Source organism: Salmo salar, chromosome 02, assembly GCF_965601325.2.
Source record: "Salmo salar chromosome 02, fSalSal1, whole genome shotgun sequence".
Taxonomy (NCBI): Eukaryota; Metazoa; Chordata; class Actinopteri; order Salmoniformes; family Salmonidae; genus Salmo; species Salmo salar.
In genome coordinates this window covers 93737969-93810057 of record NC_138292.1, presented here as the reverse complement: position 1 = coordinate 93810057, position 72089 = coordinate 93737969, and the positions used below count along the sequence as shown (strand labels likewise).

Sequence of the window (72089 nt, the reverse complement as noted above, 5' to 3'; positions counted from 1 at the left end):
TCTCCAACGTATGAGTGCTCAGCTAGCAACTGCCTTCTCCTCCCTTTGCTCTTTCGCACATTTTTTCCTTCCATTTCTCAAAGTTATGAATCAAATTATCGGTCAACTAAGTGTTGTTCTCTATTGTGTTTACTATAAGCCAAGTTCCGTTACATTTAAGTAAGTTTGAGAGGGATAAAAGTTAAGGTTACTCGGAGCAAGCTGAAATCTCGTCTACACTCGCCGCCATCTTCCAGCGCCTCCTACCGAGGTGGCTGAATAACTGTTGCTGCTGTTGAAAGAAGTGTTCCGTCCACTACATTATACGTCACACCAACAGCATTACCTTAAAGCCCCACATGATGTATTGTTACTTCATGTAGGAGCAGTATAGACCTAGTCTGTTCATTATATACATCTACATGATGTATTGTCACACCACGTAGGAGCAGTATAGACCTAGTCTGTTCATTATATACATCTACATGATGTGTTGTTACACCATGTAGGAGCAGTATAGACCTAGTCTGTTCATTATATACATCTACATGATGTATTGTTACACCATGTAGGAGCAGTATAGACCTAGTCTGTTCATTATATACATATACATGATGTATTGTTACACCATGTAGGAGCAGTATAGACCTAGTCTGTTCATTATATTCATCTACATAATGTATTGTTACACCATGTAGGAGCAGTATAGACCTAGTCTGTTCATTATATACATATACATAATGTATTGTTACACCATGTAGGAGCAGTATAGACCTAGTCTGTTCATTATATACATCTACATGATGTATTGTTACACCAACAAAAAAAAGGGAAATTATATTATTTTATACTAATACAATTACTCAGAGAAAGAGATTTAGTTTAAAATGTAATTCTGAAAAAAGGTAGGGGTCTGAATTATTGCCACCCATGTTTTCAATACTCCAGCACCTTCCCCTTGGGAGGATAACGACACTGAAACGTTTTATGGGATTAGAGAACAAATTGGGTGTGATCTTAGACCCTTCCTCCATACAGAATCTCTCCATGTCCTTGATTTATTTAGTCTGCGCTTATGGACTGCCCTGTTCAATTCAAACCACAGGTTTTCAATGGAGTTCAAGTCCGAAGACTGAGATAGCCATTGAAAATGTTGATTTTTGTGCCCAATTAACCATTTGTTTGTGGATGTTGATGTGTCTTGCTGGAAGATCCACTTATGGCCAAGTTTCAGCCTCCTAGCAGAGAGTTAACCAGGTTTTGGGCTAAAATATCTTGGTTGTGGGTAAAGTTTATTTATTTATTTCATACAGTAATTTTTGCTCATCTTTATCTAGGGTATCAATAACTAGGTGCTTATTTTGATATCTAGTTATTTTACTGAATCAGAAATACAGATGTGGAGTAGATGTAGAGTTTGTTTTAAATTCTCATAAAAAATCTGAACTAATCAAACAACACTTGTTGCTCTTTGGACGTATTGATATTATATTCATATTTAATGGAGAGAAAAAAGCGTTTCCCTAAACTGCTTTATAATATTATAATTCAATGAAGAAGAAAAACAGTTTTCCCTCCTCAACTGCGTTTCCTCCCTCCAGACAGCAGATGGCGATATGTGTCTTTCAGGCGATGTTTCTAGTGTGACGTATAATCTAGTGGACGGAACGCTTCTTCAACAACTGCAGCCACCTCGGTAGCCGACAAAGTCGGAACATTCGAGTTCTTTATACGATTTCGTGGTTTATTTACCACTTTGCTTTAAACATACTTATGTGTAAACAACTAGCTACCCCATTTAATTTAATATTTACGTTGTAAGTCAACTAGCTGGCTGGTTAAGTTAGCACTAGTGTAGTCGCTAATGCTAACTATCTAACATCCCCGACCATGAGTTCACTGAGCTACTCTGCTCCTGTTAAAGAGGAGGTTTGCTGGACGGAGAAAGAAACTCTTGTGAACGAGGAGGAGGTTGTTACAATAGAAAAACAAGTAGAGGGTGAGGCTGTTACAGGGAAAGAAGAAGAGAAAGACGTTTCAGAGAAAGAAGAGGAAGACGCTTTCAGAGTGAAAGAGGAGGAGGATGTTACAGTGAAAGAAGAGGAGGAAGATGCAGTCTTTGGAGTGGAGGATGAAGTGAAAGAAGATGAAGACGTTGTTGGAATGAAGGATGAAGAGGGGGAGATTACTGTCACATTAGAGGAGGACGAAGAAGAGAAGACTGGAGAACTGATTAACACCCGTAAATACAGTGAGTACTATCTAATAAAACAGGGACATTGATCTGATTAACACCAGTAAATACAGTGAGTACTATCTAATAAAACAGGGACATTGATCTGATTAACACCCGTGAATACAGTGAGTACTATCTAATAAAACAGGGACATTGATCTGATTAACACCAGTAAATACAGTGAGTACTATCTTATAAAACAGGGACATTGATCTGATTAACACCAGTAAATACAGTGAGTACTCTCTAATAAAACAGGGACATTGATCTGATTAACACCAGTAAATACAGTGAGTACTATCTTATAAAATAGGGACACAAACTCTGCAGTTGTTAAACTAATGTGTGATTTTTAAAAGGGCATTCTACACTCATGTGTTTTTGTACTGTCGGAATTGTTCATGACGTCCTCCAGGGATTTTTAAACTTTTCCTGTTGAAAAGTGATATATAAATACAGTAAAGTATAAACACACTAAAAGGAAACAAATAAATGTTTTGAGCAAAATAGTGTTTTTTTAACAACTGCAAACTAGAAGGAGTGAGTGATGTCATAGTAAGGCCTTCAAGGAGTTGGCTTGATGGGAAGTCGTGATGTCATCCAATAGGAGGCTGATCTTCATGTGAATATTCATTATTCTTTTTAAAATCCTTCCTGTTCTGTCAAGTTGGTTTTTGATCATTGCTAGAAAGCCATTTTCAAGTCTTGCTATAGATTTTTAAAGACGATTTAAGTCCGAACTGTAACTAGGCCACTCAGGAACATTCAATGTCATCTTGGTAAGCTCCTCCAGTGTAGATTTGGCCTTGTGGTTCAGGTTATTGTCCTGTTAGGACAGTTTTTTTGTATTCAGATCTCTGAAATGCTCTCTAACTACGTAACATTTAGTGTCTCCTTATGTTACGCTGGGAAAACAGTTTTCATGGGCACAGAAATCCTAAATCATTTCAGAGTTTGCTAAATCCAATGGTTCTAACCTAGAGTCACCTTAACTTTATTGACAACACCCAAATGGATACTGTCATTAACGCGGTTCTTCAATAATGACAGATAATACTTAATACTGTAGCTGTTTAGTTACAGTCACATGTTCAACTATCATCAGCTGATCCAGGAAATCATTTTCTGAATGACAGTCACATGACAAACATCACGACATGCAACAACAACCAAAGTGCTTCTTCATTCATTACTCTGGTAAAGACAGTTATGCCGTGCTCCACGTTGGATCCAACATCCCTAATAAATGTAATGTTTATAATGTGTTATTGTCTGCTTGATTTACTGTAGGGTCTCGTTAGTCTGTTTGGAGACAGAGATACTTAGCTCATAATGTGTAGAGAACTGTTCCTTGATGGATAGGCTATTGTACAACACACAGAGCTATTTTCCTTTATTCAGGACATTTAGAATGACAACTCATTACAGAGTAGCCTAGTGGGATTATTCACAAAATTATCTGGTGATCAGGTTATGAAATGTCATCACAGACATTTTAGTTTCCATGTTTCACCTGAAATATTAAATGATTTATAGTCCTAGGTCTATGTTGTTGTTTGGTGAAGTTATGGGTCCTACAGTAGGTCTATGTTGTTGTTAGGTGATGTTATGGGTCCTACAGTAGGTCTATGTTGTTGTTAGGTGATGTTATGGGTCCTACAGTAGGTCTATGTTATTGTTAGGTGATGTTATGGGTCCTACAGTAGGTCTATGTTGTTGTTAGGTGATGTTATGGGCAAATTTGGCAAATACTTAGTGTAAAACCCTCTGTCAGGCTGATGGCAAAGCTAGCTAAAGAGCATTTTACTGGTTGAAGTGTTTATTAAGTATAAATTAGTTGATTTGCGACAATAACACAAACATATTAAGCAGGAGATTCAAACGAGCCTGACAATTATAATCCAAAAGTAATGTGAAATGCACTCATAAGCAACCTGTAAATGGAGGCTATTTTTGCTGTCAGCCTATGAGAACTCCCCTGAGTGTTCCCCTACGGTGGTGAAGTAGTGAATAGACACAGAGCTTAATGTGAGTTTCCTTCAGTAGCACTCCTGATCTTGCGCTGTAATATTCAGAATGCTTTGTGAAAAACTAATATCGTCGCTCACCATTTTTTTCCCAGGCAGATATACTACATCCATAACTAGTGGTTTCCTCATTACCAGATATACTACATCCATAACTAGTGGTTTCCTCATTACCAGATATAGTACATCCATAACTAGTGGTTTCCTCATTACCAGATATACCACATCCATAACTAGTGGTTTCCTCATTACCAGATATACTACATCCATAACTAGTGGTTTCCTCAATACCAGATATACTACATCCATAACTAGTGGTTTCCTCATTACCAGATATACTACATCCACAACTAGTGGTTTCCTCATTACCAGATATACTACATCCATAACTAGTGGTTTCCTGATTACCAGATATAGTACATCCATAACTAGTGGTTTCCTCATTACCAGATATACTACATCCATAACTAGTTGTTTCCTCATTACCTGATATACTACATCCATAACTAGTGGTTTCCTCATTACCAGATATACTACATCCATAACTAGTGGTTTCCTCATTAGGAGATATACTACATCCATAACTAGTGGTTTCCTCATTACCAGATATACCACATCCATAACTAGTGGTTTCCTCATTACCAGATTTACTACATCCATAACTAGTGGTTTCCTCATTACCAGATATACTACATCCATAACTAGTGGTTTCCTCATTACCAGATAAACTACATCCATAACTAGTGGTTTCCTCATTACCAGATAAACTACATCCATAACTAGTGGTTTCGTCATTACCAGATATACTACATCCATAACTAGTGGTTTCCTCATTACCAGATATACTACATCCATAACTAACTAGTGGTTTCCTCATTACCAGATATACTACATCCATAACTAACTAGTGGTTTCCTCATTACCAGATATACTACATCCATAACCAGTGGTTTCCTCATTACCAGATATACTACATCCATAACTAGTGGTTTCCTCATTACCAGATATACTACATCCATAACTAGTGGTTTCCTCATTACCATATATTCTACATCCATAACTAGTGGTTTCCTCATTACCATATATTCTACATCCATAACTAGTGGTTTCCTCATTACCAGATAAACTACATCCATAACTAGTGGTTTCCTCATTACCAGATAAACTACATCCATAACTAGTGGTTTCCTCATTACCAGATATACTACATCCATAACTAGTGGTTTCCTCATTACCAGATATACTACATCCATAACTAGTGGTTTCCTCATTACCAGATATACTACATCCATAACTAACTAGTGGTTTCCTCATTACCAGATATACTACATCCATAACTAACTAGTGGTTTCCTCATTACCAGATATGAATCCTACAGACGAAGAACCATATATGTGACAATTTTTCCATTTTAAGATAATCAGTTATTTTTATATTATTCATTGTGTGTACCACATTGGGTGTTTTATGGTTGACAAATAATTCACCATACTCATATCTTCCAACAACAATTGATATTTTTTTGTTATTTCAAAAAATACTTTTTTTATTGCCGTTTTAATTTTTAGAATGTGGAAGAACAGTATATCTCCAGTGATGATTTCAGTTTGTGGAAGAACAGTATATGTGACATTTTGCATGACACTTGTAAGATGTCCTTTTTTAATACCTGATATGATGTTTTAAGTACTTTCAAGTACAGATGCCCTTCATGTAAATAACTTAAATGCAATATGTAGTTAATTCATTTGTATGGAGGTTCATTTAAATGTGGTCTATCAACTTTAGCACCGATGACTTTTCTTAAAAGTTGAGTCATGAAATCTTAGTCTCATTTAAAATGAAGCCCTCAATGTGAACATACCATAGAATAACTACAAAAATAGAATACAATTAAATTAATTCAATCAAAAGAAGTACAACTTGTACATATCAAATATGGATCAATGTGATGTGCCAATATGCATGTCCATTATGCAGGTCCCTAAGGTCAATATTACAAAACGTTCAGAAAACCATTATCTTTGCGTTTAACACTATGATCTGCAATTAAGTTTTGAATTGCGTTAAACCCATGCTAAAGGCAAGAAACGTCCTTCTGTACTGAGGTGACAGCAGTAAATAAGTATTAACTGCTTAGAGTTGATGCTAAATGTGGTGACAGAGATGTATATTGTAATGAATAAAAAAAGGGAATCATTAGGATATTTTATTGTTAGAACAACATGTTGCATGTTGATGGGATGTTAGTAAACTATTCTCTGTGCAATACATGTGACTTTTAACCACCTCACTGAAGTGATCTGTAGTCCAGCTGGTCGCTTGAGAACAGAATCTGGGATGTGACTGAAGTCTTCACATTGCATCCTCATCACCTTGAATGGTTTTGCTGGTTGTGCTTGTTGTTTCTCGTATGGGACAGTGTAGAAACTGTTGAACAGATGCAGCTTGCGCTCATCAATCAACTTTCCACAATCCTTTCTGCACGTCGTGGAACACGCTCTTCCCTGCAGGATACAGTGTAACGTTACATATAACTAGCTAGCTACTGTAGCCATGTCGAATCATCCGGTGGATGGACAAAAAGTAGCTAGCTATGTTTCTTCTATAATCTAGCAATAACATTTGTAACGATAATGTATAAGTTAGTAGCCAACGAACTTTAGCTAATATGTTTTCTCTATAGTTACAAATTAGACAACCCAGAACATACATGTTAGTTACTGTACTCTATAGCTAGCTAGCTTGATTGTTTGATATACGGTTCTTCCACATACCTCTTTTGGACAGCTTTTCCTAGTTTTTTCTTGACCCTTACGATTTGTATAGGGTTTTCCCGCATCCCGTAAGATCTTCCTTTGCCTGTCTTTCCATTCTTTTAGTTTTGTTTTACGTTTCTTTCCCACATTTCGGTGATTTTCATCAGCAACAGAAAACTTGTGCGCTTGTCCGTCCATTCTGAGTGGTGCACATAAACGGTTATTCCACGAGAGCCTATCTTTAAATTTAAACATATTGTTAATTAGCGCGTGGAAAGCTTGTGAAACCGGTTCACTATAGAAAAAGGGTGTCCAATAATGATTTTTCATGTATATCTCGTTTTTTTGAAAAATGTCACATATACGGTTCTTCGTCTGTAGGATTCATATACTACATCCATAACCAGTGGTTTCCTCATTACCAGATATACTACATCCAAAACTAGTGGTTTCCTCATTACCAGATATACTACATCCATAACTAGTGGTTTCCTCATTACCAGATATACTACATCCATAACTAGTGGTTTCCTCATTACCAGATATACTACATCCATAACTAGTGGTTTCCTCATTACCAGATAAACTACATCCATAACTAGTGGTTTCCTCATTACCAGATAAACTACATCCATAACTAGTGGTTTCCTCATTACCAGATATACTACATCCATAACTAGTGGTTTCCTCATTACCAGATATACTACATCCATAACTAACTAGTGGTTTCCTCATTACCAGATATACTACATCCATAACTAACTAGTGGTTTCCTCATTACCAGATATACTACATCCATAACCAGTGGTTTCCTCATTACCAGATATACTACATCCATAACTAGTGGTTTCCTCATTACCAGATATACTACATCCATAACTAGTGGTTTCCTCATTAGCAGGGAGGAGTTTCTGCAACCAATTCAGTAGGCAAGTCAGTTAAGAACAAATTCTTCTTTTCAATGATGGCCTAGGAACAGTGTTCAGGGGCAGAACGACAGATTTTTACCTTGTCGGCTCAGGGATTCGATCTTGCAAACTTTCGGTTACTAGTCCAACGCTCTAACCACTAGGCTAACTGCCGCCCCTGGATCAGCCTCATTAGCAGGGAGGAGTTTCTGCAATGAAATTGTGTGCGCATCGCCCTCGCGCCGCAATTTTAGCAAATACAGAAAGGGGCCTATATTGGAGACCAATAGTTGTCTGGCACACTGCTTAGAGTTTCAACAACTTTAATAACTTATTTCTAGTTACCACTAATGGGTATCTCTGGGCATCACCTTTTTCCTCAAATAAACAGTGGATTTCTGCTGTTGTGGGCATTTAACCATCTGTCTGACTTTGTGATTCACACAGGAGAGAGACGGGACTATCGTGGATCCTCTGGGGATCCTCAACAACATCATGATGCTGATGAGGCAGAGAAAAGTCTCTCCAGATCAGAACTCCTCAAGAAACACCAGCATAGAGCCACAGGGAAGAAATCTCACTGCTGCTCTGACTGTGGAAAAAGATTCAGCTCTTCAGTAGACCTTCAAATACATAAACTAATTCACACAGGAGAGAAATCTTTTGGCTGTGATCACTGTGGGAAGAGTTTTACTCAGCTAAGCAGCCTGATGGTACACCAGCAGGGACATACAGGAGAGAAACCGTATAGCTGTAATCAATGTGGGAAGAGTTTTATTCGGCTACAAACCCTGAAATCACATCAGAGAATACACACAGGAGAGAAACCATATAGCTGTAATCAATGTGGGAAGAGTTTTACTCAGCTAATCACCCTGATAGTACACCAGCGGACACACACAGGAGAGAAAGCTTTTAACTGTGATCAATGTGGCAAGAGTTTTGCTACATCTAGCCAGCTGACTTTACACCAGAGAACACACACAGGAGAGAAACCTTATAACTGTAGTCAATGTGGGAAGAGTTTTACTACATCTAGCCAGCTGACTTTACACCAGAGAACACACACAGGAGAGAAATCTCATAGCTGTCATCAATGTGGGAAGAGTTTTGGTACATCAGGATGTCTGACAACACACCAGAGAACACACACAGGAGAGAAACCTTATAACTGTAGTCAATGTGGGAAGAGTTTTACTACATCTAGCCAGCTGACTTTACACCAGAGAACACACACAGGAGAGAAACCTTACAGCTGTGATCAATGTGGGAAGAGTTTTGCTTCATCTAGCAGTCTGACAGTACACCAGAGAACACACACAGGAGAGAAACCTTATAGCTGTAATCAATGTGGGAAGAGTTTTGCTTCATCTAGTGGTCTGACAGTACACCAGAGAACACACACAGGAGTGAGACCTTATAGCTGTGATCAATGTGGGAAGAGTTTTATTCAATCTGGCAATCTGACAGTACACCAGAGAACACACACAGGAGAGAAACCTCTTAGCTGTGACCAGAGATAATCTGATAAAAGATCTCTGATCAAATATTAGACAATACATACATGAAGGAGTTGTTTCATGATATCAATGAAATGTCACAATATAGAATGTTTTAACATTGTAGTAGGAGTAATTTAATGATTTTAATGATAATATTGCAGGTGTTTCCTCTTGAAAACAGACATGTCCATGGTAAGGATTGTCTCAATGGTGTGCAGTCAAAGTTTTGCGTTTAGCCAGTGAGTTGCCATGGAACACAAATTATTTTGACTGCATGTTTTTCCATATTGGAGATGAGTTTTGTTTGGGCTCGTTCCAAGAGGATGAGAGTTCTAGAAGCTAGTGAGTTTTAGGAAGATGAGAGATCTAGAAGCTAGTGAGTTTTAGGAAGACGAGAGTTCTAGAAGCTAGTGAGTTTTAGGAAGATGAGAGTTCTAGAAGCTAGTGAGTTTTAGGAAGATAGAGTTCTAGAAGCTAGTGGGGAAAAAAATAAGTTTTCTTCTTGTTTTTAATTGTTGACAGCCAGTAGACACCATGTTTATATTGGTGAAGGTGAAGCATTGTAGTTGATTATAATGTGAAATGGAAGTTGTTTTCTGTTGGTGGTAAGTATTCTCTTAAGGGGGAAGGTGTTACATTCTTTGGTTTTTCCATTTATGTTTTGAGGTTTGGATTTTAGCACATCTAGCTCGTTAGCACGTAGGACGCACTGATTGGTGTCACCTCGTTAATCAGTATGTGTTACACCTGTGCTGGCTTGTCCATCTCGTTAGTGGGAAGGTGTTTCACCTGAGCTGGTCCGGTTTTTAGTTGTGGTTGTTGTCAGTGACTCTTTGTTAGTTCCCTCTTCTATGTAAGGGGCATTTCTGGTTTTCTTGATGGGGAACGTAGCAACAAACAAGCTTATATTATGGGTTGGATATTGCATCCTATTGTTAATATTTTAATCAATGGCATTTCCTTAGGGTGTTCACTAGTCTTTCAGTTGTTAGTCTTCTGTTTGTTGTGATTTTCCTTAGTAGTCTTTTAGTTATTGTGTTTTTTATCCTTTTGTGTTTGAGTACTAAATATTTGTTTATTTTCATTTTTTTTCTGTGATGCCATTGTGTTGCATCCATGTCTGAAATGTGCTATATAAATAAAGCTTGATTTGATTTGAACATATTGTAAAACAAATAAACCCAATGACTGACCAATCAACAAATATGTGCAAAAGCAACGGGTATCTTGGTATGAAAAAGAGTATAAATTCAGTATTTCTCCCACTATGTCAAAATAGTGCATGTTATGTACGTTTAGTATCACTTTTCAACCAACCCAGTGCATTTGTTGATAATGAAAAATGTTGAAATCAACAATTACATTACATTACATTTAAGTCATTTAGCAGACGCTCTTATCCAGAGCGACTTACAAAATGGTGCATTCACCTTATGATATCCAGTGGAACAACCACTTTACAATAGTGCATCTAAATCTTTTAAGGGGGGGGGTTAGAAGGATTACTTTATCCTATCCTAGGTATTCCTTAAAGAGGTGGGGTTTCAGGTGTCTCCGGAAGGTGGTGATTGACTCCGCTGTCCTGGCGTCGTGAGGGAGCTTGTTCCACCATTGGGGTGCCAGAGCAGCGAACAGTTTTGACTGGGCTGAGCGGGAACTGTGCTTCCTCAGAGGTAGGGGGGCCAGCAGGCCAGTGGTGGATGAACGCAGTGCCCTTGTTTGGGTGTAGGGCCTGATCAGAGCCTGAAGGTATGGAGGTGCCGTTCCCTTCACAGCTCCGTAGGCAATCACCATGGTCTTGTAGCGGATGCGAGCTTCAACTGGAAGCCAGTGGAGAGAGCGGAGGAGCGGGGTGACGTGAGAGAACTTGGGAAGGTTGAACACCAGACGGGCTGCGGCGTTCTGGATGAGTTGTAGGGGTTTAATGGCACAGGCAGGGAGCCCAGCCAACAGCGAGTTGCAGTAATCCAGACGGGAGATGACAAGTGCCTGGATTAGGACCTGCGCCGCTTCCTGTGTGAGGCAGGGTCGTACTCTGCAAATGTTGTAGAGCATGAACCTACAGGATCGGGTCACCGCCTTGATGTTAGTGGAGAACGACAGGGTGTTGTCCAGGATCACGCCAAGGTTCTTAGCACTCTGGGAGGAGGACACAAGGGAGTTGTCAACCGTGATGGCGAGATCATGGAAGGGGCAGTCCTTCCCCGGGAGGAAGAGCAGCTCCGTCTTGCCGAGGTTCAGCTTGAGCTGGTGATCCGTCATCCACACTGATATGTCTGACAGACATGCAGAGATGCGATTCGCCGCCTGGTTATCAGAAGGGGGAAAGGAGAAGATTAATTGTGTGTCGTCTGCATAGCAATGATAGGAGAGACCATGTGAGGATATGACAGAGCCAAGTGACTTGGTGTATAGCGAGAATAGGAGAGGGCCTAGAACAGAGCCCTGGGGGACACCAGTGGTGAGAGCGCATGGTGCGGAGAAAGATTCTCGCCACGCCACCTGGTAGGAGCGACCTGTCAGGTAGGATGCAATCCAAGCGTGGGCCGCGCCGGAGATGCCCAACTCGGAGAGGGTGGAGAGGAGGATCTGATGGTTCACAGTATCAAAGGCAGCAGATAGGTCTAGAAGGATGAGAGCAGAGGAGAGAGAGTTAGCTTTAGCAGTGCGGAGAGCCTCCGTGACACAGAGAAGAGCAGTCTCAGTTGAATGCCCAGTCTTGAAACCTGACTGATACGTCAAAGGATTAAACATCAAACATTAAACAATACGTCAAAGGATTCACCTACTGGAAACTGAAACAAACAAATGGATCAAACAGATCAATCCCACTTTTCCAGCCTGCTGAAGGCGTGGTGGAGTGGTAAACACCAACCCCGGCTCTACCAGGGGCTTGAGGTGGTCTCCCACAGCTCTGCTTATGTCATGTTCTGTGGCCTTGCCGTTCCATTTAATAAATGCCCATGCAACACAGAAATAAACACATTTAGTCATATTATATAAAACACTCAAAGTAATGGATATGGAGCATCTCTGGCCTCAGTTACACCTGGCACCTAAATGTGACTTCTGTCATCCGATCACTCCAAGCTGCATTAGGTTCAGATCTACCAGGATGGGCCTTTGATATAGTCTGGATGCAGTCAGGCCACCGAATATGCATAAGCAATGTAAAGAGATGGGGTGAATGAGGGGAAAAGTACATTTGACACCAATGCCCTTCATAATATCAAAGAACAAATGTGTGCCTGAGGGGAAATTAACTTTCATACAGCCAAAAGGGGTGAGAAATTACACCAATATCAGTGGACAATTTGCACTAATGTAAATAAACATAGATGATGGAACATATTCCCTTTTGCTGACGTGATGAACCACTAAGGGGACATAAATATTTACCATATAAACCATGTGTGACCTCTCACCTCTCTGGCTGTAGAAGTGTTCTTCCTAACCAGTCCCTCAACAGCTCTCTGACTGAGCTCCACCCTCACTTGGTCTTCAGAGGAGAGGAAGGCTGAGGAGGGATGGAAGGATGAATGGATCAGTCAATAAAGTGTAGAGCTGCTGTCTATGCTGTCTGACAAAATCACTATTTTAGTAGTTCATTAAAGTAAATAAGGCTTTATGACTGCTGAATACCAACGATCAATCATTTAGATCATGTATTTTTAGGTAGAGATACATCCTTGGGACGTCCCTAGCCCATTAAAGTTGACATTTAAAATGGTTAAGGTAGGGGGTTAGGGTCAGGGGTTAGGGTAGGGATGTCCCAAGGATCCCAGATAGCATTGACCATTGTGCATTCTTCTGTCTCTTTTACAAAGCAGGTGTAAAACAAACACAAGCAAGACAAGTAGACACGCAGGTCTTTATGGTCATTGTAGTTTAAAAAATAGCTTCTAATTATGCCAATCTGTATGTGGGGTTGTTAGAGAAGAATGTGATTGTCAGCCCTAACAATCCATTCTAGCACCTCATCAGGCTCTGAAAAAGTCTTCATTGATGACGTGTTCCTTCTATTCCAGGGGACAGCAGAGGAACTTCATCGATTCCACTCCTTCATCAATACAAGCAGTGAACATCTGAAATTCACCCTCACCTTTGATGAGCATGAAACAAGTTATCTGGACATTTTGATTAAGATGGAGGGGGGTGGTTTTAGCACAGACCTATACAGGAAGCCGACGGACAGGAATTCCCTGTTACATGTAGACAGTTTCCACCCTACACCCCTAAAAAAGATCCTCCCCATCAGCCAATACAGTTGCATACACAGCATTTGTAGTACACAGAGTGACTATGACAAACAAGCTGACTGTCTGAGTGTTTCAGACAACGGGGTTACCCAGAGGAATGGCTGGATGAGTGTTTCAGACAGCGAGGTTACCCAGAGGAATGGCTGGATGAGTGTTACAGACAGCGGGGTAACCCAGAGGAATGGCTGGATGAGTGTTACAGACAGAGGGGTTACCCAGAGGAATGGCTGGATGAGTGTTTCAGACAGCGGGGTTACCCAGAGGAATGGCTGGATGAGTGTTACAGACAGCGGGGTAACCCAGAGGAACGGCTGGATGAGTGTTTCAGACAGCGGGGTTACCCAGAGGAATGGATGGATGAGTGTTACAGACAGCGAGGTTACCCAGAGGAATGGATGGATGAGTGTTACAGACAGCGGGGTTACCCAGAGGAATGGCTGGATGAGTGTTTCAGACAGCGGGGTTACCCAGAGGAATGGCTGGATGAGTGTTTCAGACAGCGGGGTTACCCAGAGGAATGGCTGGATGAGTGTTTCAGACAGATCATAGGCAAGGCAGTAGATGACCAGGGATGTTCTTTGTTTAGTGAGTCCTCCAGATCAGAGGCAGTAGATGACCAGGGATGTTCTCTTGATAATGCGTGTATTGGACCATGTTCCTGTCCTGCTCAGCATTCTAAATGGAACCAGGACTTTTGGTTGTGTTAGGGTTGAACTGGCTATTTGTATGCATAACTTATATAATATACCGGGGAAGCTATGCTACAATATTAAGTATATAAACTACGGGTAAATTAACTGTTGAAGACAAGAAGAACTACAACCGGCAACAGGAAGTGCGTCACGACGCTGGGATCAGCCTACACGCCGACGACAGGAGGAGCAAGTTTAAACCACGCTCCTCCTCCCTCGGACAGGCCAGCATTGAGCGGGAACTATCTCTGTCAGAGTATATAAGAGAGAACAATAGAATGTGACGCCCTCTTCTCTGTTTGCCCTGCGAGGTAAAACAGCGAGACCGTATATATACACGAACCACACATATACCACGCACGTGTTTGCATTAATTAAAGTACAGCTAAATCAGAAGTTACTATGTGCTGACTATTTTGTTCTGTTACCAGAAACGAACTGTCGCAACATTAACAGTTGTCAGGGAAAATGTATAGAGTAAAAAGTACAATATTTTCTCTAGGAATGTAGAAGTTGTCAAAAAATATAAATATGTAAGTACAGATACCCCCTAAAAACTACTTAATTGGTACTTTAAAGTATTTTTACTTAAGTACTTTACACCACTGTAAAAATATGACCCAGGATGACAGCCTCACGCACAAACCTCCCCTCCCTCCAGACCAACACGTTCAATGCTTCCTTCAGTACTCCCCAAACCTCCCCTCCCTCCAGACCAACACGTTCAATGCTTCCTTCAGTACTCCCCAAACCTCCCCTCCCTCCAGACCAACACGTTCAATGCTTCCTTCAGTACTCCCAAACCTCCCCTCCCTCCAGACCAACACGTTCAATGCTTCCTTCAGTACTCCCCAAACCTCCCCTCCCTCCAGACCAACACGTTCAATGCTTCCTTCAGTACTCCCCAAACCTCCCCTCCCTCCAGACCAACACATTGAATCCTTCCAAAAGGACAATGACTCAAAGCACAGCTCCAAACTATACAAGAACTGTTTAGGGAAGAAGCAATCAGCTGGTATTCTGTCTATAATGGGGTGATCAGCACAGTCACCGGATCTCAACCCTATTGAGCTGTTGTGGGGGCAGCTTGACCGTATGATACGTAAGAAGTGCCCATCAAGCCAATCCAATTTGTGGGAGGTGCTTCAGGAAGCATGCGATGAAATCTCTTCAGATTACCTCAACAAATTGACAACTAGAATGCCAAAGGTCTGCAAGGCTGTAATTGCTGCAAATGGAGGATTCTTTGACGAAAGCAAAGTTTGAAGGACACAATTATTATTCCAATTATAAATCATTATTTATAACCTTGTCAAAGTCTTGACTATATTTCCTATTCATTTTGCAACTAATTTCATGTATGTTTTCATGGAAAACAAGGACATTTCTAATTGACCCCAAACTTTTGAACGGTAATGTAGGTTCAACAGGTTTGAGCAACACAGAATTTAGAACAGTCACATTATTATAGATGACGTCCCACACGCCCTAGAGCGTGCACAGCGTAGCCTTTATGTCATCCACTAAACCACTGGCCGTGCTCGAGAGCATCAAATCCATGCTGCATTGTGGGTAAATGGTGACTGGTTGACTGATTTATAAATAATAATGAGTAGTTATTTATGATGTATAGTGATTTGTAGATCAGTCAGTCGGCAGTCGCCTGCAGTGTCGAACAAGCCCAATACCAAACCAATCAGGTGGTTGTTTGATGAAATGAAGCTTCAGACGCCATTGATGACGTGCTGCTGATAAAGTGATACGGGCATCGGTACACTGCTTTGAAGTTTACTGCTTAGCGATTTGGACGCAGGCCTCGTAGCTCCGGTATCAAAAGTAACATCCCTACTGACAACAAGGCAGCAGAGTCTACCGTGCTAATGCGTTCCCACTAGATATCACAACCACACAGTATATGAAAGCATGAGGTGTGGCTGACGTTTACAAGCTGGAGCTAGATACCGAGCTGGCATACAAACTCTGTAGCACATAGTGCATTGTGGGTAGTTTACAAGATATCCGGTAATAAGTGAAGAAATATGTAACAACGCAAAAACATAACTGTTTGTACTTATAGGAAACCAGATCATGACTACAACTTACTTACTAAGTCTTTAACCACACTGTGTTGTTACACTGCTGAGTAAAAACGAATTCTTCCTACACTTTAACTTGTTGTCTGAAAATAAAATATACATTTTACTCAACTGCGTTACCCACTCCAGTCAGCAGATGGCGGTGTGGGGATTTAAGGTAATGCTGTTGGTGTGACGTATAATCTAGTGGACGGAACGCTTCTTTCAACAGCAGCAACAGTTATTCAGCCACCTCGGTAGCTTGCTAGACAAAATAGCCGAACCAATAAAGCTCTTTAGACGCTTTAGTGTATATTAGCCACTGTGTTTTAAACCCACTTCTGTCGTCTAGTTAGTTATCAGATTTAGTTTCATATTTACTGTGTTGTTATTAGTCAGCTAGCGGGCTGGTTAAGTTAGCATTAGCCTAGCTAGCTAACATCCCCGACCATGAGGTCACTGAGCTACTCTCCAGCTAAAGAAGAGGAGGTCATCACAGTAAAACAAGAAGTAGAGGGTGAGGCCGTTACTGTGAAAGAAGAAGAATACGCGTTCAGAGTGAAAGAGGAGGATGATGTTACAGTAAAAGAAGAGGAGGATGCAGTTTATGGAGTGAAAGAGGAGGATGGGGAGATGACTGTTACATCGAGAAAGGAGGAGGAAGAAGAGGAGGAAACTGGATATCTGGTCCCGGTTTCCCAAACGCATCTTAAGGCATCCAATGGTTCTAACGATGAAATTAGCCATAAGATGGTTTTGAGAAACCGTTCCCTGATTAACACTAGTAAGTACTGTCTTAAATACAGAGGCACAAACTCTGCAGTTGTTGAACTGATGTGTGGTGTTAAAGGGGAAATATGCAAATGCTACATCCATTTTTGGACTTTTAAATTATTTATTTATAGCCATTGATTCTTGAAGAATATAACACATGCCTCATGAGCTTAGTTCAACTGTTGTACCCCATCAGAACCCCAAATAAGCTTTTTTTACTCCAATGTTTAGAAACAATGTAAATCAACACTGTATCGCCTCAACATGGTTAAAACTATAATGTTGATATCATGGATGGTCAGTCCTTGCATCCATAGGTCTGTCTATGAATTGGAAAGTAGTTACATTTCTCCAGCCCCATCCATCATCTTATTACCAAAACAGTGGTGGAATTACAGCTTTGTTATTGTTTGAACTGCATATTGGTTGATTGATTGTTGTGTGGCTTTTTTAAAGGGACAACCTAGGATTTAAACAGCAACTAAATGGCTGCCCAGAGACTTGGTTTGGTAAACAGCTGAGGGATTGGGGCTGGAGAAATGTAACCACTCTCAAATTCATAGAGAAAGCTATTGTATCAACCTTAATCCAAAACCTAGCGACCTCGTCAAGAAGTTCAGACATCTTGGTGTAACAGTTATAAAGTGTTGGCTTGACAGTCAATGGACCCAGGTTTGAGTCCAGCTCAGGGCTACCCCCTGAATTCACTACACTATGAATACAAGGACTGGCCATCCATGATGTCAGAATGATAGTTTAACCAGATTTCTAGGCTATATAGTATATTCTAGAATTCATCCATGATGTCATAATGATAGTTTAACCAGGTTTCTAGGCTATATAGTATATTCTAGAATTCATCCCTGATGTCATAATCAGGGGCGGAAATCCCGGGGGGGACGGGGGACACACGACCCCCCCAATCTGGGAAAAATATGATTTGTCCCCCCCAATATGTCACTGAAACATAACTATGTAATTTAAATAATATTAATAATACACAATGAAAGCAATTGTGCTGATTATAGACACTTAATAGCACGTTGTTAAGTTTCAAAAGATTGCGACCCCCCCCCCCGCCCTTTGCCTCACAATGGTTTGATCCACTGCCAGTTTCTTAGCTTGCTACGTAACTGCCATGAGGTTCATCCAGTCAATCGCGCACACACACTAGCTGAATATGCAGAGCTAGCACGCAAATATGAACTATTAAGCTAGCTAGTACCTATTCCATTTATGTGGCGTCGTCAAAGATGGAATCAGCATGCAGATGATGTAAGTTAGTGCTTCAAAGTCCCTGTGATAAGGTTAGCGATAAACTGAAATCCAAACTGAACAGAACTCCACTCTCATCTACCATTGTCTTAAATATATTTAATGGTCTCGTTGCAAAAGCTAAATTGTCGCAAGGGAACTTTTATTTATTTATTTTATTTCACCTTTATTTAACCCGGGTAGCAAAGATTATAGCAAACACCACTGAAACTGAATTGGTGCTCGCTAGCTTTGCAAATTCAGCTATTGTTGGAAGCCAGCCAATATGAAACAAACTATTAAAATTACAAAAGGTTGCAGCATATGTTGTGTAAATGGTGAACTTATACAGCTGTCAACTCTTGTCATTTTAATCCGTTTCACATTTGCTAGCTACCTTTTAGATCGAAGCCCATATAGAATGATTGAAGATGATAGAAGCCCATCTCCTACTGTAAATAACCTACACACTGAGTGTGTGTGTAGCCAGCCAGCCAGCCAGCCAGGTAGAAAAATGGCAGAAAAATAAAAGACGGACATCAGAGTATTTTTCAATACACCAAAACGCATAGTAAGAACCCTAGTAGCCTAATATCTCAAAGACTAGTTGATAAAATGTTCATAAGAAAGAAATGAAATTCTAATGGAAATGTTTCACAATGATGTCATTAGGCAGAGCAGGCAACAGATGGCACACAGACAGCAGAGTTGGGGACAGATATGCAGGGACAGACTGGCAGAGACAGGGAGTCTCAGGTAAGTTTGTTGAGTCTTTGTTTGGCAACATTATGAAAGTTTCTAAAAAATGTTTACTTGTAAAATAGGAACATAATTGGAAAATGCCATGCATACCCCCACTCTCAATTTAAACTGGTGACTGAACTAAGATTTGTTAAAGGCAATGGTATTGCTGTTGTGATTAGTTGTGTCGTTTTGGGTACCGGTAGTTAGGAGTACGGCAAACACCTTATTTCTTTGGTTCCTCAATATACATTTACCATATTACAATGTAGGCTATGTGTTACCGCACTACTTTTGGTGTCCCCCTCAGGAATTGCTCTTGAGAAAATTTCATGTAATTGTCCCCTCCAAAGTGGATATCAGATTTTCGCCCCTGGTCATAATGATAGTTTAACCAGGTTTCTAGGCTATATAGTATATTCTAGAATTCATCCCTGATGTCATAATGGTAGTTTAATCAGGTTTCTAGGCTATATAGTATATTCTAGAATTCATCCATGATGTCATAATGATAGTTTAACCAGGTTTCTAGGCTATATAGTATATTATAGAATTCATCCATGATGTCGTAATGATAGTTTAACCAGGTTTCTAGGCTATATAGTATATTCTAGAATTCATCCATGATGTCATAATGATAGTTTAACCAGGTTTCTAGGCTATACAGTATATTGTAGAATTGCCAGTGTAGATTTCCTGTGGAGGCAAATTATTAGAGCTGTTGATAAGTCATTGTATAATATTCAGCTAATTTATTTTCATGCTATTACATCAATATGGCCCAACCAGAGGAATAAACAAAACCTTCCTGAACCACCTCCTGCTGGCCTTCATAAATTCTGACGTTGCTGGTAATAGGCTACACAAAAGGTCAGCAACCTACATTTGGAGTGCAAATTTATCTGACCATTTCTACTGATCTGGTGCCAGTTATGATTTTCATATGCACATTTTACTGGAACAAGTTCATTTATAATAGTATCTCAAAATCATTGTCTGTGATTAATCTACATTATATCTAAATTAAAATGAAATTTATACAAGTCTAAAAATAACTTTTATTGCCATTGCCAACTATGTAAAAAATTGCCAACATAAAGCCAACAAATAAAAACATTGCAAATAAATATCCTCTAAATCACATGGCCTGTCTACAACGAACTTCAAACATTGTATTAATAATTCAGGACTCTCAGTTTCCCTTCAGTGAGTTCTGGACAGACACAGCTGTAGGCTATTTGTTAAAGGGATAAGAAGTAATCAGGTATTTTATGACATTTCCACTGGATCAGAGCATTACATTTTTCCCTTTTATGCTGAGTGATTATCGAAAGGGCGAGAGCTGGAAATGTTTTTCAAATACTTTGAGGAACTATTCTCATTTACAATTGATTTTGATTAGACTTTGTTTACTTGCTGTTTGAGGTGAAGAGAAATTTGCTTTGAGAAGCTCCACAACTCATTAGTGGTGGTGCATTAAGACAATCAGAAATACTATCAGACATCCCCAAATGGGCACATTTATAGGCCTACATTTGCACACAGGCCAGGTAGACTAGTCCTACTTCTATATGCGTAATTAGGTGTGTGTCCTTACTCAACATTGACAGGAGTGTTTCAAACAAAAGACAGTGAATAAATTGACAAAACTGACATATCTTGTGGGGTCAGGTCTGGGTGGTCTGCCATGGGCCGTTTCATTTAGTATCCATTTGGGTCGGCATGGGGAATGATTATTTTTCCCATAGTATGTTGTCCCGAAGTTGACCGACTGAAAGGGAGTGTAACTTTATGACTATAATTACTGTTCCCTGAATGAGGGAAATGAAGTACAACCCTTGTTTGGCCCCGCCCTTTCCTGGGTCGGTGAAGAGCGGTATTAAATTGAAGGAATAAATCCAAGCCTTAGTCTCATCACCTGTGGAAGGCGGGGCTTCCAGCGAGGCGTGGATTTAATAGTATGTTGTACATAGTTTCCCTCCTTCAGGGAACAGTAGTTATAGTCATAACGTGTGGATTTAATAGTATGTTGTACCTAGTTTCCCTCCTTCAGGGAACAGTAGTTATAGTCATAACGTGTGGATTTAATAGTATGTTGTACCTAGTTTCCCTCCTTCAGGGAACAGTAGTTATAGTCATAACATGTGGATTTAATAGTATGTTGTACCTAGTTTCCCTCCTTCAGGGAACAGTAGTTATAGTCATAACATGTGGATTTAATAGTATGTTGTACATAGTTTCCCTCCTTCAGGGAACAGTAGTTATAGTCATAACGTGTGGATATAATAGTATGTTGTACAGTTTTCATGGGCACAGAAATCCTATATCATTTCAGAGTTTGCTAAATCCAATGGTTCTAACCGAGAGTCACCTTAACTTTATTGACAACACCCAAATGGATACTGTGATTAATGCGGTTCTTCAATAATTACAGATAATACTTAATACTGTAGCTGTTTAGTTACAGTCACATGTTCAACTATCATCAGCTGATCCAGGAAATCATTTTCTGAATGACAGTCACATGACAAACATCACAACATGCAACAACAATCAAAGTGCTTCTTCATTCATTACTCTGGTAAAGACAGTTATGCTGTGCTCCATGTTGGATCCAACATCCCTAACAAATGGATGTTTATAATGTGTTATTGTCTGTTTGACAATAAAAAACTAAAATCTTTGCTCACCATTTCAGATATACTACATCCATAACTAGTGGTTTCCTCATTAGCAGGGAGGAGTTTCTACAACCAGATATACTACATCCATAACTAATGGTTTCCTCATTACCAGATATACTACATCCATAACTAGTGGTTTCCTCATTACCAGATATACTACATCCATAACTAGTGGTTTTCTCATTAACAGATATACTACATCCATAACTAGTAGTTTCCTCATTACCAGATATACTACATCCATAACTAGTGGTTTCCTCAACCAAATTGTGTGCTTTGCTCTCGTGCCGCAACTTTAGCAAACACAGAAAGTGGCCTATATTGGAGACCAAATGTCACCTGTCACACTGCTTAGAGTTTCAAAAACTTTAATAACTTATTTCTAGCCTACAATCATTGATTTTACTACTAAATATTACTATTGTTGCTCATTTTAAGACAATTGTCAAATAATTTGAACATTCATAACAGACGTCAATTGTTGTACAACATCATGGCTACGCTGTTGGCATCACCTTTTACTGTTGTGGGCCTTACGCTGTTGTGGGCCTTTAACCATCTGTCTGACTTTGTTGTTCACACAGGAGAGAGACGGGACTACCATGGGTCCTCTGGGGAGCCTCAACAACATCATGATGCTGACGAGGCAGAGAAGAGTCTTTCCAGATCAGAACTCCTCAAGAAACACCAGCAGAGACCCACAGGGAAGAAATCTCACTGCTGCTCTGACTGTGGGAAGGGATTCACCTCCTCAGGCTTTAAAATTCGTCAGAGAATCCACACAGGAGAGAAACCTTACGTCTGTGAACAATGTGGGAAGAGTTTTGTTCATAATAGCTATCTGAAGATACACCAGAGAACACAAACAGGAGAGAAACCATATAGCTGTGATGAATGTGGGATGATTTTTACTACATCTAGAAATCTGACTATTCACCAGAGAATACACACAGGAGAGAAGCCTTATAGCTGTGATCAATGTGGGAAGAGTTTTACTCAGCTAAGCAACCTGATATCACACCAGAGAACACACACGGGAGTGAAACCGTATAGCTGTGATGAATGTGGGAAGATATTTACTAGGTCTAACAGTCTGACTCGACACCAGAGAACACACACTGGAGAGAAACCTTAGAGCTGTAATCAATTTGGGAAGAGTTTTGTTACATCTAGCAGTCTGACTATACACCAGAGAACACACACAGGAGAGAAGTATTTTAGCTGTGATCAATGTGGGAAGTTTTGTTTCATCTACGGGTCTGACAGTACACCAGAGAACACACACAGGAGAGAAATCTTATAGCTGTGACCAATGTGGGAAGAGTTTTAATACATTTAGCATCCTGATTCGACACCAGAGAACACACACAGGAGAGAAACATTATAGCCGTGGCCAATGTGGGAAGAGTTTTGTTCGATCTGGCAATCTGACAGTACACCAGAGAACACACACAGGAGAGAAACCTTCTGGCTGTGGTCAATGTGGGAAGAGTTTTGCTAGATCTGACATTACACCAGAGAACACACACAGGAGAGAAATCTCATAGCTGTGACCAGAGATAATCTGATAAAAGATCTCTGATCAAATATCAGATAATACATGAAGGAGATGTTTTATGATATCAATGAATTAATGTCACAATGTAGAATGTTTTAACATTGTAGTAGGAGTATTTTAATATTGTCACAATGTAGAACCCTAAACGTTTGCCCCCTTGTTCTATTGATTTCAACATGATATGGATATTATCCCCAGGGGGAAAATCCAGGTTCTGAATTGAAAGAGTTACAATTTATGTGATTTTAAAAAAAAGTGACTAACAAAAAAATAGTTGTTTCACACTTACCACGTTGGTGACCCACTTGGATCAAAATGCATTACTTCAAAATGTAGCTATCTGTTTTCTACAAGTTGTCCTCTAACCAGTGATGTACACATTATTCCCAGATTCCGTGTGGTTTTTCAGCTGTTAGTTTTAACAGGACGTGCAACCTCATCTCCTTCCTCTCGGCACAATTGATTTCAACATGATATCGATGAGTGATGACAAATAAGTGTTGTGTTCCTTTGTTTAGTGACCCCTACATTTAAATGCATCTCTCCAAAATGTAGCTGTCTGTCTTCTGCAGGTTGTCCCCTAACCAGTGAGTTAAAAGATATCTCCCATTTCCATGTTTTTTTTTAGTTGTGTTATTTTCAACAGCACGTACAGCCTGATTTCCCCCCTAATCGATATCAGTGATTTATTGCTACTTGTCAAAACAACAGCGTTTCTGGTGCTTGTGCATTTTAAAAAGGGCTTGTTTTAAAAATTACAAGTAATATGATTATTGTGGCGGATGTTTGTGTATATAGCACATTTTATGTTTAGGTTTTCAATATATCACAAACTGTTTCTGCATTTTAGTTATTGATTTAGACACGTTAAAACTTCAATCTTGACATTGGGCTATCCCATCTAGCAACATGTAATTGAAGAGCCATTGAAAATAAGACTATGCAACCAAATATTTCATATTTACATTTCATGTAACATTTAGTAATGATAATTATTTATGCAACCAACTGACAATTTTTTTGTACAATTATATTGACATTCTTGCCCTGCTTTTAGAATATCAGGGTTAATTCTCACATGTGCCAACCCAAATGTACTAGAGCATGACATTGGGGACTGGGCCCCGATCCAACAACATGCCTATCTAGTGAACCCTGAAATGAGAGAGAAGCTCGGCAATGAGGTGTGGAAAGGTACTACGGATATTGCAGGAGTTTCCTCTTGAAATCAGACATGTCCGTGATAAGGACAACTTGGTTGCTGATTGGCTCAAGGGTGGACAGTCAAAAAGTTTTGTGTTTTTCGTTTAGCCAGTGAGTTGCCATGGATCACAGTTTATTTTGACTGCATGTTTTTCCGTTTTGGAGATGAATTTTGTTTGGGCTCGTTCCAAGGGGACGAGAGTTCTAGAAGCCAGTGAGTTTTAGGAAGACGACAGTTCTAGAAGCTAGTGAGTTTTAGGAAGACGAGAGTTCTAGAAGCTAGTGAGGAAAAATGTTTTTTTCTTGTTTTTAATCGTTGACAGCCAGTAGACACCATGTTTATATTAGTGAAGGTGAAGCATTGTTGTTGATTATAATGTGAAATGGAAGTTGTTTTCTGTTGATGGTGAGCAAACGTTTAAGGTGTTAGTCTTTGGTTTTTCCATTTTATGTTTTGATGTTGGACTTTAGCACGTCTAGCTCGTTAGCGCGTCTAGCTCGTTAGCACGTCTAGCTCGTTAGCACGTAGGACGCACTGATTGGTGTCACCTCGTTAGTCAGTATGTGTTACACCTGTGCTGGCTTGTCCATCTCGTTAGTGGGAAGGTGTTTCACCTGAGCTGGTCCAGGTGTTTAAGTTTGGTGTGGGTTTTTCTTTTGTTTTCCTCTTCTTGGACAGATTTAGTGGGTCTCATGGTGGTGTCTTTTAGGTCCCAGTTGTTGTTACTAGTCAACTTTCAGTGGACACTGTGAGAGCAAAATTGCAAGATTTTGTTATTATACTTTTATTGCATCAAATGGTTGTTTTATGCAACAGAATAGAGGGTTCTTAGAACTATTGTGTCTGTGTGTTCTACTGAGGATGGGCCTCTGGGAGAAAACACTGACAGGAGATTTACAGTGTCTTTTGGGTGATAAAACCTAAAGAGACCGCATTCCAGAGCATAAGTTAATGTTTCTGTTCTATATGGTACCAGGGAGAGATGACCCCAGGGCCAGACCCTGGTCTCTACACAAAGAGTACTGTTTTTACAGCAGATACTGTCTGCTGAGAATTATAAGTATCTTTCATACAAATCTTAACCTTGTGACCCGTTCTATACATATGTTGTTGGTCATGAAGGTTGAAAGGGGTGTATCTTGGCTGTAAAAGACCTTTGTACTTTTGTATCGTGGCTCTCAACGAATCATCTGGGGGTGATTCGTCGACCAGCCATCATTATCGTAGAGCACTCAATTGATTCACTTTATATTTGTGTGTTGTATTTACCTGCTCCCTTAACCTGTTAGGGCTAGGGGGCAGTATTGACACAGCCGGATAAAAACGTACCCGATTTAATCTGGTTACTACTCCTGCCCAGTAACTAGAATATGCATATAATTATTGGCTTTGGATAGAAAACACCCTAAAGTTTCTAAAACTGTTTGAATGGTGTCTGTGAGTATAACAGAACTCATATGGCAGGCCAAAACCTGAGAAGATTCCATGCAGGAAGTGGCCTGTCTGACAAGTTGTTGTTCATCTTGGCTCTTTTTATTGAAGACTGAGGATCTTTGCTATAACGTGACACTTCCTACGGCTCCCATAGGCTCTCAGAGCCCGGGAAAAAGCTGAACGATATCGAGGCAGCCTCTGGCTGAAACACATTATCGCGTTTGGCAAGTGGCCGATCAGAGTACTATGGGCTTAGGCGCGTGCCCGAGTCGACCCCATGCTTTATTTTCGTTCGTCTGTTTACCTAAACGCAGATTCCCGGTCGGAATATTATCGCTTTTTTATGAGAAAAATGGCATAAAAATTGATTTTAAACAGCGGTTGACATGCTTCGAGGTACGGTAATGGAATATTTAGAATTTGTTTGTCACGAATTGTGCCATGCTCATCACCCTTATTTACCCTTTAGGATAGTGTCTTGAACGCACGAACAAAACGCCGCTATTTGGATATAACAATGGATTATTTGGGACCAAACCAACATTTGTTATTGAAGTCCTGGGAGTGCATTCTGACGAAGAACAGCAAAGGTAATAACATTTTTCTTATAGTAAATCTGACTTTGGTGAGTGCTAAACTTGCTGGGTGTCTAAATAGCTAGCCCTGTGATGCCGGGCTATCTACTGAGAATATTGCAAAATGTGCTTTCACTGAAAAGCTATTTTAAAATCGGACATATCGAGTGCATAGAGGAGTTCTGTATCTATAATTCTTAAAATAATTGTTATGCTTTTTGTGAACGTTTATCGTGAGTAATTTAGTAAATTTACCGGCAGTGTTCGGTGGGAATGCTAGTCACATGCTAATGTAAAAAGCTGTTTTTTTATATAAATATGAACTTGATTGAACAAAACATGCATGTATTGTATAACATAATGTCCTAGGGTTGTCATCTGATGAAGATCATCAAAGGTTAGGGCTGCATTTAGCTGTGGTTTGGGTTTATGTGACATTATATGCTAGCTTGAAAAATGGGTGTCTGATTATTTCTGGCTGGGTACTCGGCTGACATAATCTAACGTTTTGCAAGCGTCCCACCTAGTCCATAGAGGTTAATAATAAGTGAATAAAGATTTAGTTTCAGAATAACTCTGACTTGTGTGATAAGTTTGTCTCAATTGATATTAAAGAATTAACCACCACATTTGGCGATGGGGATGTGAATCTTGACTTGGTGACCGCTCCTGGTGACCAGGGTAAATGGTGCACAAGGGATCCCTCAAACTTGGGATCTCAGGGAGACCACACTGCGGGAACGGAGCAGATGGACCCACCTTTGATCTGAGAGGCAGCGAGCCAAGTGGATACCACATCTTGAACGTAGTTTAAAAAAAAAATAATGTGAGCGAAGCGGCGTTTTTAGAAAAGCCTCGTAGGCTCTGAGTATTTATTCCTGAGTGTGGGGGGGGGGGGGGGGGGGCTTGGAGGTGTAAACAGGGCCCAGCCAGCTATCTGTGTGAACTGAATGAAAACTAAAATCTGTGTTTACTAGTTAAGACCATTTTTGATATAGTATAAGCTAGTAAGGTGCACCTGTAATTATTTTAAACATATACTTGATTTAAACCTGTAATAGTAAGTTAACAAAGCTAATGTTAGCTAGTTCATTATCACAAAAGTGAGAACTGCTCTAGATTGGAAACTTACGTTAATGAGAGTAAAGCCATGTTGGCTTTATGGAAACTTGTTTTAAAGCTGTACTTATTCTAAACCTGTAATTATTTTAAACCTGTACCCCATTTTAGAAGTATTGAAAAATGTACGAGTTGCATAATCCTAGGAACTAACCATGACACAGAAATGTGAAAATATTCCTGTAGGTTAAAATATTGTTGAAAAACAACTAATTGATTAGTTATGTTTGAGAATAGCATTGTGTGACAGGCTGACTTGAAAGATTATACTCAACATTTTGCTGCGTGGCAATACTGTGTTTGGATTCTGAAGGGCATTTATACAAAAGAGGTAGTCGAGACACTGTATTAATACCATTATGCATTTGAACCCCATCTACACTTACCATCAAAGATATTAATTTCCCTCCACAAGGGGGCGGACATGTAACGTTTCCCAAATGGGATAGTATTGTACATGTAACGTTTCCAAAATGGGATAACATTGTACATGTAACGTTTCCAAAATGGGATAGTATTGTACATGTAACGTTTCCAAAATGGGATAGTATTGTACATGTAACGTTTCCAAAATGGGATGAGAGGTGAGAAGGTGAACTGACGTTGAACCGGGCAGTCAGCTGCTGCTGCGTCAATACAGTATGAGGTGAGACGGTGAACTGATGTTGAACTGGGCAGTCAGCTGCTGCTGCTCCAATACAGTATGAGGTGAGAAGGTGAACTGATGTTGAACTGGGCAGTCAGCAGCTGCTGCTCCAATACAGTATGAGGTGAGACGGTGAACTGATGTTGAACTGGGCAGTCAGCTGCTGCTGCTCCAATACAGTATGAGGTGAGACGGTGAACTGATGTTGAATCATAATGATTAAGTTAATTATTGAAACTGTTAAAAAAGAGTATATGACATATTAAATATATTACTCTATTGTTATCATAGAGAAACATCATGGAATATTGTACATCATATTAAATATATTACTGTATTGTTATCATATAGAAACATCATGGAATATTGTACATCATATTAAATATATTACTCTATTGTTATCATGTAGAAACATCATGGAATATTGTACATCATATTAAATATATTACTCTATTGTTATCATATAGAAACATCATGGAATATTGTACATCATATTAAATATATTACTGTATTGTTATCATATGGAAACATCATGGAATATTGTACATCATATTAAATATATTACTCTATTGTTATCATGTAGAAACATCATGGAATATTGTACATCATATTAAATATATTACTCTATTGTTATCATATAGAAACATCATGGAATATTGTACATCATATTAGCATCAAAATACATTATTGTTTCATTCAATGTCACATATTAAGGATATTTCATATTTTCAAGTTCAGAAGTCAGAACCCATCACCTGCTATGTAAAAGAGACAGCATTGACCATTGTGCATTCTTCTATCTGGGATCCTTGGGACATCCCTACCCTAAACCCTAACCTTAACCATTTTAAATGTCAACTTCAACGGGCTAGGGACGTCCCAAGGATGTATCTCTACCTGAAAATACATGATCTAAGTGATTGATAGTTGGTATTCAGCAGTCATAAAGCCTTATTTACTTTAATGAACTACTAAAATAGTGATTTTGTCAGACAGCATAGACAGCAGCTCTACACTTTATTGACTGACTGATCCATTCATCCTTCCATCCCTCCTCAGCCTTCCTCTCCTCTGAAAACCCAGTGAGGGTGGAGCTCAGTCAGAGAGCTGTTGAGGGACTGGTTAGGAAGAACACTTCTACAGCCAGAGAGGTGAGTGGTCACACATGGTTTAGATGGTAAATATTTATGTCCCCTTAGCGGTTCATCACGTCAGCTGAAGGGAATATGTTCCATCATCTATGTTTATTTACAACAGTGCAAATTGTCCACTGATATTGGTGTAATTTCTCACCCCTTTTGGCTGTATGAAAGTTAATTTCCCCTCAGGCACACATATTTGTTCTTTGATAATATGAAGGTGATTTGTGTAAAATGTACTTTTCCCCTCATTCACCCCATCTCTTTACATTGCTTATGCATATTTGGTGGCTTGACTGCATCCAGACTATGTCAAAGGCCCATCCTGGTAGATCTGAACCTAATTCAGCTTGGAGTGATCGGATGACAGAAGTCACATTTAGGTGACAGGTGTAACTGAGGCCATAGATGCTCCATATCCATTACTTTGAGTGTTTTATATAATATGACTAAATGTGTTTATTTCTGTGTTGCAGGGGCAGTCAAGAAATGGAACAGAAAGGCCACAGAACATGACATAACCAGAGCTGTGGGAGACCACCTCAAGCCCCTGGTGGTGTTTACCACTCCACCACGCCTTCAGCAGGCTGGAAAAGTGGGATTGATACTGTTTTCATACTAAGATGGACCAGGAGTCTGTTGATTGGTCAGTCATTGGGTTAATTTGTTGAAATCAAATCAAGCTTTATTTATACAGCACATTTCAGACATGGATGCAACACAATGGCTTCACAGGAAGAAAAAAACACAACAAACAGAAGATTAACAACTGAAAGACTAATTGGCACCCTAAGGAAATGCCATTGATTAAAATATTAATTGGATGCAACATCCAACCCAAAATAAAGGCTTGTTATTTTTAAGAGGGGTTCTGATAGACACTATGGGGGTGTCCACTGAAAGTTGACTATTAACAACAACTGGGACATAAAAGACACCCACCATGAGACCCGCTAAATCTGCCCAAGAAGAGGAAAACAAAAGAAAAACCCACACCAAACTTAAAGACAGGAAGCAAACCAAAAAGGTGGAGCAACTAAAGGTGTTGACTCTCCACATGTATCAAGACAACTGGAGCACTGGGCCAGACACTCTTAATTAGAACCTGGACCAGCTCAGGTAAAACACCTTCCCATATATTCCTTCGCTATATACACAAAATACACAAACTTCTGCCACAATAATCATATTACTTGTATTTATTTAAACAAGCACCTTATAAATTGCTCAAGCACCAAAAACGCTGTTGTTTTGACAAGTAGCAATAAATCACTGATATCGATCAGGGGGGAAAATCAGGTTGTACGTGATGTTGAAACTAACACAACTAAAAAAAACACATGGAAATGGGAGATATATTTTACCTCACTGGTTAGAGGACAACCTTCAGAAGACAGTCAGCTACATTTTGGAATGATGCATTTAAATGTAGGGGTCATTAAACAGAGGAACACAACACATTTGTCATAACTCATCGATATCATGTTGAAATCAATTGTGCGAGAGGGAGATGAGGTTGCACGTCCTGTTAAAACTAACAGCTCAAAAACCACATGGAATCTGGGAATAATGTGTACATCTCTGGTTAGAGGACAATTTGTCGAAAACAGCTAGCTACATTTTGAAGTGTTGCGTTTTGATTCAAGTGCGTCACCAACATGGTAAGTGTAACACAACCCTTTTTGTGTTAGTCACTTTTTGTTAAATCTCATAAATAGTACTTTTTCATTTCAGAGCCTGGATTTTGCCCCTGAGGCTAATATCCATATCATGCTGAAATCAATAGAACAGGGGACAAACGTTTAGAGTTCTACATTGTGACATCATTAAAATACTCCTACTACAATGTTAAAACATACTACATTGTGACATTATTTCATTGAAATCATGAAACAACTCCATGTATTTTCTGATGTTTAGTCAGACATCTTTTATTAGTGTCTCTCTCACCAGATTGATTACAGCTAAGAGATTTCTCTCCTGTGTGTGTTCTCTGGTGTGACACCAGGCTGTTAAGCAAAGTAAAACTCTTCCCACATTGAGTACAGCTATAAGAATTCTCTCCTGTGTGTCTTCTCTGTTGCAAAGTCAGCTGGCTTGATGTAGTAAAACCTTCCCACAATGACTACCTCTACATGGTTTCTCTCCTGTGTGTGTATATTCAGGCTGTCTGAACGAGGACAACTCTTCCCACATTGATCACAGCTATAAGTTTTCTCTCCTGTGTGTTTTCTCTGGTGTAGAGTCAGAGCCAGATTGACCAAAACTCTTCCCACATTGATCACAGCTGTAAGATTTCTCTCCTGTGTGTGTTCTCTGGTGTAATGTCAGCTGGCAAGATTGACCGAAACTCATCCCACATTGACCACATCTATAAGGTTTCTCTCCTGTGTGTATTCTCTGGTGTAGAGTCAGAATGCTAGATGTAGTAAAACTCTTCCCACATTGATCACAGCTACAAGGTTTCTCTCCTGTGTGTATTCTCTGGTGTAGAGTCAGAATGCTAGATGTAGTAAAACTCTTCCCACATTGATCACAGCTATACGATTTCTCTCCTGTGTGTGTTCTCTGATGAATTGAGGTGAATCTTTTCCCACAGTCAGAGCAGCAGTGAGTTCTCTTCCCTGTGGATCTCTGCAGGTTTTTCTTGAGGTGTTCTGATCTGGAGACACTCTTCTCTGCCAAGTCAGCATCAAGAGGTTGTTGAGGCTCCCCAGAGGATCTACGATAGTTAAGTATCTCTTCTGTGTGAACAACAAAGTCAGACAGATGATTAAAGGCCCACAACAGCGGTAATCCACTGTAAAAGGTGATGCCAATAGCGTAGCCATGATGTTATACAACAATTGACGTCTGTAATGTCTGTTAAAATTATTTGACGTTTGTCTTAAAATGAGCAAGAATAGTCATATTTTGTCTTGTTTTCACATTAGTAGTAACATCTAAGATTGTAGGCTAGAAATAAGTTATTCATGTTGTTGAACCTCTAAGCAGTGTGCCAGACGACTTTTGGTCTCCAATATAGGCCCCTTTCTGTGTTTGCTAAAATTGTGGCACGAGGGCAATTTGATTGCAGAAACTCCTCCCTGCTAATGAGGAAACCAATAGTTATGGATGTACTATACTTGCCTGGAGCAAAAATGGTGAGCAAAGATTTTAGTTTTTCACAATGTATTCTGAATGTGAATGGGGGAAAACTCAGGGGAGTAACCTCCATTACCAGGTTGCTTATGAGTGCATTTCACACTACTTTGGATTATAATTGTAAGGCTCGTTTGAATGTCCTGCTTAATATAATGTTTGCTACAGTATTAAGAACCGTGTTAATAACAGTATCCATTTGGGTGTTGTTAATAAAGTTATGATTTCACCTTTATTTAACCAGGTAGGCCAGTCGAGAACAAGTTCTCATTTACAACTGCGACCTGGCCAAGATAAAGCAAAGCAGTGCGACAAAAAAACAACAGAGTTACACGTGGGAAAAACAAACGTACAGTCAATAACACAACAGAAAAGTCTATATACAGTGTGTGCAAATGGAGTACGGATGTAAGGCAATAAATAGGCCATAGTAGCGAAATAATTACAATTTAACAAATTAACACTGGAGTGATAGATGTGCAGATGATGATGTGCAAGTAGAAATACTGGTGTGCAAAAGAGCAAAAAAAGTACATAAAAACATGGGGATGAGGTAGGCAGTTGGATGGGCTATTTACAGATGTGCTGTGTACAGCTGCAGCGATCGGTAAGCTGCTCAGATAGCTGATGCTTAAAGTTAGTGAGGGAGATATAAGTCTCCAACCAGTGATTGGCAGCAGAGAACTGGAAGGAAATGCGGCCAAAGTAGGTGTTGGCTTTGGGGATGACCAGTGAGATATACCTCCTGGAGCGAGTGCTATGGGTGGCTGTTGCTATGGTGACCAGTGAGCTGAGTTAAGGCGGAGCTTTACATAGCAAAGACTTATAGATGACCTGGAGCCAGTGGGTTTGGCGACGAATATGTAACGAGGGCCAGCCGACAAGAGCGTACAGATCGCAGTGGTGGGTGGTATATGGGGCATTGGTGACAAAACGGATGGCACTGTGATAGACTGCATCCAGTTTGCTGAGTAGTGTGTTGGAGGCTATTTTGTAAATGATATCGGCGAAGTCAAGAATCGGTAGGAGAGTCACTTTTACGAGGGTGTGTTTGGCAGCGTGAGTGAAGGATGGTTTGTTGCGAAATAGGAAGCCAATTCTAAATTTAATTTTGGATTGGAGATGCTTAACATGAGTCTGGAAGGAGAGACACCTAGGAGAGACACCTAGGTATTTGTAATTGTCCACAAATTCTAAGTCAGAATTGTCCAGAGTAGTGATGCTAGTCGGGCGGGCGGGTGCAGGCAGCGATCGGTTGAAGAGCATGCATTTAGTTTTATTAGCGTTTAAGAGCAGTTGGAGGCCACAGAAGTAGTGTTGTATGGCATTGAAGCTCGTTTGGAGGTTTGTTAACACAGTGTCCAAAGAAGGGCCAGATGTATACAGAATGGTGTCATCTGCATAGAGGTGGATCAAGGAATCACCCGCAGCAAGAGCGACATCGTTGATATATACAGAGAAAAGAATTGAACCCTGTGGTACCCCCATAGAGACTGCCAGAGGTCCGGACAACAGGCCAGATCGATGAAGACGGCTGCACAGTACTGTCTTTTATGGATGGCGGTTATGATATCGTTTAGTACCTTGAGCGTGGATGAGGTGCACCCGTGACCAGCTCGGAAACCGGATTGCACAGCGAAGATGGTGGGATTCGAAATGGTCAGTGATCTGTTTGTTAACTTGGCTTTCGAAATCTTTAGAAAGGAAGGACAGGATGGATATAGGTCTGGAACAGTTTGGTTCTAGAGTGTCACCCCCTTTGAAGAGGGGGATGACTGCGGAAGCTTTCCAATCTTTAGGAATCTCGGACGATACGAAAGAGAGGTTGAACAGACTAGTAATAGGGGTTGCAAAAATGGCGGCGGATAATTTTAGAAAGAGGGTCCAGATTGTCTAGCCCAACTGATTTGTACGGGTCCATGTTTTGCAGCTCTTTCAGAACATCAGCTATCTGGACTTGGGTGAAGGAGAAGCGGGGTAGGATTGGGCAAGTAGCTGTGGGGGGTGCAGTGCTGTTGGCCGGGGTTGGGGTAGCCAGGAGGAAAGCATGGCCAGCCGTAGAGAAATGCTTATTGAAATTCTCGATTATCGTGGATTTATCGGTGGTGACAGTGTTTCCTAGCCTCAGTGCAGTGGGCAGCTGGGAGGAGGTGCTCTTATTCTCCATGGACTTTACAGTGTCCCAAAACCTTTTGGAGTTAGAGCTACAGGAAGCAAAACTCTGTTTGAAAAGGCTAGCCTTTGCTTTCCTAACTGACTGTGTGTATTGGTTCCTGACTTCTCTAAAAAGTTGCATATCGCGGGGACTATTCAATGCTAGTGCAGTACGCCACAGGATGTTTTTGTGCTGGTCGAGGGCAGTCAGGTCTGGAGTGAACCAAGGGCTATATCTGTTCTTAGTTCTACATTTTTTGAAAGGGACATGCTTATTTAAGGTGGTGAGGAAATCACTTTTAAAGAACAACCAGGCATCCTCTACTGACGGGATGAGGTCAATATCCTTCCAGGATACCCGGGCCAGGTCGATTAGAAAGGCCTGCTTGCAGAAGTGTTTGACAGTGATGAGGGGTGGTCGTTTGACCGCGGACCCATAATGGATGCAGACAATGAAGCAGTGATCGCTGAGATCCTGATTGAAAACAGCAGAGGTGTATTTGGAGGGCAAGTTGGTCAGCATAATATCTATGAGGGTGCCCATGTTTACAGATTTAGGGTTGTACCTGGTGGGTTCCTTGATAATTTGTGAGATTGAGGGCATCTAGCTTGGATTGTAGGATGGCCGGGGTGTTAAGCATATCCCAGTTTAGGTCACCTAACAGAACGAACTCTGAAGATAGATGGGGGGGGGGGCAATCGATTCAGATATGGTGTCATGGGCACAGCTGGGCGCTGAGGGGGGTCTGTAACAGGCGGCAACAGTGAGAGACATTTCTGGAGAGATGATTTTTTTTTAATTAGAAGCTCGAACTGTTTGGGCATAGACCTGGAAAGTATGACAGAACTATGCAGGCCATCTCTGCAGTAGATTGCAACTCCTCCCCCTTTGGCAGTTCTATCTTGACGGAAAATGTTGTCATTCGGGATGGATATTTCAGAATTTTTGGTGGCCTTCCAAATCCAGGATTCAGACATGGCAAGGACATCAAGGATGCTAAAGCAGTGAGTAAAACAAACTTAGGGAGGAGGCTTCTGATGTTAACATGCATGAAACCAAGGCTTTTACGGTTACAGAAGTCAACAAATGAGAGTGCCTGGGGACACACAGGGCCGGGGTTAACCTCTACATCACCCGAGGAACAGAGGAGTAGGATGAGGGTACGGCTAAAGGCTATCAGAACTGGTCGTCTAGTGCGTTGGGGACAGAGAATAAAAAGAGCAGATTTCTGGGCGTGGTAGGAAAGATTCAAGGCATAATGTACAGACAGGGGTATGGTAGGTTGCGGGTACAGTGGAGGTAAACCTAGGCATTGAGTGACGATAAGAGAGGTTGCATCTCTGGAGGCACCAGTTATGCTAGGTGAGGTCACCGCATGTGTGGGAGGTGGGACAAAAGAGTTCTCTGAGGCATGTTGAGTGGGACTAGGGGCTCCGCAGTAAAATAAAACAAGGATAACTACCCCAAACAACAGTTAACAAGGCATATTGACATTAGAGAGACATAAAGCGAGGCATAAAGCAATCACAGGTGTTGATTGGGAGAGCTAGCTAAGACAACAACGGGTAAGACAACAGTTAATCAGCTAAGACAACAACAACAGGTAAAATGGCAATGAATGGGCAGAGAGGGTCAGTTAACTACACACAGGGCCTGAGTTCGAGGCTGGGGCCGACAGATAAACAAAATGGAGTAGTGATTAATGAACAGTCCAGCAGGCATCAGCTATGTAGCCAAGTGATCATAGGGTCCAGTGAACAGCAATATATGAACCAGGGAAGCCGTTAGGTAGTCATTACTACGCTAGCCAGGAGATGCGCCTGGCTCGGGGCTAACTGGTGCTAGCTTCGGGACAAGGGCATCACCGACACCTGGCAAAGGCCGGTTGAGGGAACATCGGACGGAATTGCGTCGGCAGATTTTGTTTGGTAGCCGGGAGATGCACCTGGCTCGAGGCTAACTGGTGCTAGCTTCGGGACAAGGGCATTAGCCACTATAGCCAATCCGGTGCAAAGGTCCAGAGCTTACGGCAGGAATCCGGTGATGTAGTGGCTTCTAGTCGTCTTAGTGAAGAGACTGGGAGGCATTAGCTGTGTAGCCGAGTGATCATAGGGTCCACTGAGCAGGCCGGGAGATGGGCCTGGCTCAAGGCTAGCTTCGGGGCTGGGCCACTCGGTGGCAGCTAGCTAGCTGCGATTATCCCGTGTAATGGTCCAGAGCTTACAGCAGGAATACAGTGATGTAGTGGAGAAAAACAGTCCGATATGCTCAGGATGATATCGCGCTGTGCAGACTGGCAGGTATTATCCAGGCAAAAGCGGCTGGTGTCTGAGCTGAAAAGATAAAGGCCGCTAGCAGTGGCTAACAATGACTAAATAGCTAGTACCTAATTAGCTGGTTAGCTCCTGATGGCTAGATGCTGATGGAGGTTCTAGCTATAAGGTCTAAAAAAATAGCAGATCCATATCACATTGGGTGAGGCGGGTTGCCGGAAGGTATATTTAATTTAAAAATGGAAAAAGAGACTGAAATATATTGTAATATATACAAAAAAGACGAAAAAAACATAACATTTACAACAACCACGTCTTACTGCTACGCCATCTTGGATTACAAGATGACTCTCAGTTAACCTGTTTAGGATAGGGGGCAGTATTTACACCTCTCTCTACCCTAACCCAAGTTAAAACAAAATGCCCTTTCACCCTACCTAACAACAGCCGTGCCCATACTACTCCGGCAAAGGCACAGTCCCAAAAGGTGCACTGTCTCCTCCCCACCACAAGATGGTCTTGGACAGGTGGGGGATCGCGCCAAGCTATGCCGGTACATGATGGAACGTACCGGCAAGCACTTGTGGAGGCTCAACCATTTCAGGTCCTTGAGCTTGTTGTCCATACCTTACCTTAACTAAATCCCACCACTCTAACACCCCCTCACACATAGACCGGAGGCCTTCAATCCCCCGAAACAAACCAGTAAAGGCTTCAATGAAAGCTCATCCAGCACATCCCGATCTAATTTCCAGTACCCCTACCGAAGAGGCTGACTGGTGACCTCACCTGCAGGAGCAGCCCGTCGGGATCCGAAAAGAACACAGGTTTAACCGATGTGAAATGGCTAGATAGTTAGCGGTGGTGCGCGCTAATAGCGTTTCAATCAGTGACGTCACTCGCTCTGAGACTTGAAGTAGGGTTTCCCCTTGCGTTGCAAGAGCCGCGGCTTTTGTGGCGCGATGGGTAACGATGCTTCGTGGGTGTCAGTTGTTGATGTGTGCAAGGGTCCCTGGTTCGAGCCCGGGTTGGGGCGAAGAGAGGGACGGAACCTACACTGTTACACAGGCAACAGCTGCCAAGACAACTGACCCAAGGACCTGGACAGAAAAATATAGTCAGGCCTCCATCAACCCCCCGGGAGTTGCACCAATTGGAACCAGCCATTGTAGGAGTAGTGTGCAGGCCTCCATCGACCCCCCGGGAGTTGCACCAAGTGGAACCAGCCATTGTAGGAGTAGTGTGCAGACCTCCATCGACCAGACCATGGAAGCCATTAGCCTGGTGATGGTGCCTGCACTGCAATCCCCCCCTACCCCTAAATCTATATTATAATCCCCCCCACCCCTAAATCTATATTAAAATCCCCCCCACCCCTAAATCTATTTTAAAATCCCCCCTACCCCTAAATCTATATTAAACCCCCCCCCACCCCTAAATCTATATTAAAATCCCCCCTACCCCTAAATCTATATTAAAATCCCCCCCTACCCCTAAATCTATATTAAAATCCCCCCCTACCCCTAAATCTATATTAAAATCCCCCCCACCCCTAAATCTATATTAAAATCCCCCCTACCCCTAAATCTATATTAAAATCCACCCCTAAATCTATATTAAAATCCCCCCCACCCCTAAATCTATATTAAAATCCCCCCTACCCCTAAATCTATATTAAAATCCCCCCCTACCCCTAAATCTATATTAAAATCCCCCCCTACCCCTAAATCTATAATCCCCCCCACCCCTAAATCTATGTTAAAATCCCCCCCACCCCTAAATCTATATTAAAATCCCCCCCTATCACTACTTGCCTATTTGTGGCGCAAAGGGGCACCAGACAGTCCACCATCTCCTTCCTGTCTGCCGCCACCTGTGGCCCGTACACCCCCACTAATCTATATCTGTAATCCCTTAAGGTGACATCCACCCCCAAAACCCTCCCCTGCAATACCACAAATGAACCCTCAACCTTTACCTCCCCGTGCCCACACAAAATCCCTACTCCTGATGAGTGCAACTCCCCTATACCCCAAACTGACTCCCCTTGTCCCACTCCCTCCTAAATCTATTAACATCTCCTCCATCCCTCCCCCCGATACTCCAAACCAACTCCCCTTGCCCCGCTCCCTCCTAAATCTATTAACATCCCCTCCATCCCTCCCCCCGATACTCCAAACCAACTCCCCATGTCCCACTCCCTCCTAAATCTATTAACATCCCTCCCCCCTATACCCCAAACCGACTCCCCTTGGCCCGCTCCCTCCTAAATCTATTAACATCCCTCCCCCCTATACCCCAAACGGACTCCCCTTGTCCCACTCCCTCCTAAATCTATTAACATCTCCTCCATCCCTCAGGTGAACCTCCTTTAAAAAACAAAAGTCAAAACCCACACCCTCTAAATAACTAAAAACCTTCCTCCTCTTAACAAAATCCCTTAAACGCTTCCATTTAAACTAACAAAAGTTATAGTAGGCTCCATGAAAACAATTATAAAATCAAATCAAAAACAACCATCACCCAACTACTAACCCCCCTCTGACGAGCCGGGCATTCCTGCCACAGGTGTGCTGACGAGCCATACCCGTGGCGCGCCTTAAGCTCGTCACAGTCCTTCGCCTTGTGCTCCCCAGATCCACAAAATCTGCACTTTCTTGTGCTGCACGAGGCTAGGATGTGGCCGTAGGCCATACAACGCCTGCAAAACGGGGGCTGACGTGCATAAAACAACGTCCCGCTGTCAGCCCCCAGGGAGAACAGAGCTGGAGGATGAAGGTAGCCGCCCAGTCCCTTTGGGTCCTCCATGAGGAGGGCCTGGAAGTCTCTCCTCCCATTCCAAAAACCCAGGGAGTCCATGTATCTCCCCAGAAAGGCCCTCACCTCCTCGTCCTTGACGGACGGGTTATAAATGTTCACAGTTACAATCCTGAAATTGTTTTTGCTGTTTTTTGCCAATCTGGTTACCTCGTAGTGACACATCGGCCTCGCACCTCCCACTTCTCTCACCTTTTTCAGGATCTCGTCATGTTTTTCTTCTGTGTGTAAAGCCAGACCTCCAACACCAGACCTGGGTAGTAGAACACAGACTGTGGAATGATCTCCAACACCAGACCTGGGTAGTAGAACACAGAGTGTGGAATGACCTCCAACACCAGACCTGGGTAGTAGAACACAGTGCTGTAGTAAACATTTTTTTATTCGCACTAGTCAATCAACACATTCAGGTCTTTGTATGTCTCAATATAATAGTATTATTTAATTAAAACCATTTAAATGAATCTTTGTCTGAAAATAAAATCTGATCCTCAATTGCGTTTCCCTCCAGTCAGCAGACGGCGATGTGCGTCTTTCAGGCGATGCTGCAGCGTGACGTATAATCTAGTGGACGGTTCTTCATAAACAGCTCGTCAACCACCTCGGTAGCTTGCTAGCCAACATAGCCGAAAGATTCAAGCTATTTATACGCTTTCGGTCTATATTAGCTATTGTGTTTTAGACACACTTCTGTCGTATCTACTTGTTAACCTATTTAATTTAATATTACGTTATTGTGTATTAGTCAGCTATAGTAGCTGGCTGGTTAAGTTAGCATTAGCCTGGTCGCTAATGATAGCTAGCTAGCTAACATCCCCGAACATGAGCTCCCTAAACTACTCCCCTCCTGTTAAAGAAGAGGAGGTCTGCTGGACGGAGAAAGAAGCTCTGGGGCTGAACATTGTCGTGAAAGAGGAGAAGGAAGAGGAGGATGTTACAGTAAAAAAAGAAGTAGAGGGTGAAGCTGTTACAGTGAAAGATGAAGAGAAAGACGTTTCAGTGAAAGAAGAGGAAGACGCGTTCAGAGTGAAAGAGGAGGAGGATGTTACAGTAAAAGAAGAGGAGGAAGATGCAGTTTTTGAAGTGAAAGAGGAGGAGGAGACAGAAGGTCAGATTAACACCAGTAAATACTAATATTTAATAACGGGGCACAAACCCTGCAGTTGTTGAACTGATGAACACAAACGTGGTTTTAAAGCAGCAGTGGTTTTTGTTTTGCACACATTTTAAAATGAAAAATCTGGTGTGAGTCTGGTGTAATTCTGTTACTGTGGAATTGTCCAGCTCCTAACTATACTCAACAAATAATATAAACGCAACATGCAACAACTTCAAAGATTTTACTGAGTTACAGTTCATAATAGTCAATTGAAATATATTCATTAGGCCCTAATCTATGGATTTCACGACTGGGCAGGTGTGCTGCCATATGCCGACCCACTGGGGCACAAGACCCAGCCAAACAGAATGAGTTTTCCACACAAAAGGGCTTTATTACAGACAGAAATACACCTCCGCACCCCCCTCCCTCAGACGATCCCGCATGAAACATTGGACCAACACTTTCCATGTTGCGTTTATATTTTTGTACAGTATATAAACTTAGGAACACATGTCAGCGTAGAGCCCTGAACTATAATAATAAGGCAGCAGTTTATCTGGCAGGACAGTGTGGTGTGTAGTGATCAGCAGTTTATCTGGCAGGACAGTGTGGTGTGTAGTGATCAGCAGTTTATCTGGCAGGACAGTGTGGTGTGTAGTGATCAGCAGTTTATCTGGCAGGACAGTGTGGTGTGTAGTGATCAGCAGTTTATCTGGCAGGACAGTGTGGTGTGTAGTGATCAGCAGTTTATCTGGCAGGACAGTGTGGTGTGTAGTGATCAGCAGTTTATCTGGCAGGACAGTGTGGTGTGTAGTGATCAGCAGTTTATCTGGCAGGACAGTGTGGTGTGTAGTGATCAGCAGTTTATCTGGCAGGACAGTGTGGTGTGTAGTGATCAGCAGTTTATCTGGCAGGACAGTGTGGTGTGTAGTGATCAGCAGTTTATCTGGCAGGACAGTGTGGTGTGTAGTGATCAGCAGTTTATCTGGCAGGACAGTGTGGTGTGTAGTGATCAGCAGTTTATCTGGCAGGACAGTGTGGTGTGTAGTGATCAGCAGTTTATCTGGCAGGACAGTGTGGTGTGTAGTGATCAGCAGTTTATCTGGCAGGACAGTGTGGTGTGTAGTGATCAGCAGTTTATCTGGCAGGACAGTGTGGTGTGTAGTGATCAGCAGTTTATCTGGCAGGACAGTGTGGTGTGTAGTGATCAGCAGTTTATCTGGCAGGACAGTGTGGTGTGTAGTGATCAGCAGTTTATCTGGCAGGACAGTGTGGTGTGTAGTGATCAGCAGTTTATCTGGCAGGACAGTGTGGTGTGTAGTGATCAGCAGTTTATCTGGCAGGACAGTGTGGTGTGTAGTGATCAGCAGTTTATCTGGCAGGACAGTGTGGTGTGTAGTGATCAGCAGTTTATCTGGCAGGACAGTGTGGTGTGTAGTGATCAGCAGTTTATCTGGCAGGACAGTGTGGTGTGTAGTGATCAGCAGTTTATCTGGCAGGACAGTGTGGTGTGTAGTGATCAGCAGTTTATCTGGCAGGACAGTGTGGTGTGTAGTGATCAGCAGTTTATCTGGCAGGACAGTGTGGTGTGTAGTGATCAGCAGTTTATCTGGCAGGACAGTGTGGTGTGTAGTGATCAGCAGTTTATCTGGCAGGACAGTGTGGTGTGTAGTGATCAGCAGTTTATCTGGCAGGACAGTGTGGTGTGTAGTGATCAGCAGTTTATCTGGCAGGACAGTGTGGTGTGTAGTGATCAGCAGTTTATCTGGCAGGACAGTGTGGTGTGTAGTGATCAGCAGTTTATCTGGCAGGACAGTGTGGTGTGTAGTGATCAGCAGTTTATCTGGCAGGACAGTGTGGTGTGTAGTGATCAGCAGTTTATCTGGCAGGACAGTGTGGTGTGTAGTGATCAGCAGTTTATCTGGCAGGACAGTGTGGTGTGTAGTGATCAGCAGTTTATCTGGCAGGACAGTGTGGTGTGTAGTGATCAGCAGTTTATCTGGCAGGACAGTGTGGTGTGTAGTGATCAGCAGTTTATCTGGCAGGACAGTGTGGTGTGTAGTGATCAGCAGTTTATCTGGCAGGACAGTGTGGTGTGTAGTGATCAGCAGTTTATCTGGCAGGACAGTGTGGTGTGTAGTGATCAGCAGTTTATCTGGCAGGACAGTGTGGTGTGTAGTGATCAGCAGTTTATCTGGCAGGACAGTGTGGTGTGTAGTGATCAGCAGTTTATCTGGCAGGACAGTGTGGTGTGTAGTGATCAGCAGTTTATCTGGCAGGACAGTGTGGTGTGTAGTGATCAGCAGTTTATCTGGCAGGACAGTGTGGTGTGTAGTGATCAGCAGTTTATCTGGCAGGACAGTGTGGTGTGTAGTGATCAGCAGTTTATCTGGCAGGACAGTGTGGTGTGTAGTGATCAGCAGTTTATCTGGCAGGACAGTGTGGTGTGTAGTGATCAGCAGTTTATCTGGCAGGACAGTGTGGTGTGTAGTGATCAGCAGTTTATCTGGCAGGACAGTGTGGTGTGTAGTGATCAGCAGTTTATCTGGCAGGACAGTGTGGTGTGTAGTGATCAGCAGTTTATCTGGCAGGACAGTGTGGTGTGTAGTGATCAGCAGTTTATCTGGCAGGACAGTGTGGTGTGTAGTGATCAGCAGTTTATCTGGCAGGACAGTGTGGTGTGTAGTGATCAGCAGTTTATCTGGCAGGACAGTGTGGTGTGTAGTGATCAGCAGTTTATCTGGCAGGACAGTGTGGTGTGTAGTGATCAGCAGTTTATCTGGCAGGACAGTGTGGTGTGTAGTGATCAGCAGTTTATCTGGCAGGACAGTGTGGTGTGTAGTGATCAGCAGTTTATCTGGCAGGACAGTGTGGTGTGTAGTGATCAGCAGTTTATCTGGCAGGACAGTGTGGTGTGTAGTGATCAGCAGTTTATCTGGCAGGACAGTGTGGTGTGTAGTGATCAGCAGTTTATCTGGCAGGACAGTGTGGTGTGTAGTGATCAGCAGTTTATCTGGCAGGACAGTGTGGTGTGTAGTGATCAGCAGTTTATCTGGCAGGACAGTGTGGTGTGTAGTGATCAGCAGTTTATCTGGCAGGACAGTGTGGTGTGTAGTGATCAGCAGTTTATCTGGCAGGACAGTGTGGTGTGTAGTGATCAGCAGTTTATCTGGCAGGACAGTGTGGTGTGTAGTGATCAGCAGTTTATCTGGCAGGACAGTGTGGTGTGTAGTGATCAGCAGTTTATCTGGCAGGACAGTGTGGTGTGTAGTGATCAGCAGTTTATCTGGCAGGACAGTGTGGTGTGTAGTGATCAGCAGTTTATCTGGCAGGACAGTGTGGTGTGTAGTGATCAGCAGTTTATCTGGCAGGACAGTGTGGTGTGTAGTGATCAGCAGTTTATCTGGCAGGACAGTGTGGTGTGTAGTGATCAGCAGTTTATCTGGCAGGACAGTGTGGTGTGTAGTGATCAGCAGTTTATCTGGCAGGACAGTGTGGTGTGTAGTGATCAGCAGTTTATCTGGCAGGACAGTGTGGTGTGTAGTGATCAGCAGTTTATCTGGCAGGACAGTGTGGTGTGTAGTGATCAGCAGTTTATCTGGCAGGACAGTGTGGTGTGTAGTGATCAGCAGTTTATCTGGCAGGACAGTGTGGTGTGTAGTGATCAGCAGTTTATCTGGCAGGACAGTGTGGTGTGTAGTGATCAGCAGTTTATCTGGCAGGACAGTGTGGTGTGTAGTGATCAGCAGTTTATCTGGCAGGACAGTGTGGTGTGTAGTGATCAGCAGTTTATCTGGCAGGACAGTGTGGTGTGTAGTGATCAGCAGTTTATCTGGCAGGACAGTGTGGTGTGTAGTGATCAGCAGTTTATCTGGCAGGACAGTGTGGTGTGTAGTGATCAGCAGTTTATCTGGCAGGACAGTGTGGTGTGTAGTGATCAGCAGTTTATCTGGCAGGACAGTGTGGTGTGTAGTGATCAGCAGTTTATCTGGCAGGACAGTGTGGTGTGTAGTGATCAGCAGTTTATCTGGCAGGACAGTGTGGTGTGTAGTGATCAGCAGTTTATCTGGCAGGACAGTGTGGTGTGTAGTGATCAGCAGTTTATCTGGCAGGACAGTGTGGTGTGTAGTGATCAGCAGTTTATCTGGCAGGACAGTGTGGTGTGTAGTGATCAGCAGTTTATCTGGCAGGACAGTGTGGTGTGTAGTGATCAGCAGTTTATCTGGCAGGACAGTGTGGTGTGTAGTGATCAGCAGTTTATCTGGCAGGACAGTGTGGTGTGTAGTGATCAGCAGTTTATCTGGCAGGACAGTGTGGTGTGTAGTGATCAGCAGTTTATCTGGCAGGACAGTGTGGTGTGTAGTGATCAGCAGTTTATCTGGCAGGACAGTGTGGTGTGTAGTGATCAGCAGTTTATCTGGCAGGACAGTGTGGTGTGTAGTGATCAGCAGTTTATCTGGCAGGACAGTGTGGTGTGTAGTGATCAGCAGTTTATCTGGCAGGACAGTGTGGTGTGTAGTGATCAGCAGTTTATCTGGCAGGACAGTGTGGTGTGTAGTGATCAGCAGTTTATCTGGCAGGACAGTGTGGTGTGTAGTGATCAGCAGTTTATCTGGCAGGACAGTGTGGTGTGTAGTGATCAGCAGTTTATCTGGCAGGACAGTGTGGTGTGTAGTGATCAGCAGTTTATCTGGCAGGACAGTGTGGTGTGTAGTGATCAGCAGTTTATCTGGCAGGACAGTGTGGTGTGTAGTGATCAGCAGTTTATCTGGCAGGACAGTGTGGTGTGTAGTGATCAGCAGTTTATCTGGCAGGACAGTGTGGTGTGTAGTGATCAGCAGTTTATCTGGCAGGACAGTGTGGTGTGTAGTGATCAGCAGTTTATCTGGCAGGACAGTGTGGTGTGTAGTGATCAGCAGTTTATCTGGCAGGACAGTGTGGTGTGTAGTGATCAGCAGTTTATCTGGCAGGACAGTGTGGTGTGTAGTGATCAGCAGTTTATCTGGCAGGACAGTGTGGTGTGTAGTGATCAGCAGTTTATCTGGCAGGACAGTGTGGTGTGTAGTGATCAGCAGTTTATCTGGCAGGACAGTGTGGTGTGTAGTGATCAGCAGTTTATCTGGCAGGACAGTGTGGTGTGTAGTGATCAGCAGTTTATCTGGCAGGACAGTGTGGTGTGTAGTGATCAGCAGTTTATCTGGCAGGACAGTGTGGTGTGTAGTGATCAGCAGTTTATCTGGCAGGACAGTGTGGTGTGTAGTGATCAGCAGTTTATCTGGCAGGACAGTGTGGTGTGTAGTGATCAGCAGTTTATCTGGCAGGACAGTGTGGTGTGTAGTGATCAGCAGTTTATCTGGCAGGACAGTGTGGTGTGTAGTGATCAGCAGTTTATCTGGCAGGACAGTGTGGTGTGTAGTGATCAGCAGTTTATCTGGCAGGACAGTGTGGTGTGTAGTGATCAGCAGTTTATCTGGCAGGACAGTGTGGTGTGTAGTGATCAGCAGTTTATCTGGCAGGACAGTGTGGTGTGTAGTGATCAGCAGTTTATCTGGCAGGACAGTGTGGTGTGTAGTGATCAGCAGTTTATCTGGCAGGACAGTGTGGTGTGTAGTGATCAGCAGTTTATCTGGCAGGACAGTGTGGTGTGTAGTGATCAGCAGTTTATCTGGCAGGACAGTGTGGTGTGTAGTGATCAGCAGTTTATCTGGCAGGACAGTGTGGTGTGTAGTGATCAGCAGTTTATCTGGCAGGACAGTGTGGTGTGTAGTGATCAGCAGTTTATCTGGCAGGACAGTGTGGTGTGTAGTGATCAGCAGTTTATCTGGCAGGACAGTGTGGTGTGTAGTGATCAGCAGTTTATCTGGCAGGACAGTGTGGTGTGTAGTGATCAGCAGTTTATCTGGCAGGACAGTGTGGTGTGTAGTGATCAGCAGTTTATCTGGCAGGACAGTGTGGTGTGTAGTGATCAGCAGTTTATCTGTCAGGACAGTGTGGTGTGTAGTGATCAGCAGTTTATCTGTCAGGACAGTGTGGTGTGTAGTGATCAGCAGTTTATCTGTCAGGACAGTGTGGTGTGTAGTGATCAGCAGTTTATCTGGCAGGACAGTGTGGTGTGTAGTGATCAGCAGTTTATCTGGCAGGACAGTGTGGTGTGTAGTGATCAGCAGTTTATCTGGCAGGACAGTGTGGTGTGTAGTGATCAGCAGTTTATCTGGCAGGACAGTGTGGTGTGTAGTGATCAGCAGTTTATCTGGCAGGACAGTGTGGTGTGTAGTGATCAGCAGTTTATCTGGCAGGACAGTGTGGTGTGTAGTGATCAGTTTATCTGGCAGGACAGTGTGGTGTGTAGTGATCAGCAGTTTATCTGGCAGGACAGTGTGGTGTGTAGTGATCAGCAGTTTATCTGGCAGGACAGTGTGGTGTGTAGTGATCAGCAGTTTATCTGGCAGGACAGTGTGGTGTGTAGTGATCAGCAGTTTATCTGGCAGGACAGTGTGGTGTGTAGTGATCAGCAGTTTATCTGGCAGGACAGTGTGGTGTGTAGTGATCAGCAGTTTATCTGGCAGGACAGTGTGGTGTGTAGTGATCAGCAGTTTATCTGGCAGGACAGTGTGGTGTGTAGTGATCAGCAGTTTATCTGGCAGGACAGTGTGGTGTGTAGTGATCAGCAGTTTATCTGGCAGGACAGTGTGGTGTGTAGTGATCAGCAGTTTATCTGGCAGGACAGTGTGGTGTGTAGTGATCAGCAGTTTATCTGGCAGGACAGTGTGGTGTGTAGTGATCAGCAGTTTATCTGGCAGGACAGTGTGGTGTGTAGTGATCAGCAGTTTATCTGGCAGGACAGTGTGGTGTGTAGTGATCAGCAGTTTATCTGGCAGGACAGTGTGGTGTGTAGTGATCAGCAGTTTATCTGGCAGGACAGTGTGGTGTGTAGTGATCAGCAGTTTATCTGGCAGGACAGTGTGGTGTGTAGTGATCAGCAGTTTATCTGGCAGGACAGTGTGGTGTGTAGTGATCAGCAGTTTATCTGGCAGGACAGTGTGGTGTGTAGTGATCAGCAGTTTATCTGGCAGGACAGTGTGGTGTGTAGTGATCAGCAGTTTATCTGGCAGGACAGTGTGGTGTGTAGTGATCAGCAGTTTATCTGGCAGGACAGTGTGGTGTGTAGTGATCAGCAGTTTATCTGGCAGGACAGTGTGGTGTGTAGTGATCAGCAGTTTATCTGGCAGGACAGTGTGGTGTGTAGTGATCAGCAGTTTATCTGGCAGGACAGTGTGGTGTGTAGTGATCAGCAGTTTATCTGGCAGGACAGTGTGGTGTGTAGTGATCAGCAGTTTATCTGGCAGGACAGTGTGGTGTGTAGTGATCAGCAGTTTATCTGGCAGGACAGTGTGGTGTGTAGTGATCAGCAGTTTATCTGGCAGGACAGTGTGGTGTGTAGTGATCAGCAGTTTATCTGGCAGGACAGTGTGGTGTGTAGTGATCAGCAGTTTATCTGGCAGGACAGTGTGGTGTGTAGTGATCAGCAGTTTATCTGGCAGGACAGTGTGGTGTGTAGTGATCAGCAGTTTATCTGGCAGGACAGTGTGGTGTGTAGTGATCAGCAGTTTATCTGGCAGGACAGTGTGGTGTGTAGTGATCAGCAGTTTATCTGGCAGGACAGTGTGGTGTGTAGTGATCAGCAGTTTATCTGGCAGGACAGTGTGGTGTGTAGTGATCAGCAGTTTATCTGGCAGGACAGTGTGGTGTGTAGTGATCAGCAGTTTATCTGGCAGGACAGTGTGGTGTGTAGTGATCAGCAGTTTATCTGGCAGGACAGTGTGGTGTGTAGTGATCAGCAGTTTATCTGGCAGGACAGTGTGGTGTGTAGTGATCAGCAGTTTATCTGGCAGGACAGTGTGGTGTGTAGTGATCAGCAGTTTATCTGGCAGGACAGTGTGGTGTGTAGTGATCAGCAGTTTATCTGGCAGGACAGTGTGGTGTGTAGTGATCAGCAGTTTATCTGGCAGGACAGTGTGGTGTGTAGTGATCAGCAGTTTATCTGGCAGGACAGTGTGGTGTGTAGTGATCAGCAGTTTATCTGGCAGGACAGTGTGGTGTGTAGTGATCAGCAGTTTATCTGGCAGGACAGTGTGGTGTGTAGTGATCAGCAGTTTATCTGGCAGGACAGTGTGGTGTGTAGTGATCAGCAGTTTATCTGGCAGGACAGTGTGGTGTGTAGTGATCAGCAGTTTATCTGGCAGGACAGTGTGGTGTGTAGTGATCAGCAGTTTATCTGGCAGGACAGTGTGGTGTGTAGTGATCAGCAGTTTATCTGGCAGGACAGTGTGGTGTGTAGTGATCAGCAGTTTATCTGGCAGGACAGTGTGGTGTGTAGTGATCAGCAGTTTATCTGGCAGGACAGTGTGGTGTGTAGTGATCAGCAGTTTATCTGGCAGGACAGTGTGGTGTGTAGTGATCAGCAGTTTATCTGGCAGGACAGTGTGGTGTGTAGTGATCAGCAGTTTATCTGGCAGGACAGTGTGGTGTGTAGTGATCAGCAGTTTATCTGGCAGGACAGTGTGGTGTGTAGTGATCAGCAGTTTATCTGGCAGGACAGTGTGGTGTGTAGTGATCAGCAGTTTATCTGGCAGGACAGTGTGGTGTGTAGTGATCAGCAGTTTATCTGGCAGGACAGTGTGGTGTGTAGTGATCAGCAGTTTATCTGGCAGGACAGTGTGGTGTGTAGTGATCAGCAGTTTATCTGGCAGGACAGTGTGGTGTGTAGTGATCAGCAGTTTATCTGGCAGGACAGTGTGGTGTGTAGTGATCAGCAGTTTATCTGGCAGGACAGTGTGGTGTGTAGTGATCAGCAGTTTATCTGGCAGGACAGTGTGGTGTGTAGTGATCAGCAGTTTATCTGGCAGGACAGTGTGGTGTGTAGTGATCAGCAGTTTATCTGGCAGGACAGTGTGGTGTGTAGTGATCAGCAGTTTATCTGGCAGGACAGTGTGGTGTGTAGTGATCAGCAGTTTATCTGGCAGGACAGTGTGGTGTGTAGTGATCAGCAGTTTATCTGGCAGGACAGTGTGGTGTGTAGTGATCAGCAGTTTATCTGGCAGGACAGTGTGGTGTGTAGTGATCAGCAGTTTATCTGGCAGGACAGTGTGGTGTGTAGTGATCAGCAGTTTATCTGGCAGGACAGTGTGGTGTGTAGTGATCAGCAGTTTATCTGGCAGGACAGTGTGGTGTGTAGTGATCAGCAGTTTATCTGGCAGGACAGTGTGGTGTGTAGTGATCAGCAGTTTATCTGGCAGGACAGTGTGGTGTGTAGTGATCAGCAGTTTATCTGGCAGGACAGTGTGGTGTGTAGTGATCAGCAGTTTATCTGGCAGGACAGTGTGGTGTGTAGTGATCAGCAGTTTATCTGGCAGGACAGTGTGGTGTGTAGTGATCAGCAGTTTATCTGGCAGGACAGTGTGGTGTGTAGTGATCAGCAGTTTATCTGGCAGGACAGTGTGGTGTGTAGTGATCAGCAGTTTATCTGGCAGGACAGTGTGGTGTGTAGTGATCAGCAGTTTATCTGGCAGGACAGTGTGGTGTGTAGTGATCAGCAGTTTATCTGGCAGGACAGTGTGGTGTGTAGTGATCAGCAGTTTATCTGGCAGGACAGTGTGGTGTGTAGTGATCAGCAGTTTATCTGTCAGGACAGTGTGGTGTGTAGTGATCAGCAGTTTATCTGTCAGGACAGTGTGGTGTGTAGTGATCAGCAGTTTATCTGGCAGGACAGTGTGGTGTGTAGTGATCAGCAGTTTATCTGGCAGGACAGTGTGGTGTGTAGTGATCAGCAGTTTATCTGGCAGGACAGTGTGGTGTGTAGTGATCAGCAGTTTATCTGGCAGGACAGTGTGGTGTGTAGTGATCAGCAGTTTATCTGGCAGGACAGTGTGGTGTGTAGTGATCAGCAGTTTATCTGGCAGGACAGTGTGGTGTGTAGTGATCAGCAGTTTATCTGGCAGGACAGTGTGGTGTGTAGTGATCAGCAGTTTATCTGGCAGGACAGTGTGGTGTGTAGTGATCAGCAGTTTATCTGGCAGGACAGTGTGGTGTGTAGTGATCAGCAGTTTATCTGGCAGGACAGTGTGGTGTGTAGTGATCAGCAGTTTATCTGGCAGGACAGTGTGGTGTGTAGTGATCAGCAGTTTATCTGGCAGGACAGTGTGGTGTGTAGTGATCAGCAGTTTATCTGGCAGGACAGTGTGGTGTGTAGTGATCAGCAGTTTATCTGGCAGGACAGTGTGGTGTGTAGTGATCAGCAGTTTATCTGGCAGGACAGTGTGGTGTGTAGTGATCAGCAGTTTATCTGGCAGGACAGTGTGGTGTGTAGTGATCAGCAGTTTATCTGGCAGGACAGTGTGGTGTGTAGTGATCAGCAGTTTATCTGGCAGGACAGTGTGGTGTGTAGTGATCAGCAGTTTATCTGGCAGGACAGTGTGGTGTGTAGTGATCAGCAGTTTATCTGGCAGGACAGTGTGGTGTGTAGTGATCAGCAGTTTATCTGGCAGGACAGTGTGGTGTGTAGTGATCAGCAGTTTATCTGGCAGGACAGTGTGGTGTGTAGTGATCAGCAGTTTATCTGGCAGGACAGTGTGGTGTGTAGTGATCAGCAGTTTATCTGGCAGGACAGTGTGGTGTGTAGTGATCAGCAGTTTATCTGGCAGGACAGTGTGGTGTGTAGTGATCAGCAGTTTATCTGGCAGGACAGTGTGGTGTGTAGTGATCAGCAGTTTATCTGGCAGGACAGTGTGGTGTGTAGTGATCAGCAGTTTATCTGGCAGGACAGTGTGGTGTGTAGTGATCAGCAGTTTATCTGGCAGGACAGTGTGGTGTGTAGTGATCAGCAGTTTATCTGGCAGGACAGTGTGGTGTGTAGTGATCAGCAGTTTATCTGGCAGGACAGTGTGGTGTGTAGTGATCAGCAGTTTATCTGGCAGGACAGTGTGGTGTGTAGTGATCAGCAGTTTATCTGGCAGGACAGTGTGGTGTGTAGTGATCAGCAGTTTATCTGGCAGGACAGTGTGGTGTGTAGTGATCAGCAGTTTATCTGGCAGGACAGTGTGGTGTGTAGTGATCAGCAGTTTATCTGGCAGGACAGTGTGGTGTGTAGTGATCAGCAGTTTATCTGTCAGGACAGTGTGGTGTGTAGTGATCAGCAGTTTATCTGGCAGGACAGTGTGGTGTGTAGTGATCAGCAGTTTATCTGGCAGGACAGTGTGGTGTGTAGTGATCAGCAGTTTATCTGGCAGGACAGTGTGGTGTGTAGTGATCAGCAGTTTATCTGGCAGGACAGTGTGGTGTGTAGTGATCAGCAGTTTATCTGGCAGGACAGTGTGGTGTGTAGTGATCAGCAGTTTATCTGGCAGGACAGTGTGGTGTGTAGTGATCAGCAGTTTATCTGGCAGGACAGTGTGGTGTGTAGTGATCAGCAGTTTATCTGGCAGGACAGTGTGGTGTGTAGTGATCAGCAGTTTATCTGGCAGGACAGTGTGGTGTGTAGTGATCAGCAGTTTATCTGGCAGGACAGTGTGGTGTGTAGTGATCAGCAGTTTATCTGGCAGGACAGTGTGGTGTGTAGTGATCAGCAGTTTATCTGGCAGGACAGTGTGGTGTGTAGTGATCAGCAGTTTATCTGGCAGGACAGTGTGGTGTGTAGTGATCAGCAGTTTATCTGGCAGGACAGTGTGGTGTGTAGTGATCAGCAGTTTATCTGGCAGGACAGTGTGGTGTGTAGTGATCAGCAGTTTATCTGGCAGGACAGTGTGGTGTGTAGTGATCAGCAGTTTATCTGGCAGGACAGTGTAGTGATGTGTTATGGAGGCACTTTGTTGATTCTTGATGTTCACCTGTACAACTGTTCATCATTACTAGTGTATCTAAATGAATTATTTTAACACATTGGTTAAAAGACTCTTGTCACAATTTTTTTTAATTACATTGAGCAGTATACCACATTACTTCTTACTTACATTTCTTGTTTTACAAACATTGCCAAGCTCCTCATTAGTTTCTTGTTGTGATTTTTGGTGTGATCAGTCATGGCAAAACAATATTTGGGCTGGTAAAAAATCAGTGTCTGGTATATTCTACCATCTGCCTCCTACAGTGGCTGGTATATTCTATCATCTGCCTGCTACAGTGGCTGGTATATTCTATCATCTGCCTGCTACAGTGGCTGGTATATTCTATCATCTGCCTGCTACAGTGGCTGGTATATTTTATCATCTGCCTACTACAGTGGCTGGTATATTCTATCATCTGCCTGCTACAGTGGCTGGTATATTCTATCATCTGCCTGCTACAGTGGCTGGTATATTCTATCATCTGCCTGCTACAGTGGCTGGTGGACCAAAATCAAACTAAAACAAGACATTTGTCAAAGTTTGTAAAAACATTTAAATATTCACTACATTGACTATCTGACTTTGACTTTCACACAGGAGAGAGACGTGACTATTGTGGATCCTCTGGGGAGCCTCAACAACATCATGAAGCTGACGAGGCAGAGAAAGGTCTCTCCAGATCAGAACACCTCAAGAAACACCAGCGGGAACCCACAGGAAAGAAACCTCACTGCTGCTCTGACTGTGGGAAACGTTTCAAGTCTTCATCAGAATTGAAAAAACACCAGCGAGTACACACAGGAGAGAAACCTTATAGATGTAATCAATGTGGGAAGAGTTTTACTCAGTCAAGCCACCTGGTATCACACCAGAGGACACACACAGGAGAGAAGCCTTATAGCTGTGATCAGTGTGGCAAGAGTTTTACTCAGTCAAGTAGCCTGGTATCACACCAGAGAACACACACAGGAGAGCAGCCATATAGCTGTGATCAGTGTGGCAAGGGTTTTACTCTGTCAACCAACCTGGTATCACACCAGAGAACACACACAGGAGAGCAGCCATATAGCTGTGATGTATGTGCGGATAGTTTTACTACATCAAGCCAGCTGGTAGTACACCAGCGAGTACACACAGGAGAGAAACCTTATAGCTGTAATCAGTGTGGGAAGAGTTTTACTCAGTCAAACAGCCTGAAATCACACCAGAGAACACACACAGGAGAGAAACCGTATAGCTGTGATCAATGTGACAAGAGATACTCTCATTCAAATGGTCTGATTAAACATCATAAAATACATGCAGGAGATCCACGGAGTGTAGAATGACCTCCAACACCAGACCTGGGTAGTAGAACACAGAGTGTGGAATGACCTACAACACCAGACCTGGATAGTAGAACACAGAGTGTAGAATGACCTCCAACACCAGACCTGGGTAGTAGAAAACAGAGTGTAGAATGATCTCCAACACCAGACCTGGGTAATAGAACACAGAGTGTAGAATGATCTCCAACACCAGACCTGGGTGATAGAACACAGAGTGTAGAATGACCTCCAACACCAGACCTGGGTAGTAGAACAGAGTGTAGAATGATCTCCAACACCAGACCTGGGTAATAGAACACAGAGTGTAGAATGATCTCCAACACCAGACATGGGTAGTAGAACACAGAGTGTAGAATGATCTCCTACACGAGACCTGGGTAGTAGAACACAGAGTGTAGAATGACCTCCAACACCAGACCTATATACATCAAATCACATTTTATTTGTCACATACACTTGTTTAGCAGATGTTATTGTGGGTGTAGCAAAATGCTTGTGTTTCTAGCTCCAACAGTCCAGTAATATCTAACAAGTAATATCTAACAATACACACAATCTAAAGGAATGGAATTAAGAATATATAAATATTTGGATGAGTGATTTCAGAGCGGCATAGACTAAGATACAGTAGAATAGAATAGAATACAGTATATACATATGAGATGAGTAATACATAGACAGATACAGTAGAATAGTATAGAATACAGTATATACATATGAGATGAGTAATACATAGACTAAGATACAGTAGAATAGGGTAGAATACAGTATATACATATGAGATGAGTAATACATAGACTAAGATACAGTAGAATAGGATAGAATACAGTATATACATATGAGATGAGTAATACATAGACTAAGATACAGTAGAATAGTATAGAATACAGTATATATATATATGAGATGAGTAATACATAGACTAAGATACAGTAGAATAGGATAGAATACAGTATATACATATGAGATGAGTAATACATAGACTAAGATACAGTAGAATAGGATAGAATACAGTATATACCAGAGGTGGGACCCGGTCATTGTTTTACAAGTCACAAGTAAGTCTCAAGTCTCAGCACTCAAATCAAGACAAGCTATGGGGAGCAATCGGGCGGTGTAGGCTTGTACACAATCACCCAACGTTAACACACACACACACCCTCTCTGTGTGTGGTTACAGTAGGCTAACACATGTCAATGGTTTTAGGAACAGCAGTAACATCAGGCAGGATTTATACCAACAGCCTAGCCAGTTGTAGCTCAATCTTGGGTGCAATGATCACATTCCTGCACTGACTGACTGTGTGGAGGCTCATTGATTTAATGTTACGTTAGCCTACATGCTATACTAGCAAGAAATAATTATATTGCTGTCGGCTATATTAGCCACGACTTACCGTTCTTTGTGCAGCTTCAAATGTCGAACAAAGTTGGAATTTGTTGCGTCTCCGTCTGTAATTTTCTTCCCGGATGTTTTGCAAGTTGCAATCCGTTTTTTGTTGATACAGCGTCGTCATTATATCCGAAAATAATAATTACATCAAGTGTTCCAATGGTAAAACGTTTGATTTAATTACATCAAGTGTTCCAATGGTAAAACGTCTGATTTAATTACATCAAGCGTTCCAATGGTAAAACGTCTGATTTAATTACATCAAGTGTTCCAATGGTAAAACGTCTGATTTAATTACATCAAGTGTTCCAATGGTAAAACGTTACAGTTCATTGTGACACGGTCACTTTGCCTGCTGTTTATTGCCACGTTGGGATGCAACCTTTTTTTAATATCCTTTTTTTATATATAAATATAATTTTACCCCCGTTTTTTTCTCCTCAATTTCAATCTTGTCTCATCTTTGCAACTCCCCAACAGGCTGGGGAGGTGAAGGTCAAGTCATACGTCCTCAGACACACATTATAGCAAATACATTTTGGGTCTCAGTTAAAGGAGCTACAATTAGAATTTAATTTTAAAAAATTAAGAAAATCTCGTTAATATCTGCATTAATAGTGGAATGATCGTGTTTCACAATATTCCTTCACAAAAAATATATATTTTGGGGTCAATACAAGAGGTTCAGTCAGGACTCATATACCAAAGACTGATCCTAAAGTAATCTACCCAAGGCCCTACAAGAGGTTCAGCCAGGACTCATGCCATAGACTGATCCTAAAGTAACCTACCCAAGGCCCTACAAGAGGTTCAGCCAGGACTCATATACCAAAGACTGATCCTAAAGTAACCTAGACCAGTTATTGTAAATGAATACATCTAGTGACCTAGCTAGACCAGTTATTGTAAATGAATACATCTAGTGACCAAGCTAGACCAGTTATTGTAAATGAATACATCTAGTGACCAAGCTAGACCAGTTATTGTAAATGAATACATCTAGTGACCAAGCTAGACCAGTTATTGTAAATGAATACATCTAGTGACCAAGCTAGACCAGTTATTGTAAATGAATACATCTAGTGACCAAGCTAGACCAGTTATTGTAAATGAATACATCTAGTGACCAAGCTAGACCAGTTATTGTAAATGAATACATCTAGTGACCAAGCTAGACCAGTTATTGTAAATGAATACATCTAGTGACCAAGCTAGACCAGTTATTGTAAATGAATACATCTAGTGACCAAGCTAGACCAGTTATTGTAAATGAATACATCTGGTGACCAAGGTAAAAAGAAAGGATATTATCATCACTAAATCAAGGCTGATGGAAAACATCTATGGACAACTTTGATTCAACACAAGTGGCAGACATGCTTGAATTCCTACCCATTATAACATTCATTACCAAAACCACCTGGCATTGCATATTACTTTAATTACTATTTGACGGGTCAGGTGGACACGTTGAGAAATGAGTCCAACTGACGGCTCACTGAATCGGACCGCAGAGTGAAGGAAAAGCAGCCAACAAGTGCTCAGCATATGTGGAAACTCCTTCAAGACTGTTGGAAAAGCATTCCAGGTGAAGCTGGTTAAGAGAATGCCAAGAGTGTGCAAAGCTGTCAATAAGGCAAAACGTGGCTATTTGAAGAATCTCAAATATAAAATATATTTCGAATTGTTTAACACTTTTTTTTGGTTACGACATGATGTGTTATTTCATAGTTTTGATGTCTTCACTATTATTCTACAATGTAGAAAATTGTAAAAATAAAGAAAACCCCTTGAATGAGTAGGTGTTCTAAGACTTTTGACCGGTAGTGTATATTATGTTATATAATAAATATGTAAGAACATTAAAACATAACTGTTTGTCCTTATAGGTGTAACAGTACTCTTCTTGCGTTGTGTACAATCAATCATCGACACGAAAATTGGAAATTATATTATATTATACTAATACAATTGCTCAGAGAAAGAGATATAGTTTAACATGTAATTCTCAAAAGGTAGGGGTCTGAATTATTGCCATCATGTTTTCAATACTCCAGCACCCTCCCCTTGGGAGGATAACGACACTGAAATGTTTAATGAGATTAGAGGACACATTGGGTGTGATCTTAGACCATTCCTCCATACAGAATCTCTCCAGGTCCTTGATTTATTTAGTCTGTCTTATGGACTGCCCTGTTCAATTCATACCACAGGTTTTCAATGGAGTTCAAGTCCGAAGACTGAGATGACAGATTTTGTGCCAAATAACCGTTTCTTCGTGGATGTTGATGTGTCTTGCTGGACGATCCCCTTATGGCCAAGTTTCAGCCTCCTAGCAGAGAGGTAACCAGGTTTTGGGCTAAAATATCCTGGTAGTGGGTAAAGTTTATTTATTTATTTTATACAGTAATTTTTGCTCATCTTTATCAAGGGTATTAATAACTAGGTGCTTATTTTGATATATAGTTATTTGACTGAATCAGAAATACAGATGTGGAGTAGATTTAGAGTTTGTTTTAAATTATCATAAAAAAATCTGAACTAATCAAACAACACTTGTTGTTCTTTGTACGTGTTGATATAATATTCATATTTAATGGAGAGTAAAAAACGTTTCCCTAAACTGCTTTATAATATTATAATTCAATGAAGAATAAAAATAGTTTTCCCTCCTCAACTGCGTTTCCTCCCTCCAGACAGCAGATGGCGATATGTGTCTTTCAGGCGATGTTTCTAGTGTGACGTATAATCTAGTGGACGGAACGCTTCTTCAACAACTGCAGCCACCTCGGTAGCTCGCTAGCCGACAAAGTCGGAACATTCACGTTCTTTAGACAATTTCGTGGTTTATTTGCCATTTTGCTTTAAACATACTTATGTGGAAACAACTAGCTACCCCATTAAATGTAATATTTACGTTGTAAGTCAACTAGCTGGCTGGTTAAGTTAGCACTAGTCTAGTTAGCTAACATCCCCGACCATGAGTTCACTAAGCTACTCTCCTCCTGCTAAAGAAGAGGTCTGTTGGACGGAGAAAGAGGGACTGTGGCTGAACGTTGTCGTGAAAGAGGAAGAGGAGGATGTCACATTACAAAGACAAGTAGAAGGTGAGGCTGTTACCGTGAAAGAAGAAGAGAAAGACGTTACGGTGGAAGAAGAGAAAGACGCCTTCAGAGTGAAAGAAAAGGAGGAAGATGCAGTTTTTGGAGTGGAGAATGAAGAGGGGGAGATTACTGTCACATTAGAGGAGGACGAAGAAGAGAAGGCTGGAGATCTGATTAACACCAGTAAATACAGTGAGTACTATCTAATAAAACAGGGACCTTGATCTGATTAACACCAGTAAATACAGTGAGTACTATCTAATAAAACAGGGACATTGATCTGATTAACACCAGTAAATACCGTGAGTACTATCTAATAAAACAGGGACATTGATCTGATTAACACCAGTAAATACAGTGAGTACTATCTTATAAAACAGGGACATTGATCTGATTAACACCAGTAAATACAGTGAGTACTATCTTATAAAACAGGGACATTGATCTGATTAACACCAGTAAATACAGTGAGTACTATCTTATAAAACAGGGACACAAACTCTGCAGTTGTTGAACTAATGTGTGATTTTTAAAAGGGCATTCTACACTTGCATATGTTTTTGTACTGTATGAATTGTTCATGACGTCCTTTCCTGTTGAAAAGTGATATATAAATACATTAAAGTATAAACACACTAAAGGGAAACAAATAAATGTTTTGAGCAAAATAGTTTTTTTTTTTAGACAACTGCAAACTAGAAGGAGTGAGTGATGTCATAGTAAGGCCTTCAAGGAGTTGGCTTGATGGGAAGTCGTGATGTCATCCAATAGGCGACTGATCTTCATGTGAATATTCATTTTTCTTTTTAAAATCCTTCCTGTTCTGTCAAGTTGGTTGTTGATCATTGCTAGAAAGCCATTTTCTCGTCTTGCATTGACTTTCAAGACGATTTAAGTCCAAACTGTAACTAGGCCATTCAGGAACATTCAATGTCATCTTGGTAAGCTCCTCCAGTGTAGATTTGGCCTTGTGGTTCAGGTTATTGTCCTGTTAGGACAGTTTTTTTGTATTCAGATCTCTGAAATGCTCTCTAACTACGTAACATTTAGTGTCTCCTTATGTTACGCTGGGAAAACAGTTTTCATGGGCACAGAAATCCTAAATTATTTCAGAGTTTGCTAAATCCAATGGTTCTAACCGAGAGTCACCTTAACTTTATTGACAACACCCAAATGGATACTGTCATTAATGCAGTTCTTAAATAATTACACATAATTCTTAATACTGTAGCTGTTTAGTTACAGTCACATGTTCAACTATCATCAGCTGATCCAGGAAATCATTTTCTGAATGACTGTCAAATGACAAACATCACGACATGCAACAACAACCAAAGTGCTTCTTCGTTCATTACTCTGGTAAAGACAGTCATGCTGTGCTCCACGTTGGATCCAACATCCCTAACAAATTGGTGCTTATAATTTTGTTGTCTGCTTGATTTACTGTAGGGTCTCGTTAGTCTGTTTGGACACAGAGATACTTAGCTCATAATGTGTAGAGAACTGTTCCTTGATGGATAGGCTATTGTACAACACACAGAGCTATTTTCCTTTATTCAGGACATTTAGAATGACAACACATTACATAATAGCCTAGTGGGATTATTCACAAAATGATCAGGTTATGAAATGTCACGACAGACATTTTAGTTTGCATGTTTCACCTGAAATATTAAATGATTTATAATCCTAGGTCTATGTTGTTGTTAGGTGAAGTTATGGGGCCTACAGTAGGTCTATGTTGTTGTTAGGTGAAGTTATGGGTCCTACAGTAGGTCTATGTTGTTGTTAGGTGAAGTTATGGGTCCTACAGTAGGTTTATGTTATTGTTAGGTGAAGTTATGGGTCCTACAGTAGGTCTTTGTTATTGTTAGGTGAAGTTAAACAGTGTACAAACCCTCATTGTCAGGCTGATGGAAAAGCCAAAGAGAATTTTACTGGTTGAAGTACAAAGCGGTTGATTTGCGATGATGACACAAACATTATATTAAGCATGACATTGAAGCGAGCCTTACAATTATAATCCAAAGTAGTGTGAAATGCACTCATAAGCAACCTGGAAATGGAGGTTACTCCCCTGAGTTTTCCCCCATTCACATTCAGAATACATTGTGATAAACTAAAATCTTTGCTCACCAGATATACTACATCCTTACCTAGTGGTTTCCTCATTACCAGATATACTACATCCATAACTAGCGGTTTCCTCATTACCAGTTATACTACATCCATAACTAGTGGTTTCCTCATTACCAGATATACTACATCCATAACTAGTGGTTTCCTCATTACCAGATATACTACATCCATAACTAGTGGTTTCCTCATTACCAGATATACTACATCCATAACTAGTGGTTTCCTCATTACCAGATATACTACATCCATAACTAGTGGTTTCCTCATTACCAAATATACTACGTCCATAACTAGTGGTTTCCTCATTACCAGATGTACTACATCCATAACTAGGGGTTTCCTCATTACCAGATATACTACGTCCATAACTAGCGGTTTCCTCATGACCAGATATACTACATCCATAACTAGTGGTTTCCTCATTACCAGATATACTACATCCATAACTAGTGGTTTCCTCGTTACCAGATATACTACACCCATAACTAGCGGTTTCCTCATTAGCAGGGAGGAGTTTCTACAACCAAATATACTACATCCATAACTAGCTGTTTCCTTATTAGCAGGGAGGCGTTTCTGCAATCAAATTGTGTGCGCATTGCCCTCGTGCTGCAATTTTATTAAACACAGAAAGGGGCCAATATTGGAGACCAAAAGTAATCTGGCACACTGCTTAGGATTTCAACAACTTTACTAACTTCTAGTTTCCACTAATGTGAAAACAAGACGAAATGACTTGTTGCTAACTTGACTGTCTTAATTGTCAAATAATTTAACTTCTCAGGGCTGCGTCCACCTGCGGGGCACAGCCAGTGAAATGTCAGGGCGGCAAATTCGAAACAACAAAATGTCATAATTCAACTTTCTCAAACACAACTATTTTACACCATTTTAAAGATACACTTCTCCTTGATGTAACCACATTGTCCGATTTCAAAAAGGCTTTACAGCGAAAGCAAAACATTAGATTACGTTAGGAGAGTACATAGACAAAAATAATCACACAGCCATTTTCCAAGCAAGGACATGTGTCAATAAAACCCAAAACACAGCTAACTGAAGCACTAACCTTTGGCGATCTTCATCAGATGACACTCCTAGGACATTATGTTACACAATACACGTATGTTTTGTTCGATAAAGTTCATATTTATATCCCAAAACAGCATTTTACATTGGCGCGTGATGTTCAGAAAATGTATTCCCACCAAAACTTCCGGTGAATGTGCACATCAATTTACAAAAATACTCATAAACGTTGACAAAATATACAACAATTATTTAAAGAATTATAGATAGACTACTCCTGGATGCAACCGCTGTGTCAGATTTTAAAATGGCTTTACGGAGAAAGCACATTTTTCAATATTCTGAGTACATAGCTCAGCCATCACAGCGAGCTATACAGACACCCGCCAAGTTCGGGGCAACCTAAACTCAGAATTAGTATTAGAAATATTCTCTTACCTTTGCTGATCTTCGTCAGAATGCACTCCCAGGACTGCTACTTCCACAAGAAATGTTGTTTTTGTTCGAAATAATCCATATTTATGTCCAAATACCTCCGTTTTGTTCGTAGGGTTCAGAGCACTATCCAAAGGCATAACGCGCGAGTGCGGTACCAGAGACGAAAAGTCCAAATGTTCCATTACCGTACTTAGAAGCATGTCAAACTCTGTTTAAAATCAATCTTTATGGTATTTTTAACGTAAAATTGCGATAATATTCCAACCGGACAATAATAGCGTATTCATTCAAGGAGAAAAAGAAGGAACAGCGTGCTTGCGGGACCGCGCATATCCAATCCCTTTGTTGCCAGGCAGTCCACTCAGTAACTGAGCTCCTATTATCTGCCCAGTGACAGGAGAATGCTTCTCAGGCCCAGAAGCTAGGATATGCATATTATTAGTGGATTTGGATAGAAAACACTCTGAAGTTTCTAAAACTGTTTGAATGATGTCTGTGAGTATAACAGAACTCATATGGCAGGCGAAAACCTGAGAAAAATCCAACCAGGAAGTGGGAAATCTGAGGTTTGTAGTTTTTCAAGTGATTGCCTATCCAATATATAGTGTCTGTGGGGTCATATTGCACTTCCTAAGGCTTCCACTAGATGTCAACAGTTTTTTTCAGGCTTCTACTGTGAATGGGGAGAGAATAAGAGCTATTTGAACCAGGTGTCTGGAAAAATGCCATGAGCTCAGTCACGCGCACCGACGTGAGAGCGAGCTGAGTTCCTTTTCATTTCTGAAGACGAAGGAATTGTCCGGTTGGAATATTATTGAAGATTTATGATAAAAACATCCTAAAGATTGATTCTAAACATCATTTGACATGTTTCTACAAACTGTAATGCAACTTTTTTGACTTTTCGTCTGGACTTTGTGCATGCGCATTCTACATTTGGAATAGTGAACTGAACGCACAAACAAAATGGAGGTATTTGGACATAAATATGGACTTTATCGAAACAAAACTAACATTTATTGTGGAACTGGGATTCCTGGGAGTGCATTCCGATGAAGATCATCAAAGGTAAGTGAATATTTATAATGCTATTTCTGACTTTTGTTGACTCCACAACATGTATGGCTTGTTTTGGTGACTGAGCGCTGTACTCAGATTATTGGAAAGTGTGCTTTCGCCTTAAAGCTTTTTTTAAATCTGACACAGCGGTTGCATTAAGGAGAAGTTTATCTTTTAATTCTATGCATAACAGTTGTATATTTTATCAACGTTTATGATGAGTGTTTCTGTAAATTGATGTGCTCATTCACCGGGGGTTTTGGAGGCAAAACATTTCTGAACATTACACGCCAATGTAAAATGTTTTTTTTTCGATATAAATATGAACTTTATCGAGCAAAACATACATGTATTGTGTAACATGAAGTCCTATGAGTGCCATCTGATGAAGATCATCAAAGGTTAGTGATTAATTTTAGCTGTATTTCTAGTTTTTGTGACGCCTCTCTTGGAAAATGGCTGTGTGGTTTTTCTTGTCTAGGTGCTGTCCTAACATAATCTAATGTTATGCTTTCGCCGTAAAGCCTTTTTGAAATCGGAAACTGGTTGGATTAACGAGAAGTTTATCTTTAAAATGGTGTATAATACTTGTATGTGTGAGAAATTTGAATTATGAGATTTTTGTTGTTTTGAATTTGGCGCTCTGCTATTTCACTGGCTGTTGCAGCGTCACACATACCCCAAAGAGGTTAACCATCTGTTTAACTTTGTTGTTCACACAGGAGAGAGACGGAACTATCGTGGATCCTCTGGAGAGCTTCAACAACATCATGAAGCTGACGAGGCAGAGAAGAGTCTCTCCAGATCAGAACACCTCAAGAAACAACTGCAGAGACCCACAGGGAAGAAATCTCATTTCTGCTCTGACTGTGGGAAGAGATTCAACTCTTCAGGAGACCATAAAATACATCAAAGAATTGACACTGGAGAGAAATCTTTTGGCTGTTATCTATGTGGGAAAAGTTGTACTAGGTCTATCCATCTAATTGTACACCAGAGAACACACACAGGAGAGAAATCTTTTAGCTGTGATCAATGTGGGAAGAAATTTACTGTGTCAAACTCCTTGATAATGCACCAGAGAATACACACAGGAGAGAAACCTTATAGCTGTCTCAATGTGGGAAGAGTTAAAGTAAATCTAGCAATCTAATTGTACACCAACGAACACACACAGGAGAGAAATCTTATAGTTGTGGTCAATGTGGGAAGAGTTTTGGTCAATCTAGCCATCTGACTCTACACCAGAGAACACACACAGGAGAAAAACCTTATAGCTGTGGTCAATGTGGGAAGAGTTTTACTACATCTGGCCAACTGACTCAACACCAGAGAATACACACAAGAGAGAAACCTTATAGCTGTGGTCAATGTGGGAAGAGTTTTGGTCGATCTGGCTCTCTGACTCAACACCAGAGAACACACACAGGAGAGAAACCTTATAGCTGTGGTCAATGTGGGAAGAGTTTTACTACATCTGGTCAGCTGACTATACACCAGAGAACACACACAGGAGAGAAACCCTATAGCTGTGACCAGAGATAATCTGATAAAAGATCTCTGATCAAATATTAGAAAATACATGGAGTTGTTTCATGATATCAATGAATTAATGTCACAATGTAGAATGTTTTAACATTGTAGTAGGAGTATTTTAATAATGTCACAATGTAGAACCCTAAACGTTTGTCCCCTGTTCTATTGATTTCAACATGATATGGATATTATCCTCAGGGGGAAAGTCCAGGCTCTGAATTGAAAGAGTACTATTTATGAGATTTAATAAAAAAGTGACAACAAAAAAAAGAGTTGTGTTACACTTACCACGTTGGTGACCCAGTTGAATCAAAAAGCAAAACTTAAAAATGTAGCTAGCTGTTTTCTGCAAATTGTCCTCTAACCAGTGATGTACACATTATTCCCAGATTCCGTGTGGTTTTTGAGCTGTTAGTTTTAACAGGACGTGCAACCTCATCTCCCTCCTCTCGCACAATATCGATGAGTGATGACAAGTGTTGTGTTCCTTTGTTTAGCGACCCCTACATTTAAATGTATCACTCCAAAATGTAGCTGACTGTCTTCTGCAGGTTGTCCTCTAACCAGTGAGGTAAAAGTTATCTCCCATTTCCATGTGTTTGTTTAGTTGTGTTAGTTTCAACAGCACGTGCAACCTGATTTCCCCACTAATTGATATCAGTGATTTATTGCTACTTGTCAAAACAACAGCGTTTCTGGTGCTTGTGCAGTTTATAAGGAGCCTGTTTCAAAAAATACAAGTAATACGATTATTGTGGCAGATGTTTGTGTATATAGTATGGCACATTTTATGTTTAGGTTTTCAATTTATCACAAACTTTTTCTGCATTTGGACTACTGATTTGGACACGTTTAAACTGTGACATTGGGGATATCTGACCTAGCAAAATGTCATTTGAAAGCCTTTGAAAATAAGGCTATGCAACCAAATATTTCATATTTACATTTCATGTAACATTTAGTAATCATAATTATTTATGTAACCGACTGACAATTTTTGGTACAATTATATTGACATTGTTGCCCTGCTTTTAGAATATCAGGGTTCATTCTCAGATGTGCCAACCCAAATGTACTAGAGCATGACATTGGAGACTGGGCCCCGATCCAACAACATGCCTATCTAGTGAACTCTGAAAAGAGAGAGAAGCTCCGCAGTGAGGTGGAACGTTACAAAGGATATTGCAGGAGTTTCCTCTTGAAATCAGACATGTCTGTGGTAAGGACAACTTGGTTTCTGATTGTCTCAAGGGTGGGCAGTCAAAAAGATTTGTGTTTTGCGTTTAGCCAGTGAGTTGCCATGGATCACAATTTATTTTGACTGCACGTTTTTCCGTATTGGAGATAAGTTTTGTTTGGGCTCGTTCCAAGTGGGCGAGAGTTCTAGAAGCTAGTGAGTTTTAGGAAGAGGAGAGTTCTAGAAGCTTACGGTTGTAGAAAAATAGATATATTTAGAATTTTTTTTTCCTTTTTTTAATTGTTGACAGCCAGTAGACACCATGTTTATATTCTAGAAGGTGAAGCATTGTAGTTGATTATAATGTGAAATGGAAGTTTTCTGTTGGTGGTGAGCAAACTTGTCCAACAAAAATAAAGGATATATTTGTTGTCTTAAGGGGGAAGGTGTTAGAGGCTTTGGTTTTTCCATTTATGTTTTGAGGTTGGACTGTAGCACGTCTAGCTCGTCAGCCCGTCTTGCTCGTCAGCACGTACAGCTCGTTAGCCCGTCTAGCTCGTTAGCACGTCTAGCTGGTTAGCACGTCTAGCTCGTTAGCACGTAGGAAGCACTGATTGGTGTCACCTCGTTAGTCAGTATGTGTTACACCTGTGCTGGCTTGTCCATCTCGTTAGTGGGAAGGTGTTTCACCTGAGCTGGTCCAGGTTCTATTTAAGAGTGTCTGGCCCAGTGCTCCAGTTGTCTTGATACATGTGGAGAGTCAACACCTTTAGTTGCTCCACCTTTTTGGTTTGCTTCCTGTCTTTAAGTTTGGTGTGGGTTTTCTTTTGTTTTCCTCTTCTTGGGCAGATTTAGTGGGTCTCATGGTGGGTGTCTTTTAGGTCCCAGTTGTTGTTACTAGTCAACTTTCAGTGGACACAGAGCAAAACTGCAAGATTATGTTATAATACTTTTATTGCATCAAATGGTTATTTATGCAACAGAATAGAGGGTTCTTAGAACTATTGTGTCTGTGTGTTCTACTGAGGATGGGCCTCTGGGAGAAAACACTGACAGGAGATTTACAATGTCTTTTGGGTGATAAAACCTAAAGAGACCGCATTCCAGAGCATGAGTTAATGTTTCTGTTCTATATGGTACCAGGGAGAGATGACCCCAGGGCCAGACCCTGGTCTCTACACAAAGAGTACTGTTTTTACAGCAGATACTGTCTGCTGAGAATTATAAGTATCTTTCATACAAATCTTAACCTTGTGACCCGTTCTATACATCTGTTTTTCATGTAGGTTGAAAGGGGTGCATCTTGGCTGTAAAAGACCTTTGTACTTTTGTCTCGTGGCTCTCAACGAATCATCTGGGGGTGATTCATCTCTCAACGAATCATGATTGTTCAACCAGCCATCATTATCGTAGGGCACCCAATTGATTGACTTTATACGTGTGTTGTATTGACCTGCTCCCTTATAAGTGAATAAATATTTAGTTTAAGATTAACTCTGACTTGTGATAATTTCTTTATCAAATGAGAAAAACTTAACAACCACATTTGGGGATGTGAATCTTCACTTGGTGACCGCTCCTGGTGACCTGGGTAAATGGTGCACCAGGGATCCCTCTAACTTGGGATCTCAGGGAGACCACACTTCGGGAACGGAGCAGATGGACCCACCTTTGATCTGAGAGGCAGCGAGCCGAGTAGATACCACATCTCCAACGTAGTTTTAAAGAAAAAAGAGGTGAGCGAAACACGCAAAGTGTAGTTTTTAGAAAAGCCTCCTAGGCTCTGAGTGTGTGTTCCTGTGTGGAGGTGTAAACAGGGCCCAGTCAGTAGGCTCTGAGTGTGTATTCCTGTGTGTGGGGGGGTACCTTGGAGGTGTAAACAGGGCCGAGTCAGTGGAGGATGATCTGAGAGTCAGTCGACTCAGACACCTATCATTGGTCAGTTGCGGGCGACCTAGAGCCATCCTGACACTGAATTGATCACAGTGGGGATTGGTCTGTAGGGGTGAGGGGCCAGGGTGACTGTGGGTTCTGTGTGAAACACGGTACATGGTTAAACTCTATTGGAAGAAGAACCTCATTTTGAAAAGTGTCTGTGTGACCCTCAGAAGTGGTGAATTCCAATGATTTTAAATGTGCTGGCCAGGTATGCCCTGGGTTTAAATATCTAGAATCTTTGGGAACTAGATGACAATTTTAATGTTAAAACATCCGGAATCTGGAATCAGCCCTGTTTACGCCTCCAAATAGCTTCTTCTTGATCCCAATTGCATTGTGTCCATGTTCTGTCCTATAAGAATTTCAAAGGAAGAGAAAATGTGTCAAAGAATAGTCTTACAAGCATTAAAACATATATATATATATATATATATATACATATATATTAAATAAATCTTGAAAGATAAATGACATCGACATACAATTGAATGCAAAATAGAAGAACATATTGGAGAAAGCACTAGCCAATACAGTACTGCCATACAGGCCTAATATCACATTTCAAGATAGTTAGGGTTTGACCAACTATTTGTTTGCATAACCTATATAATATAACAAAGAAGCTATGCTATAATATTAAGTTTATACTCTATATGATAAGAGCATACTGCTGTGTGAGAGGAAGGGTCTCATGGGATGTTGAGTCATATGGAAAGAATGCAGATGCTGTAAATCAGGGATATGGAAGAGCTTGTTAAAAGATAAGGGCAGGATATGGGTGAAATGTATATGCGGAGGGGTGTCGGGGCTTTAGAGAACTGTGCATTGTGCAGTCACAAGATAAATCGACTGCCAAAGATAACTACGCCCGGCAGCTGGGACCAACCTGCACGCCAACGATAGGATGAGCAAGTTTAAACCACACTCATCCTCCCTCTGACAGGCCAGCAGTGAGCGGGAACTATCTCTGTCAGAGTATTTAATGAAAAGCAAAGGATGTGTAACTGAGTTCTCTGTCTGCCCTGTGAGGTGTTACAGTGAGCCCGTATATACGTACAACATATTTACCATTCAAGTGTTTGCATTAATTCAAGTACAAAGAAATCAGAAGTTACTATGTGCTGACTATTTTGTTCTGATACCAGATTCGAATTGACGTGACCCGACACAAGATATCTTTGTACACAAATTGTTCAATATTTTATCAGGCTGACTTGAAAGATTATACGCAACATTTTGCTGCGTGGCAATACTGTGTTTGGATTCTGAAGGGCATTTATACAAAAGAGGTAGTCTAGACACTGTATTAATACCATCATGCATTTGAATCCCATCTACAGCTACCATCTAAGATATTAATTTCCCTCCACAAGGAGGCGGACATGTAACGTTTCCAAAATGGGATAGTATTGTACATGTAACGTTTCCAAAATGGCATAGTATTGTACATGTAACGTTTCCAAAATGGGATAGTATTGTACATGTAACGTTTCCAAAATGGGACAGTATTGTACATGTAACGTTTCCAAAATGGGATAGTATTGTACATGTAACGTTTCCAAAATGGGATAGTATTGTACATGTAACGTTTCCAAAATGGGATAGTATTGTACATGTAACGTTATGCCCCCTTGTGAGTTAATAGTATTGCATGCTGTAGCAGGCTATATAAAGAGGAAGACCTCCATTGACGATTCAGTTCGTTGTAACATCTCGTCTGGACAGGTCACCGTCCTTAGTTAGTTAGTTAGTTAGTTAACGAAGCTAACGTTAGCTAGTTCATTATCACAAAAGTGAGAACTGCTCTAGATTGGAAACTTACATTAATGAGTGTAAAGCCATGTTGGCTTTATGGAAACGATATACAATATATGGGAAAGAATATAGTTGAGGAAATAATCCAAACCTAGTTGTGCCTAGTTAGGACATAACGTTAGCTAGCTAGCTAACGGTACTGTACTGTAGCTCATACAACGCCGACGGTCAAACCCGGCTTTCTAATATTTACGTTCATTAACTATAGTAACGTTATGGAAGATATTCACAGAAAACCATCATTGTCTTCGTTATTCATTATTAGTATGTTATATTGTTATAATACAGTATGAGGTGAGACGGTGAACTGATGTTGAACTGGGCAGTCAGCTGCTGCTGCTCCAATACAGTATGAGGTGAGACCGTGAACTGATGTTGAACCGGGCAGTCAGCTGCTGCTGCTCCAATACAGTATGAGGTGAGACGGTGAACTGATGTTGAACTGAGCAGTCAGCTGCTGCTGCTCCAATACAGTATGAGGTGAGACGGTGAACTGATGTTGAACTGGGCAGTCACTCATTCATTCTGTACTATGAGTCTATCAAATGCTTTATCTTACAGTGCAATGCTTATTTACAAGCCCCTAACCAACAATGCAGTTTAAAAAAAAGTAAGAATAAGAAATAAAAGGAACAAGTAATTAAAGAGCAGAAGTTAAATAACAATAGCTAGACTATATACAGGGGGTACCGGTACAGAGTCAATGTGCGGGGGCACCGGTTAGTAGGTAATTGAGGTAATATGTACATGTAGGTAGAGTTATTAAAGTGACTATGTATAGATGATAACAGAGAGTGGGGGGGGGGGCTTCCTCTGACACCGCCTGGTATAGAGGTCCTGGATGGCAGGAATCACGGCCCCAGTGATGTTACTACCTTCTGTAGTACCTTGTGGTCGGAGGCAGAGCAGTTGCCATACCAGGCAGGGATGCAACTAGTCAGGATGCTCTCGATGGTGCAGCTGTAGAACCTTTTGAGGATCTGAGGACCCATGCTAAATCTTTTCAGTCTCCTGAGGGGGAATAGGTTTTGTCGTGCCCTCTTCAAGACTGTCTTGGTGTGCTTGGACCATGATAGTTTGTTAGTGATGTGGACACCAAGGACCTTGAAGCTCTCAACCTGCTCCACTACAGCCCCGTCGATGAGAATGGGGGCGTGCTCAGTCTTCTTTTCCTGTAGTCCACAATCAGCTCCTTTGTCTTGATCACGTTGAGGGAGAGGTTGTTTTCCTGGCACCACACGGCCAGGTCTCTGACCTCCTCCCGATAGGCTGTCTCCTCGTTGTTGGTGATCAGTTGTTGTTGGAGTACAGGAGGGGGCTGAGCACTCACCCCTGAGGGGCCCCTGTGTTGAGGATCAGCATGGCGGATGTGTTGTTACATAGCCTTAAAAAACATGAGCTGGCCACACCCAGAAAAATAGTTTGTGAGGAGTTGCTGACTAACGGCGAATAAACTATAAACTATCAAAATAAAGTCGCACACCTCATATATAAACTCCCAGCGATTTAATGGGTATTTACCAACGTTTCAGCATCACTGTGCCTTCCTCAGGGTGATGTCATGAATACTTGAACCAGGTTATGTAGACTGACTGATCCTTCCATCCCTCCTCAGCCTTCCTCTCCTCTGAAGACCCAGTGAGGGTGGAGCTCAGTCAGAGAGCTGTTGAGGGACTGGTTAGGAAGAACACTTCTACAGACAGAGAGGTGAGAGGTCACACAAGGTTTAGATGGTAAATATTTATGTTCCCTTAGCGGTTCATCATGTCAGCAAAAGGGAATATGTTCCATCATCTATGTTTATTTACATTAGTGCAAATTGTCCACTGATATTGGTGTAATTTCTCACCCTTTTGGCTGTATGAAAGATAAATTCCTCTCAGGCACACACATTTGTTCTTTGATATTATGAAGGTCATTTGTGTCAAATTTACTTTTCCCCACTCATTCACCCCATCTCTTTACATTGCTTATGCAGATTCGGTGGCCTGACTCAAATTCTGAACACAATGCCCATCCTGGTAGATCTGAACCTAATGCAGCTTGGAATGATCAGATGACAGAAGTCACATTTAGGTGCCAGGTGTAACTGAGGCCATAGATGCTCCATATCCATTACTTTGAGTGTTTTATATAATATGACTAAATGTGTTTCTGTGTTACAGGGGCAGTCAAGAAATGGAACAGCAAGGCCACAGAAC

General features: G+C 41.9%; 2 protein-coding genes and 1 long non-coding RNA gene across 3 annotated transcripts; all 3 read left to right on the top strand.

Moving 5' to 3' along the window:
* The first annotated feature begins 1648 nt into the window (after positions 1-1648).
* Positions 1649-10571, top strand: LOC145863210 (uncharacterized). The gene is made up of 2 exons (XM_082968321.1): positions 1649-2230; positions 8357-10571. The coding sequence occupies exons 1-2, from the start codon at positions 1870-1872 to the stop codon at positions 9430-9432; spliced, it is 1437 nt and encodes a 478-aa protein (XP_082824447.1). The 5' UTR covers positions 1649-1869; the 3' UTR covers positions 9433-10571.
* Positions 10572-40524: 29953 nt separating this feature from the next.
* On the top strand, positions 40525-57539 carry LOC106566133 (uncharacterized). The gene is made up of 2 exons (XM_082968322.1): positions 40525-41059; positions 53530-57539. Exons 1-2 carry the CDS (start codon positions 40774-40776, stop codon positions 54258-54260), a joined length of 1017 nt encoding a protein of 338 aa, XP_082824448.1. The 5' UTR covers positions 40525-40773; the 3' UTR covers positions 54261-57539.
* An 880-nt stretch (positions 57540-58419) lies between these two features.
* On the top strand, positions 58420-67629 carry LOC145863199 (uncharacterized). Its single transcript, XR_014382468.1, has 2 exons — positions 58420-58949; positions 64145-67629. It is a non-coding gene; the product is annotated as an uncharacterized LOC145863199 (long non-coding RNA).
* The last annotated feature ends 4460 nt before the right edge of the window (positions 67630-72089 follow it).

What these genes read in the sequence shown, in the direction of transcription:
- LOC145863210 (XM_082968321.1), top strand. Translation starts at nt 1,870, where the DNA reads ATGAGTTCACTGAGCTACTCTGCTCCTGTTAAAGAGGAGGTTTGCTGG. An exon ending in GATTAACACCCGTAAATACA is followed by an intron (nt 2,231 to 8,356) that starts GTGAGTACTATC and finishes TGATTCACACAG; the next exon opens with GAGAGAGACGGGACTATCGT.
- LOC106566133 (XM_082968322.1), top strand. Translation starts at nt 40,774, where the DNA reads ATGAGCTCCCTAAACTACTCCCCTCCTGTTAAAGAAGAGGAGGTCTGC. An exon ending in AGAGGAGGAGGAGACAGAAG is followed by an intron (nt 41,060 to 53,529) that starts GTCAGATTAACA and finishes ACTTTCACACAG; the next exon opens with GAGAGAGACGTGACTATTGT.